At 37.4% G+C, this 72,089-nt stretch overlaps 2 protein-coding genes across 4 annotated transcripts in view; both read left to right on the top strand.

Moving 5' to 3' along the window:
* The window catches only part of sox18 (SRY-box transcription factor 18), an 8,790-nt gene extending 5,078 nt beyond the window's left edge, over positions 1 to 3,712 (top strand). The window contains exon 2 of the mRNA XM_023297422.3: positions 1 to 3,712. This exon is cut by the window's left edge and continues 541 nt beyond it. Coding sequence (XP_023153190.1) covers positions 1 to 583 — 583 coding nt within the window. The 3' untranslated portion in view covers positions 584 to 3,712.
* A 41,908-nt stretch (positions 3,713 to 45,620) lies between these two features.
* On the top strand, positions 45,621 to 60,290 carry LOC129349442 (uncharacterized). Of its 3 annotated transcripts, XM_055012642.1 has the most exons (7): positions 45,683 to 45,814; positions 49,928 to 50,275; positions 50,563 to 50,655; positions 52,539 to 52,640; positions 53,476 to 53,513; positions 55,171 to 55,316; positions 56,218 to 56,358. In XM_055012642.1, exons 1-6 carry the CDS (start codon positions 45,775 to 45,777, stop codon positions 55,294 to 55,296), a joined length of 747 nt encoding a protein of 248 aa, XP_054868617.1. In that variant the 5' UTR covers positions 45,683 to 45,774; the 3' UTR covers positions 55,297 to 55,316; positions 56,218 to 56,358. The 3 variants fall into 3 exon arrangements, with proteins under 3 accessions (XP_054868616.1, XP_054868615.1, XP_054868617.1); XM_055012641.1 differs by lacking the exon at positions 56,218 to 56,358 and having other exon boundaries at positions 45,621 to 45,814; positions 53,895 to 55,309; XM_055012640.1 differs by lacking the exon at positions 55,171 to 55,316 and having other exon boundaries at positions 45,625 to 45,814; positions 56,218 to 60,290.
* Positions 60,291 to 72,089: the final 11,799 nt, after the last annotated feature.

Raw genomic sequence — 72,089 nt, 5'->3', positions numbered from 1 at the left:
AGATATGACTTCCAGCCCAAGTCCTGGTAGGAGCTCCAGACTTGAGTCTCGAATCGTCGCCTTAAGGAGTCCTGTAAAGTCCTTCCATGACTCGTACCCTCAGCCCCCCTTCAGCCACCCTGAGCCAATAAAACCCCACCAGAACTCTTCTCCCGTCGCCTACTTCAACCAAACGTACGCCGGCGGCTGCTCGAACTCCAACCACTTCACTCCGTCTCATGTGGGGCAGCTTTCGCCTCCTCCTGAAGCTTCTCCGTCATCCTCTGTTCCGCCTCCATCCACCTTCCTTCCTTCTGGGCACTTGGACCAATCGACTCCCCAAACCTCTGGACATTTGGGGTCTTCTGCTGCTGAATTCTGGTCTGAAGTGGACCGACATGAACTTGACCAGTACGTGAACGTCGGCAGGAATCGAGAGGACGTCTACGGACCGGACAGAGGATCCAAAGTCCTCAGTAGCAGCGCCATTAGCAGGGACGTTGCTGATATTATGGGTGGGTGTGATGATGGCAGCAGCCCTCTTATATCAGCGCTTTCAGACGCCAGCAGTGCCGTTTATTACAGTGCCTGTATCTCTGGATAAACTCTCTGTGATTTATGGTGTTTGTGTTGGTTTTGGCTCATATTTTTGGTCATTTCTTGCCTATGTCTTTATGATTACAAGCCCAAATTGAAAAGATTTTCTAAATGCTGAAGAGAAAGAAAATGCAGATGGGGAATCTCATGAGAGAAAAAATGTGCAAACTGGAAAAAAATAGACTTTTGTCTAATAAATAGAAATTGTCATTTCTTGTTTTTTTTCCATTAACAAACACAGAGTTGACTCAAACTGGTTTCCTTTGCAGCTACAGGCCGTTGTGGCTTCTTTAAACTTGGGAACTTAGTTATACTAACCCACAACCATAGGTAACATCTCATTCACATGGTTATTTTTTAGGATTAATGGGTTGTCTCTGTTAGATTATTACTATTTTTTAGGCAGAAATGTGTACAACAGGGTTTCCATTTTGCTGCAAAATTACCCACCCTGAAGAGAAAACTTCATTTCAGCTGCAGCATTGTTGATCCAATTCAATCCTAAAACCAATATGATATTTGATTTTTTTTCTTTCATTCTCAAACAAACATGACCGTTCAAAAGTTTGGGGTCACTTAGAAATGTCCTTATTTTTGAAAGAAAGCTGTTTTTTTTCCAATGAAGATAACATGAAATGAATGATAAATCCAGTGTAGACATAGTTAATGTGGTAAATGACTATTGTAGCTGGAAACAGCTGATTTTTAATGGAATATCTCCATAGGGGTACAGAGGAACATTTCCAGCAACCATCACTCCTGTGTTCTAATGCTACATTGTGTTAGCTAATGGTGTTGAAAGGCTCATTGATGATTAGAAAACCCTTGTGCAGTTATGTTAGTACATGGATAAAAGTGGGAGTTTTCATGGAAAACATGGAATTGTCTGGTTGACCCCAAACTTTTGAACAGTGGTGTAATGTATGGAAACTGGAAGGAAACTTTAGAGAATGTTGCTACAAAAATATTTTCTCGGCCTTTGATTAGGTTGGAGTTAATTCTGCAGGATACTAGACTGAGGTGTTAGCATGACTAGCACTAAAAAACGGCAGTATTTATCAAAAGTTGGATGCATTAATGGCACAGAAACATCATGATTCAGGATGCAGGACATCAGCAAGTGTTTGCCTGCATTAAAGTACTTTTTAGCAGGATGCTAACCTCCTATCTGTTCATCTTGTGTATTTCAGCACTCTGGTGACAGATTTAATCTTGTTTCATCTCAGAACCAGACAAATAATCATCTAGTGAACTTCATGAAGTTTAAATGTCTCCACATATATTCCAGCCTTCACCACAAACCCGGAACAAACCACTGATATCTCCCACAAACTATCAGGATGGTTTACAAGCCGACTCCAGTTTATTCTGACCGTGATAGATGCCATGACAGGACCCTCGTGTTGAACTCCACACCACAGTCTGCAGGTTTTAAGCTGCTTTCCTTCCTCCTAAACACCAATATGCAGATAATTCAAAGATTATTCTTTTAAAACCAGCATCACTTCTTATTTTTTTTGCTCACTTTAATTGTTTAAAGTGGAACAAAATAGCTTTACAAACAACATTTCTAAAGGTTAAGTGCTTTCGATACAATTCTTGCAAGTACAATTGTGAAAATATGTTAATTTATATGTAAAAGGTCGTCATTTTTATGGTCAAATTCATGGAAAGCAGCCTCAAACTACCAGATAGTGGTTAGCAGTTATTAATTAATAACTGTTTACATGCTTGGTGTTGTGGTTTTTGGAAAAAGTTGTTTTGATATTTACTGAAGGAGAAAGTGAGACATGAAATGTTCTCTTTGCACTGGGGAGGAACACTACTTATTCAAAAAGAAATGGCCAAATTTAATATGTTTTATACACAATTGATTGTGTACATGTTATTTTATAGAATCTTTTTTTTTTTTTTTAAAGGAAAATTATTTAGGAAGAGACAATTAGCTTAGCTTAGCATAAGGACAGGAATCATGTTAGACAGTTAACCCACCTCTAGTACATATAATTGACATTTAATTTCATGCTTCAGCAAACAGAAATGTAGAAATTGTTATTTTAAATGGAGTGTGTGGTGCAATCACTGCTCCACAAACCACAAATTGTCTGTTTTTGCTTTTCTGCTTCTCTAGATTGAACTATTTGGAGTTTTTCACCTCCTGACCCATCATCATATTTAAATTAAAGGTCTAAAAGAGTTAAACTATTCCTTTAGATAATATAAACGTTTTGCTGCAGTGCGTTTTTTTTTTGCAGTTAATCCAAAACGTCTTATGAATTTGCCTTTAAAAATGAATCTATGATTGTAAAAATCTCTGTTTTCTGTCAGACTCACAGCTAAACGGACAACTTTCCCCTCCAACGCCAAAGCTGGAAATTTAAATGAAAAATTTGTGGTTTTGTTTGTGCTGAGAAGTCAACAAGCTGCAGCCACCGTCGAACCTCCTTGTGTGTTTATGTAGCTTCCATCCCGTAATAGTTTAGTTTACAGTGAAGGCAAAAACCCAGAAGTGTCCCTTCGAAGATTTACTCTGCATCTGGTCTTCATTAGCGCTAAAGACAAAGCTTTTCCTCCCTGTTTTCTTTTTCTCTCTACATGAAACAATAGAACAAAATAGCGCATCTTGTCCAGTGGAAGTGCTTCTATTTACCACACAACGGTAGATTTTTCCAATAATTCCTCTGGAGGACGGAGCAGTATTTAAAAAATGCTCCTACATCTGCATTTGACATTCTTCTGTGTTGACACCAGACTCTTGTTTCCATTTTAAATTACTGTGACGCACTCAAACATCAGAGAGACAGCAGGCATTTAGTTTTTTTGTTGTTGTTTTTTTCTTTCTTTGGAGTCGTGCAATAACTCTGGGGCTTTTGGTAATAATTATCTGAAGAAGAAAAAAAGAAACACCCAAAACTCTGGGATTAAAACAAAGCATGGTTTCTTGGCGCTCGTATAAATTAAAAGCAGGATTTTCCCAGAAGTGTTGCTGTGATGCTTTTAAATGTGCCTGACAGGGATTATTTTTACTTTTTAAATGTAGAAAATGCTTGTATATTTGGAAAAAATGTGTCTGTAAATGGATCTGTTCAATTTTATATGATAATTTTACAAAATAAACACATTTCTTCTCACAGTCTTCTCACCTTCTGCCATCACTGCTTTAAATAAACTATTGTGTAAATTGACTAAAAAATGACCCAATTCTTAAAAATATTTCCACATTCAGTCATGCATACTCTCATCTGAGAGGTGACTAATAATACCAACTAAAAAAATAATCAAATTAACACGTTTTTGGTTTAGTTTTGTGTTGATTTGTGCATCATAAAAGTGGATTTTTCATGAATACTGTCCAAACAGAGTCAGTCTGGTTTGGTTTCATTTGAAATATTCCCATCAGATACAAAAGACGTGAGGTTTCATTGATGGAATATGAGAAATCTGAGCTTAAAATCCGAACGTTATTGGGTTGGAGTGAGTCAGATCTTGAATCAGGTCATCAGACGTCTCCACCCAGTAACCGCTTGACTTTCCACTGCATCAGTTAAAGGTCATGCTGCTTCTTCTTTGGAACCTTTTACTGATGGCTGAAGTGAGACAACAATGTTTAGCATTTAAGATCCTGAAGTTTTTAAAAATGTAACCCTTTGATGCACAACATGGGTCAAGAGTGATCCAAATCCAATGGGAAATGGGTATCTCCTGACCCACACTGCGCATCAAAGGGTTAAAGGGCTTTTGACATAAACTGGTGCAGAAGGTATCCAGATATACTGTATATTTCTGGTCAATGTGATGCTAAAGGTTTCAAATCTTGATATTTAACTTTGTACAGTACACTACCTCAATCTAAACTTTTCTAATCTGCTAAAACCAACCCCAAGCTGGTCTGATTTGGTCCAACCAGGCTCCAGTCTGCAGCCAGCCTTCAAGTCTAGAAGCTGCTGTATATACAGCCTCCATGCTGCACTAATATTGGTACCAGAACACAGCTGATTTAGATTACCACACACTGCATCCTGACCCTGAGTTCAACAGTTTGACAAGCACTTCTTTGGAACTTTAAGAAAATCCCTCCCTGAACTCAGACATTCACTGTACAGTTAATGAAATTTCACCCAATAGTTCTGATATTTCAGGCAATGTTGGGACAGTTAGTCGTCCCACCACACATGGAAACGATATCTTACAAGGGTTTATACCATTTGAATAATAAGAGTTAGTGCTTTTACAGAATATTTATACAGTATGTACAACACATAATTTGGCTTAGAATGGACCCATGTCATTAAAAATACAGCAGCAGTTTTCATGCAGCCTAAATTCTACGTTAAAAAGGACCCTATGAAGGTAAAGTCCTGCTTTTCACATCCGCAAGGGTTTACATGAAGCAAATTTTGTCTTCTTACTAAGTCTTCCTGTGGATGTCCACATGCAGTGCAAAATTTATTGCAGTGTGGACAATAAAAAGTTGTCTGACAAGAAAAAAATGATGAAATGATGGCGCATTTGGGTTTGGTTAGTTCAGTTAAGTTAGTTTAATGAATATTGTCTGAGCTCATATTCTCATACACATTTTAAAACACTGTGTGAAGCCCATCGTTTTGCATATTGCAAAAATTTGTTGAGGTAAATTTTGGCATCTTCCTGAATCTGCTAAGGTACATATAGACATTTTAGGTTCAGGCCCAAAATTTCTATTTGCAGGGAGTGTAAATGTGCCACGAAACCAACACAAATGCTTGTTTTGAGGAGAGATTTAACACCCACACCCTAATAATTTATCATTTAAAGATCTTTAACCCAAGTTGTTGATACTGGACTTCGGAGGTGCTTTGTTTCGTACTTCCTGTCCATCAATAGTTCTAAATTCTCCAGATGTCTTGTGCTACGTCCGCTCAAAGTGCTTAGAATTGGAAGGACATTGGTGCACTTCAGGAATAATCACTGACATGGTGAACTTTGTAGCTGGATGCTATACTTTGCAGCAATAACTAGTGAAAAATGCGAAGTTTCATGAGTCTTATGGGTTTTTCTCTGTTTAAAGAGACAGGAATGACTGACCTGTACGGATGTGGAAACCAGGAATCTTCTCACTGTTTTACCTTGTTTATTATTGCGCGGTGGTTCTCGGGTCTCTTGGACAGTCTTTATCCATTGTTGGACAAATTCTTACAGATTTTGTACAGGTTCAAAGTCATCGTGGACAAATTTGGAGTAATTTTAGACAGTTTTAAATCAAAATATCCCAAAATTGGAACCTTGTTTTGCTCAGCTTGCCACACATCAAATTCTGCTGAAGTTATAGCCTCTAAAGTTGGTGAAATGCTGACCAAAGACTGTATTTTGGTAGAAATATGGATCCATCCATACATATATGCTTACAAGAACTTTCTGGGGCCTCAGTACCACCCATGTTTGAAAATGTTGCACTTTTTTCCACTTTCAAGGGGGAATAATTATCCACTATTGTCATTTTGCACAGGTTTAAAGTCATCTTGGACAAATATGAAGTCATTTTCATCAGGTTTGAAATCAAAATATCCAAAAACTGGAACCTTGCTTTGCCAAACTTGCCAAATTCTGCTAAAGTCAGAGTCTCAAAAGTTGATGAAAGGTTGACCAACAAACAACTGAAGTATTTTTAGGAAGAAATTTGGATAAATCCAGATATGTATACACACTTACAGGACTTTTCTGAAGGCCCCAGTGCCACCCTTTTATTGACCATTTGCCTTGTTTTTAATAGGGACAGAAAACGCAACGTATCTACGTAGCAGACCGACCTGTACGGATGTGGAAACCAGGAATCTTCTTGCTGTTTAACCTTGTTTATTATTGTGTACAGATGCTAAGGATGCTATTTTAACCAAGCAGCTAAGTATGTGGTAAGATCCCCATCTTTCATTTACAAAGCCGATTGTTTGTCTGACAGTTAAAACAACCAAAGCAATCAGACTTATTGAAACTGCTGCACAAATCTGAGCTGGGATTCAGAGATCAGGAACCGGGTTGGGGAGACAGATGGACACGTTAACTTTGGTTGCTGTAGAAAATAGTTTTAAAAAAGCAGAACAAAGCCAGCATTTGCAGTTGTGTTTCCTAATATCCACTATGAAAGCTGTGGTTTTCTGGCCTCACATCTCCGGGAATTTGGACTGAAATGAGGGAAAGAAGGAAAAAGGAGGGGTGGGAAAGAAAAGACGAGAGAAGACAGAAAGACAACGGCCTCGGTGTTTGTGCTGTAATCCTCTGTGATCTGTTCTGTCCTCTCCGGGTCCAGATCCGAAAGACTCTAGAAGACTTTGGCTCGGTTTCCTCCCGAATCAAACCACTAACGGACTGAAAAGAAAACATTTGGAACAAGGAAAAACTGTTCTCTCTCCTCTGATGGCCTGTTTTCTTCTCTGTTTTTTTGTTGCCTTATTCACTCTCTGTCACTGTAATTTTCTTTTGTTTTTCTACTGCTTTTCTTCACTTTCCCACGAGTTTCATTCCTACGTCTTTTTATTCCACCTCCAGCTCCCGTGTTCTTTTTCCTTTTCCTTATCTCTGTCACTTTTTCCCCCTTTATCTCTCTATTTCCATCCAGATGTTTTCTTGTTTTTCCAAATGGATCTTACTTTTCCTTCCATTATCATTCTTTCACTCCATGTTGTCTGTCTTTTATCATCTCTTCCTCAAATTTAGGTCATTTTTAACCCATCTGAATCTGAATGACTAATCATTTTTCATGTTTTTGACCTCATTCCTTTCATTGTTTTCTTTCTTTCTTTGTCTTTCTACATGATTTCCCTGTTTCAACCCATTTCTTACCTTTTAGACCAATTCTCCCAAACTTCATCTGATTTTTCACTTTCATTCTTATCTTTTTCCACCGTTTTCCCTTTTTAACAACCTTTCAACCTTGATCTGCTGTTTTTACCCCATTTTTGCTCTTTCACCTTAGCGAACCTTTAGTCCATTTAGCGTGAATTCTTTTTTTAACCCCAAGCTTGTTTTTTTAAATGTTTGCCCTAAATCTCCTTTCATATCCAGACTTCTTTTCAGTCTACCATCTGTTATGATTCATTTTCATGGCCTTCTTTTTATTAAATTCTCTTCCAATCATGCTTTACCATCTCACCCTTTCTTCTTTGTCTCCATTTATCCATCATTTTATCACTCACTTAGACTTTTTGTTGACTTTTTCCAAGCGACAACCGCCAAGGCTGAAAACTGCAGTTCCTCAAATGTCCACTTGAGGCTGGTTTCAAAACTGAGTTCATCCCCATAGACCTTCATGTTAAAATGTCCAACTTTACAGCAGAAATAAAAAAAGTTTACAACTTGGTATGAGAATAATTTTGGTCTCCAGAGCTAATTTCCCATTCATGACAACTGTACAGGGAGTGTATTTTTATATAACTCACCCATTTACATTTTATTAAGGCTTAAAGCTATGCATAATTAGCCATTTCTGCTTAGATTAACAGACGTCACAGGAGAGTCCCCTTTGTTCAGTTTACTTATTTCTGTTTAAGTTCTGATTGCTTTCTGTTGTTGCTTTTAGGACAGCATTGAGCTGTTGCTTTGTTTGTTTTGTTCTAATAAACATGACTGTGATGTGTGTTGAATTATCACCAGTTTCTCTGTTCCGTGTTCATTTCAAGCTTAGATATGGAATCAAACAGTAAGACAAAATAAAACTTGGATGTTGCTAAATTATAACATGAAGACAACATGGAAGCAGCTTGTAACTCCACACATCAGATTCTACTGATGTTAGAGCCTTAAAAGTTGGTGAAATGTCGACAAAAGACTGTATTTTAGTAGAAATATGGATCCATCCATATATATACACTTACAGAAACTTTCTGGGGCCTCAATACCACCTACTCTTGAAAATGTTGCACTTTTTTCCATTTTCAAGGGGGATAATTATCCACTTTTATCCTTTTGGCTGGTTTTCAGTCATTCTGGTCAGTCTTTATCCATTGTTTGACCAATTCGTAATCATTTTGCACAGATTTAGCGTCATCTTGGACAAATTCTGACTAATTTTAGACAGGTTTCAAATCAAAATATATATAAAAATTTAAATATATTGCTTTCTTTCATTTTTAAGTGCAAGTAATTCAAAATATTGCCTCTGGTGAAGCCATTTAATCATTTGGATCTTCTGGAAACTATTCTGTCTGTGTTTTCACCAAATTTCGTGGCTGTGGGATTTAAATTTGCAGAGATATATTAACTAGAAAATGATGAAAATACAAAAATTTCCATGTCTGAAAGCATATGAAATTCTCAAAATTGAGCGAAAAATAGTTTACAAAATGTAATTTTGGGTCCCAAAACACTAACAAGTGGAGTAACACCACCATCTGAAATGACTCCTATGATTTTTCCTGATTTTGCTGATCGTTTCTTTACATTTTTCTCTTTTCTATTCCACAATCCACTTCCCTTTTTCATCCATTATATCTTTTTCACACATCCTTTTAATTTTCCTCAGCTGTTTGTCTCTTTTTCTACCAAACTTTGCTCTTGCTTTCCAAAACATTTTTGTCTTTGTTCCATCTCTCTCCCAATCTTCCTCTTATTTTTACCTTCTTTTTGCTCTCTTTACTTCAGTCTACACCTCTAAATCTCACCTTGATTCTCCCTTTTTTTTACTACTGTTTTAACACTTCCATAAGATTCAGTTATCTTTAGGCTGGAGGACGTTTAATGCATCCTTACTGGGTTGTAAAAAACCCAAAGTTGCGGTACAGAGTGTGTTCTTTCCTACACTGGCTCATGTACTCTTGTTTGTCAGTTTGAAGGTTTTTCAGAGTGCGTTCCTGTTGCTGAGGTAACCGTCAGGAATGTTAGCAACGAGAGGGAAACCCCTGTGGAAGTTCGGGATGTTCGGGAAGGGTGTGTGCTCACAGAGAGGGAGGAAGAGGTGTATATTTATGTGAGACCACCTCACCCGGCTGCTTGTTACCCTGACTGGAAAAGATAACACGAGGCTGGATTCCCCTTTTCCCAGCTGGAAATGAACCATGTGAGCTTGTAGGGAGTGAACATGGATCTGTGGCTTCTGAACCATCTCAGTGTAATCTGTGTTGGTTTCATGCTCTGTGACGATCTAGAAAAACCCCTTTGGTTGGGAAATATAGCTGAAAATGAATGAAAAAGTGTTCAGTTATAGTAGATATCAGTAATAGTCAAAAGTGTCGTGGTCTGATGTCAAAGATCCAGGCCAATCAAAGCTTTTTTTTTCAAACCTGAGCCGATCCTTTATGTCTGCTGTCATACAGGTGTCGTTTACAGAGTGTACAATTTGTTGCAGGATGTTATAGATGTTTTATATAAGTTTCTAAATCAATAATCAACAGTGTTATCAATCAACCAATTAATTGATAACATGGATTAAGCACAGTGGACTTTTGTCCTGCACTGATATCACTGTTTAAGCCAACAGACACATGATTTGGGATGTAACTGCAGCTCTGTATGCAGTGAGATGTGTGATTTGGGTTCATCAGAAACACGTTATCTCTAGTCGGAAGTCATTAACCACCACAGAAATCTTTGTTGTGGTGCCCGTTGCTAGCTAAACCCCCATAATTCTCTTAGCTTTAACATGAACTGCAGTCTGAGTGATGCCTCCTCTGGTCTCTACAGTATTAAACAGAAAAAGGATCCACCTGGTGGTACAACGAGGTACTACAGCTGATATACATTTGCTGACATCATGGAGAGAAAACAAATTTTCTGTGTCTTCTGGAACTTGTGGAGCCTCAATACATCCTACCCTCTAACTCTGCATTTACCCTCTAACACTACATTTACCTTCTATAATTCTGCATTTACCCTCTATAACACTACATTTACCCTCCAACGCTACATTTACCCTCTAACTCTACATTTACCTTCTATAACTCTGCATTTACCCTCTAACACTACATTTACCCTCTAACACTACATTTACTCTCTACTACTACATTTACCTTCTAGCACTACAGTTTCCTAATGCATTGCAGAGCTATTCAGCTGTGCAGTGTATACGTTAGATTAATTTTATTAGCTTTAATGCACTTTAAATCTCTATTATCTTGGAAAATGGTATCAAATTAGGCCTCGGTATCGGCAGGTACTAAATATTAAATAACTCCAATTGGATAGGCCAAGAAAAACTTGATCATTATGACTTATTTTTGGTAAAAAAAACAGCAGGAAAACAAGTTCAATTTGAATTTAGTCACTTGAGCCTATTTATAAAGGTACATAATAATTTAAATGAAAAACACATACAAGTAAAAAAAAAAAAAAAAACAGATATTCTTAATCACCCAGGTCTACTTCAGAGCTCCTACGAGATGTCTTCTCATCCATCTTTTTAGAGGTTAATGTCCTTACAACAATCATATAAAATCAAGTTTACAGATAAATCTAGTAGAAAAAGAGTTAAAACGAGATGCAAAAGTGGAGAAAAAAGAGTTTGAAGCTGGGAAAGGAGCAAAGATACAAGGATCCAATGTGTGGGAGATGAATAAAGAAAAGGGAAGAAGAAACAGGTTCTTTATTAAGGCCATAACTGACTTAGACAGGGAGACATATATCAGTTTATTTTAATAGGGGCCCAGAATCTAACCTTCTTCCTCTGGGTTTTCCAGGAAAGTCCGACTGTTCATGTTGGTACGTCCTCAGAGGATGAAGGCATGATTTGTGATTTCTGCTTTATTCTTTGCACAGCGTGAACAAATCCTGAGCCAGATACTGAAGATGCACATGGAGATAGACAATGAAACCAAAAAACTCCTTAAAGAAGCAGAGAAATGGCATTTGAACATGTGTGTACTTAAAAAAGAGAGTGATTAAGAGAGACTTTGCAGACGGAGAGAGATTGAGGGATTTTCCCGTCTCTTTCTGTCTCTCTGGTGTTTTATTGGCCACATGTGGTTAAGATGTCAGATCAGTCACCACAACTACACACTGACTCACAAACTGTGTGTGTGTGTGTGTGTGTGGCTGCGGTCAACGATGTGTGTGTGTGTGATTTTACAGAGTCTGTGTGATGACAGTTGGTTTATGCTGTAAATGCAACTTCTTTGTGTTTACTGTTCTGTAGTGTTCTTGCATAAAGGTTTGTGTATGTATGTGTTGTGGTTGTGTGCGCAGTATTTGCATGCATGTGTGTCTATGTGTTTGTCATTACACTGTCAGTGTGTCAGGGTGACCATGTGCTTTTGGATTTCCACTGTAACCAGCTCCGAACGTGAAATAATGGTGTCTTTGTCACAGATTAAACAGGAATGAATGACGGATACAGCAGAGAACACAGGTCTCATCTGTGTTTTATGTTGTCTGCGAATATACTTTAATTTTTTGTGTATTTAAACGAAGGTTCTTGTTCAGTTTACTGTCATAGAGAAAGAAACCAGTAAATATTCACATTTGAGAAGCTGAGGTCAGCCACCACTATGTACGCAAGGTTCACCACAGAGAGACACAAAACAACCACAAAAAGACACAAAACAATGACAAAAAGACACAAATCAACTGCAAAAAGATGAAAAACACATGTAAAACTACCACAAGAAGACACAAAAACAACTAATAAGAGAGAAAAATTACCACAAAGAGACACAAACCAACTACAAAACTACATTAAACAACCACAAAGACAAACCACACTTGTCCTATCCAGGTTGTTTTCTCCTGACTAGAACCTTGCTTGTGTTGTATCTACACTCAGATGCACGTTGCTCTGGATAAAAGCATTTGTTAAATAAAACTGAAATGTAGGATTGTACAAAGAGACACAAAAGTATCACATTGAGATGCAAAACTACTAGAGACAGAAAAAAATTACCACAAGGAGACACAATAAAACCCCAAACAGACAAAAAAAACATCCACAAACAGATGCAGAAAACTACATAGACCAAAAAACAACCACAGTAAGACACAGAAGTATCACAAAGAGAGGCAAAACTACCACAAAAAGACAAAAATGACCAAAAGCAGACGCAAAACTACCACAAGGCAACGACCAAACAATCGAATACAAAAAAATATAAAACAACCGCGAAGACACATATGTATCACAAAATGATTAAAAAAATTACTACACAAATGGCCACGAAAAGACAACAACCACAAACAGATGCAAAACGACCACAAAGAGACAAAACAACCACAAAGAGACAAAAAATGACCACAAACAGATGAAAAACTACCACAGAGACAAAAACAACCCTAGAGGCACAAAAGTACCACAAAGAAATGCAAAACTACTACAAAGACACAAAAACTGACTAAAAAACAACATTAAACAACCACAAAGAGACAAAACAACCACAAACAGATGCAAAACTACCACAAACAGATGCAAAACTACCACAAAGACAGAAAACAACTACAATGAGACACAAACAAAAACAAAGTGACACAAGTCAACTACAAAAAGACATAAAACAACCACAAAGAGAGGGTGTTTTCCTGCCACTGTCTCCTTAGGGCTGCTCTGGGGGTTCAGGCTTATGGTTTCTGTAAAGCGTCTTGAGACAATTTGACTGTAATTGGTGCTATATAAATAAAATTGAATTGAAAATAACCACACGAAGACATAAAATAACCACAAAGGGTGAAAAACTACCACAAGGAGACACAAAATAACCACAAAGACACACAAAAGAACCACAAAGAGACAGCAAATAACCTCAGAGAAACAAAACTACCACAGAGACAAAACACAGCAGCAAAAAGACGTCTAACAAGAAAAAACAGGAACGACATGTAGTGAAAGTGCTGTTTCAAGATCTCTGAAGTTTGCTCACCAAGTACCAATGATAAACGGTAAAAGTATCTTCATCATGGCTTCATAATTGTAATGCAAACAGTCCTGATGAACAGCCGCATAACCCAAACAACTGTCCTTTGACAGCCGAGCAACCTTTGCTAGATTTCTCCAGCTTTGGATTTTCCCATGGCTGCGTTCCAGTATCCATACTGTCATACTACATAGTATGCCAGAAAAAGATTTAGTTTGTCCCGTATACGTAATATTTCAGCTGCAGCATGACAAAAACACCCTGATGTCCTACTACATCTGCTTGGACTTGGCCATTCTGACCCAGTAAATGGATTATTCTAGTGGGAACTCTGCAGTTACATCACGTAGATAGATGGCAGCCATTTTACATTACATGCTGACGGTCTAAGATTAAGACGCATTATAATGATGAAGTAGTTTGTCCCAGCTGTATGCATGAATCAATATGTACTGTATGAGGGAGTTGTAGTACGTATTTAAAGTAAAAAGAAAAAAGGTCAAGAAAAAGGTTCGAAAAAGGGAATTGGTTAAACAGTGTTTTATTCTGCTGCTCACTCTGAATGTTTCACTGAGAAGCAACAGGAAGTGAGGCGGCAGTGAGGGTTAGGTAAAGTTTGGGTTGAATAATTATTGGTTAGTAAGTTGTGAGGCACAAGTCGGTCCAACTTCTGTAAAACTGGGAAGCTAACTAGTTGTGGACGGAGTTGAGGAAGGCAAAAGTACTCATCTAAATTTATACCAACCACAGAACACAGTAAAAATGAACTTTCACCACAACAAGGCCTCACTGTAAGCTTCCTGATAGACCAGATGATGTCATGTTGGGGGTTTCTCTCTCTCCGCTGCAGGAAGTCCAGCTCTATCTTCCTTCACCCCCACAACTTCCTGTTTCCTGTCTCAGCAGGAAGTAGCTCTGCGTTCACTTCCTGAGAGGACCAACAGCAACACTGCAGTGTTTGAGGACCAGTAAGGAACAAAAACAGTTTCTAGGGTTTTAAAAAAAAGACAGAAAACTTAAAAGCACTCCAGTAGAAGTTCACGATGTGAAAGGAAAACATCTAAAGTGATGTCCAGGATAATAACCGAGCCCCTGAGTGTGATTAAAACCATCTGTTCGGAAGCTGAGTGGTGTTTGTGTTGACTGATGATAGTTGATCCACAACTCACAGGAAACAAACGATGACCTCTGACCCCGAGTGAAGCAGTCTTTACTTTTAATAGACACCAGAGTCTTATATCTGGTTTTCCTCTGTCTGTTATTCACCTTCTGTCCTTTATTCTTCCTGTTTTTATCTCGTTCCAATCCTTTATTCCGTCACTTTGTCCTGACTCTGTTTTTTCCTGTCCGTCTACTTCCTCCATCTCCTCACTCTTTTTCTGCATATCTTCTAACCTGTTCTCCCTTCTTTCTTTCATTCTTTACCTTCCCATCCTGTGTGTGTTGTATGATGCATTTAAGGATGACTCCTTAAGGCAAACTTGAAGGCAGAGTGAATTGTATTGCAGGATACTAGAGAATTGCATTACGAAGCCAGATTGATAGGTGAGCAGGTATGTTGAGCCTAAATTCAGAGTTTTCAGTGTCTAACCTGGTCTGGAGGATCTTCCTGCTTCTCTAATGTATGTTTTCTCGCTTGATTTGCACAGAATTTCATATATGATGTTGCATTTATTGTCCGGTTTTAATCTGTCTTCGGGGTGCATTAGTGGCTGTCAGAGTTTTGTATGTGGCTTAGCTGCTGGGTTAATGTTGTGTTTTTCATTATTTGTTGTATAGTTTCCGTTATCCCTTGGATGTATGGAATGGTGATTATGTCTACTGAGACATAATCATGTGAGAAAACATACATTGGAGAAACAGGAAGATCATACAACACAAGAAAAAAGGAACATCAGACAGAATGTGAAAAAGGAAACAGTTGGAGGACTCACAAGAACAATAAAAGACAAAGCCGATCAAGAAAACCTGACATCAACCATCACGGACCACTGCAAGCGACAGAAGCACATTATAGACCGGGACAAGGGAAGAATCGTAACCATCAAGAGATGGTTGAGCAGAAGGCCTCTGATGATCTCAGATGGAATAGTCCTCATATGGATTATAGCATGTGAACAGCTAGTTACTTCTAATAAAATACGTCAAATAAGTTTGATGAGGTTTTTCTGGATTAGTTCCTTGGTCAGAAGCTCATCTGTGTTCGCTATGGGAGCCTCCAGAAGCAGCAAAATAGCAGCAAACTATTCAAACTGTTGTAACTTCCTGCTGATGTGTCTGAGCATTGATCGCTGTTCTGGAATGAAACAGACCCAGAATAACAGGTAAGCCAGGATATGAGGTGTGACTACATCCTTCCATGCTTTGTCCTTTTTGTCCAGTTGTGGTCCGAGCTGGAGGAACGTCAACAAGGCTTCTGCTGCCACAGCTCTACTAGGCTGACTTCTCTGTTTGAATCCCACAGACTTGTTTTGATGCGTTTTGTCACCACAGATCGTCTGTTTGGGTTTAACGTCAGTGTCGCGTTGGTCAGTACGTCATTTCATCCTGCATTTCTATGGGTTAGTTAGTTGTCGTTAGTCGCAGCAGCATCACACTGGGAGATGATCACCCCAAATTTCTGACAGTCAGAATTTTATTGCAGCTTGTCTTTGGCCACTAGACCATGACAACAGCCGTCCTTGAACCTGTCTCACAGTGTGACGTAGGATTTAGAGCCACAACCAAAGATTCTCTCACGATTGTTATCTTTTGTCTGGGACACCCGAAAATCGCACAGTGTGTAGTGGCCTTTAGAGCTGAAAAAACTGATGAAACTGATAATAAAGATTGTTGTTGTGGAGCTTCTGTACTGTGTATATGAAGGGTTTTAAAAAAACACATTCTTCTTCTTCTTCTCCTCTTCTTCGTCTTCTGAGGCCTCGATAACATCTGGTAAACATAGAAAAACGATATTTCAACCCAAACAAAGAACCTTTTCTGAATGTAGCTACAAAGTTTTGGTGCCTAAACTTAACAAAATATCAAATGATCCCAAACATGAACTGTGTTCTTTATATATCCGGTGCTTCACTAATTTACTAAACCACAATGCAACACAAATATTTTAGAAATATGTCAAAAAACGTTTGGTGTTTCTTACCTCCCAGAGATCATCATATCCCCCTACCTATATAAGATGGTTTCTGACTTTGCATCAAACCAATTTCCTGATGAAAGTCTAGCATTGAAACGTAGCATTAATGAATTAATCATTCCACTTTTGTTCTGTACCTGTTGGGGAAGCGGCCTAACGAGGCGTAAAGACGGTGTGATTGTCAAACTGTTGGTTCTGGAAAGTTACCGTCACCCTTTCTTAGCTCCCACTTATTTCCCACATTAACTTTCTCCTACTTTTCTAGCCTCCTCATCCCCTCATTCCTCCCTCTGCTGCTATCTGTCCTCCTCTCACCTCCCCTCTAATCTTCTCTCCCCGGCCGAAGCCAAGGTGTGGGTGTTAAACCTCTGAGGTCTGCTGGTTTGGTGGCCTTGGCTTTGAAGGACTTGTGGGTTGTGGGTTCAGATCCCGGGCAGGCCTAACCGCTACCCTTCACTGGTGGAGCCCATCTATCACCGTGGAAACAGTCAAACCGGCCAATCGCAGAGCCAGAGTCTGAGTCAGCAGGAATCCGGAGAGAAGGTTCAGTCTTATTCTATTCTGGTGGCACGTCTGAAACAGCATCTGTGTTTCGCTGTTTCTTCTGCGGCTCGTCCTAAATGTGGATTCTGGAATTGAGTGAGAGAATGCAGCAAAGAAGAAAATGACAATATAAAAATACCAGGCAGATGAAAGGGTGAACATGAGCGCTTTGTCCCGTTAGACGCTTGGTTGAAGTCCAGAAGGTAGCAACAAAACACAAAGTCAACCAAAATCCCAGAAAGGCAACAGAATCTTGGGAAACAAACTGAAGACAGAAGCCAAGAACACAAGAAGCTTTAAAACTAATTGGACAAAGCAGAAGTTTACATGGAACATGGAGAGACTGAACGGACAAACTGGCATCTTTCCCTGTTAGATATCTAGATATCAGCTAAACAGCAGCTAGATTTTAGTTTTTATTGATTCTAAAAACATTGTGAGAAAGTTCTGCAAAGTCCTAGTGATGTTTCTCTTGGGAAGTTTTCATTTAGTTCCCAGAATTTCCTCCTAATGAAAGAATAAAGTTCTCTAAAGATTGAGGATTGAGAACATCCTTCCTTTGTTATTGTGTAACATTTTGCGAACATTTTATAGATGAAAACATCTTCAGAACATTCCAGGCAAAATGCACCACCTTTGTTCATATTTTAAATTACAAGAAAACACGTTCTGTCTTCTGAGGTCTTGAAGACAGAACCTTGAATGTTGGTTTGAGAACATTCTTAGTTATCACCTTGAACATAATCTGACATCATCCTCCAAACATCATCTGAATATTAAAACATGCCATCTTAGTTCACTTTTAACCTCACAGGAACATGATAAACATCCTCACAACGTTCTTGGAACATTAGATTAAAATGTTTACTTTCAAACATTATTAGAACCTGTAGGTAATGTTAGTCAATGTTGTGGGAACGTTCCCTTCTGTTGGAACGATTGCTGTATCTTTCATGGATCTGTAAGTGGTGGTCACTCATGACCAATATGTGAAACTTCACTGGTATTAAGTAGCTGTTTTGTTGGTCATCATTAAAACACTAAAAGTTCTGGTTCCATGGAGAACATTAATAGAAAAAGACACTTAAAATGGAAGAAAACAAGTAAAAGTTTGGTCACATTTCTTCTTTTTGTGCACAAAAGTCACCAGATTCAGGTGTTACCAACCAGTTAGCCAACTAGTAGGTTTATTCCACTTCGTGGGGGTTTGGTTCCTCCAGTTTATTCCCAGATCAGATGAGATGTAAAATCCAACCAGTGAGTTCTGGGTCTACCCCAATGTCCTCCCACTTTACCAGAAAACCTCCGAAGCAGCGTTCCATGCAGGCATCCGAATCAGATGTTGAATCATGTCAGATGGTTTAAAGAAGCAGCGACTCGACTCCGAGCTCCGTCTGGATGTCTGAGCGCCTCGATCTAACTCTAAGGCTGGAAGAAACTCATTTGGTTGCTTGTATCTGCAATCTCCAGAGATCCTGGGTCAGGGTTTAAGTATAGATCAATTAGTAAATCGAGAGTTTCATCTATTGATTCAACTCATTAATTGGTCTGATACAACACCCACATTACTGCTGATGCTTCTCAAATCCTTCTGTCTGTCCAATCATCCATATTAAAGTCAACACTACTTCATATAAACCCCAACCGGCCAGCTAGTAGACGTCTTATTGTTCATTCTGATCATTAATAAACAGAAAGTGACCCTGACAAAGTCGGAAACATCTCACAGCTGGACATAATGGAGCTCTGTAACATCTGGTAAATGTAGAAACATGGTATTTCAACCCGAACAAAATACCTTTTCAAAACATAACCACAAAGTTTTGGTGCCTAAACTTAACAAACACCAAGTGATCCCAAAAGTGAACCGTGTCCTTTATATATCCGGTGCTTAACAAATGTACTAGAACACAACGCAACACAAATATTTTAGAAATCTGTCAAAAACTTGTTTCATAATAGAAATTGCACAGTTATTTATTTGGCAAATAACAAACTGGAACATCTTCACAAACCTGAACCTCTTTGTTGTCAAACTTTTGTGTTGTGTGCACCCGACCATCCACCCCGACCTCCACATTAATCAGGAAAATCTATAAACTCCATTTGCTTGATTCTTTTATGTACAATACCGTCCAAAAGTTTGGGATCACTTAGAAATGTTCTTATTTTTGAAAGAAAAGCAGTTTTTTCAATGAAGATAACATTAAATAAATCATAAATCAAGTCTAGACATTGTTAATGTGGTAAATGACTATTGTAGCTGGAAACAGCTGATTTTTAATGGAATATCTCCATAGGAGTACAGAGGAACATTTCCAGCAACCATCACTCCTGTGTTCTAATGCTACATTGTGTTAGCTAATGGTGTTGAAAGGCTAATTGATGATTAGAAAACCCTTGTGAGGTGTGAAGTGAAGTTTGAGTTTTCATTGAAAACATGGAATTGTCTGGATGACCCCAAACTTTTGAATGGTGCTAACAGAGCACCATTAAATACTAGCTTTCTCTCTTTTTCCAGCCTTTCAGACATTTCCCTCCTTTGTCTCCTCTGTTCCTGACAGTTCGACAAGTTGAGAAACAGTTAAAATGTCAAAACGAGAAAAAATAACGGTGAGAAAAGCAGAACAAGCAGAAAAAAAGAAGCCCAAATGAAAGATGGCAGCCGGTGTGAGAGCAGATGAAGACATTTTTAGGCTCTCCGTCGTCTATTTATTCCCTCATGACAAAAGTACCCGAGCTATTTAAAGGGACGAGAACTTTTCAGTTATAATTCCGTCTATTTATCTTGCTGGCTCCCCTGCTTTTCCTAAACCTACATGCATGTCTAAACACTGGCTTTATGGGAGCAGTGCTGATGTGGAAATCTCCTAAAATTAAACGGAATTTCAGCCCCTTTTTATATATTTGTCTGCCGTTGGTTTTGTCGCTATAACAGGCCCTGACGCCGCGTGGGAGTGTGTGTGTCGGTGTGTGTTTGCGTGTGTGATTGTGTGTGCGTGTCGTCGTGGTGACCCAGCATGACGCCGTAGTAAGCATCGCACACGGCTGCCAGCAGACGTAGAAAAAAAAGGAGTGTGGGAAAGTACAAGAAAAAGACAAAAAGAAAGGAGGAGAGTAGAAATGATTGGTGACAGGAAAAAGGAAAATATGAAAATATGGAAGGAAGATGCAAAGAACAAGAGTTAGTGAAACCCAAGGGTAAGGAAAAGATGTAAAATCTGCAACTTGATGAACAAAAACCTCACATTTATTTGTATTTCCAGGTTAACTTTTCATTCTAGTCTCAGCATCGTAGAATTATCAGGACATTTAATGACCAACATACTCTTTTTACCACTTTTTTAAAATCAGTTTAATTTAAAAAATACTTTACTTGTCTCCTGTGAACAGTTTTATTATACAGTCATGTGGTGGTTAAAATAGTATTTATTGTGCTTTTTTGGGAAAGATTTCTATTTACGTCTTTTACTCCAATATTTCGTAACTTTTTATTCTTATTTTATTTCCTTTATTTATTTGTCTTGTATGTGTAACCCTGTAAAACGAACCCTAACCCTACACTGTGTATGATGACAGGACAATAAAGCTTTCTTATCTCATCCTATCTTAATTAAAATCAGAAAACAGAACGTGCTGAGATAAAGAATAAAGTACAGAATGGTGCAGAGGAGACTTTACATGAATTTTGGTTAAACAGGAACAGAATCACAGTATTCAGGTCGTTCCAGAACTGGAGGACATTTTACATTCCACTCATTAGTTTCAAATAATCCATGTACAAAATACTAAAACATGCAGTTGTTGTGTAAATTACTTGTCAAATCTAAAAAAAAGCTAGGAGAAAAGAATATTTGAAAATATTTTAAATACCAGATAAGTCTAGAGTTCCCCCTAAAATGTCGTTTTTCTCTTGTCCCACCCCCCTGATGACAGAACTGAAGCTCAAATATAACAGTTAAAATGAAATTCAAATCTCCTTTTTTTGGTATTATTTTTTTCATTAATTTGTCTTGTAATTGTGGGAAAATTTTTTAATCATTATAATATTTTAAATAATCATTATTATGCATGGAACGTGTGTCCCACAACAACACTGCTGATGACGTTTTTGTCTTTTGTGTCTCGTTTTTGTTCTTTTGTGTCTCGTTTTTGTTCTTTTGTGTCTTGTTTTTGTTGTTTTGTGTCTCATTTCTGTCTTGATTTTGTCATTTTGTCTCATTTTTGTTGTGTGTCTTATTTTGTCATTTTGTGTCTCATTTTTGTTGTTTTGTGTCTTGTTTTTGTTGTTTTGTGTCTCGTTTTTGTCGTTTTGTGTCTTGTTTTTGTTGTTTTGCGTCTTGTTTTGTCATTTTATGTCTCATTTTTGTTGTTTTGTGTCTGGTTTTTGACATTTTGTGTCTTGTTTTTGTTGTTCTGTGTCTTGTTTTTGTCATGTTGTGTCTGGTTTTTGTCATTTTGTGTCTGGTTTTTGTTGTTTTGTGTCTTGTTTTTGTTGTTTTCTGTCTTTTTTTGTTGTTTTGTGCCTTGTTTTTGACATTTTGTGTCTTGTTTTTGTCATTTTGTGTCTTGTTTTTGACATTTTGTGTCTTGTTTTTGTTGTTTTGTGCCTTGTTTTTGACATTTTGTGTCTTGTTTTTGACATTTTGTGTCTTGTTTTTGTTTTGTGTCTCATTTTCATTGTTTACATCATCAAACAGTTTTCCTAAGGAATAGGTAGAGCAAAGCTATGTCCTCTCTTCTATTTTCCATATTTTCATCCCATTGTCAGCCTTGATTGAATGTCTCACTCTACCTCATATTATCAGGATCAGACTAATTCTTTGGACTGTTTTCCATCAGTCAGTTTGTCCTCTTGGTCAGCAGTAACAGCAGCTAAATATCTAACTTCTACTCCTTTTTGGTTTGATTTCTTTAAAGACTACAATTAAGGAGAGTTAGAATGATAATGTGATTTAAGGTTTATTCTCATCGATGAAGAAATAAAATAAGACCAGAGAAGGAAAAACATGGAGAAATGATGAAAAGAGGCAAAATGTAAAATACAGAATTTCAATGTAAATGAATTCATACAACAAATACAAACTGAAAACATCTTGACCTCTGTTCTGAAAAGTGAGGCAGCAGCAGCAGCAGCTTTACACTCAGTGGCCACTTTATTAGGAACACTATGCTAGTAAAAGGCTGGACCCCCTCTCACCTTCAGACCTAACAGAAGCTGTTCTCTGCTTCTGGAATATTTCTAACTTGTCTTCCTGTAAATGAGTCACAGAAGCAGTATTGACAGAAGTCCATCTTTTTCCGTCACTCCTGTTATTGTTTTTCTCAGTTTTCTCCTTCTCAGGTTTCCCCCTCGCTCCGTTTCCCAACATATCATTGACCTCGGCAGTTAGTGAGTCTGGAGCCATGGGATGGAGTATGTGGTTACCCACTGGTGTGACCAGGGACACTGGGGCACCTCCATTTGCCTCCGTCTGCCTCTATCTGCCTCTATCTGCCTCCGTCTATCTGCCTCCTTCTGCCTCCGTCTGTCTCCATCTGCCTCCATCTGCGTCTATCTGCCTCCATCTGCCTCTATCTGCCTCTAACTGCCTCCATCTGCCTCCATCTGCGTCTATCTGCCTCCATCTGCCTCCATCTGCGTCTATCTGCCTCCATCTGCCTCTATCTGCCTCTAACTGCCTCCGTCTGCCTCCGTCTGCCTCCATCTGCCTCCGTCTGCCTCCATCTGCCTCTATCTGCCTCTATCTGCCTCTAACTGCCTCCATCTGCCTCCATCTGCCTCCATCTGCCTCTATCTGCCTCCATCTGCCTCTATCTGCCTCTAACTGCCTCCATCTGCCTCCGTCTGCCTCCATCTGCCTCTATCTGCCTCTATCTGCCTCTATCTGCCTCCGTCTGCCTCCATCTGCCTCTATCTGCCTCTATCTGCCTCCGTCTGCCTCCGTCTGCCTCTATCTGCCTCTATCTTCCTCCGTCTGCCTCCGTCTGCCTCTATCTGCCTCTATCTGCCTCTATCTGCCTCTATCTGCCTCCGTCTGCCTCCATCTGCCTCTATCTGCCTCTAACTGCCTCCATCTGCCTCTATCTGCCTCTAACTGCCTCCATCTGCCTCTATCTGCCTCCATCTGCCTCTATCTGCCTCCGTCTGCCTCCATCTGCCTCTATCTGCCTCCATCTGCCTCTAACTGCCTCTATCTGCCTCCGTCTGCCTCTATCTACCTCTAACTGCCTCTATCTGCCTCCGTCTGCCTCTGTCTGCCTCTAACTGCCTCTATCTGCCTCTAACTACCTCCATCTGCCTCTATCTGCCTCTAACTGCCTCCATCTGCCTCCATCTGCCTCCATCTGCCTCTATCTGCCTCCGTCTGCCTCCATCTGCCTCTATCTGCCTCCATCTGCCTCTAACTGCCTCTATCTTCCTCCGTCTGCCTCCGTCTGCCTCTATCTGCCTCTATCTGCCTCTATCTGCCTCTATCTGCCTCCGTCTGCCTCCATCTGCCTCTATCTGCCTCTAACTGCCTCCATCTGCCTCTATCTGCCTCTAACTGCCTCCATCTGCCTCTATCTGCCTCCATCTGCCTCTATCTGCCTCCGTCTGCCTCCATCTGCCTCTATCTGCCTCCATCTGCCTCTAACTGCCTCTATCTGCCTCCGTCTGCCTCTATCTGCCTCTATCTGCCTCTAACTGCCTCCGTCTGCCTCCATCTGCCTCTATCTGCCTCTATCTGCCTCCATCTGCCTCCATCTGCCTCTATCTGCCTCTAACTGCCTCCATCTGCCTCCATCTGCCTCTATCTGCCTCTATCTGCCTCTAACTGCCTCCATCTGCCTCCGTCTGCCTCCATCTGCCTCTATCTGCCTCTAACTGCCTCCATCTGCCTCCATCTGCCTCTATCTGCCTCTATCTGCCTCTAACTGCCTCCATCTGCCTCTATCTGCCTCTATCTGCCTCTAACTGCCTCCATCTGCCTCTATCTGCCTCCATCTGCCTCTATCTGCCTCCGTCTGCCTCTATCTGCCTCTAACTGCCTCTATCTGCCTCCGTCTGCCTCTATCTGCCTCTATCTGCCTCTATCTGCCTCTAACTGCCTCCGTCTGCCTCCATCTGCCTCTATCTGCCTCTATCTGCCTCCATCTGCCTCCATCTGCCTCTATCTGCCTCTAACTGCCTCCATCTGCCTCCATCTGCCTCTATCTGCCTCTATCTGCCTCTAACTGCCTCCATCTGCCTCCGTCTGCCTCCATCTGCCTCTATCTGCCTCTAACTGCCTCCATCTGCCTCCATCTGCCTCTATCTGCCTCTATCTGCCTCTAACTGCCTCCATCTGCCTCTATCTGCCTCTATCTGCCTCTAACTGCCTCCATCTGCCTCTATCTGCCTCCATCTGCCTCTATCTGCCTCCGTCTGCCTCTATCTGCCTCTAACTGCCTCTATCTGCCTCCGTCTGCCTCTATCTGCCTCTATCTGCCTCTATCTGCCTCTAACTGCCTCCATCTGCCTCCGTCTGCCTCTATCTGCCTCTAACTGCCTCCATCTGTCTGCCTCCAGCTCTGACTCTGTCATTTACTGCAGATCTGCTGTTTTGTCTTTACAGCACCAACAACCGTCTCGCTTCATCGTTCAGCTCCTTTCTGGCATTTAAGTGTTTTGTTTGTCAGATTTTGCAGTGACTCTTACTTAAATACGCAGAGAGTCTGAGACTAAAGTGAAAATGCTTCAGATTAGAGCAGCAAATAATCATTTACCCCATTCACATCATACTACGACTGTTTTGTTGCTTCTCATTTTTCATGACTAACCTAAAAATGAAATCTTATAGATTGGCATTTTCAGTCTCTTTTTGTTGTTTTTTGGTCAAATTTTTTGTTGTTTTTTGTCTCATTTTTTCCATTTTCAATCTTGTTTTGTTGTTTTTTGGTCTAATTTTCAATGTTTTTGGTGTTTTTTGTCAATTTTTTTTTGTCATTTTCAGTGTTTATGCTGTTTTTCAGTGCCATTTTTTGTCATTTCCAATCTTTATTTGTTTTTTGGTCAAATTTTTGGTCATTTTCAAATTTGTTGTTGTTTTTTGTCTCATTTTTGTTCATTTTTAATCTTGTTTTGTTGTTTTTTGGTCAATTGTTTTGTCATTTTCAATCTGTATTTGTTGCTTTTTTGTCATTTTCAGTCTTTTTGTTGCTTTTTGCCCCATTTTTGTAATTTTCAATCTTTTCTTTTTCACAAAAATAAAATGTTTGTTGACATGCAGGTTCCACATGTGCATAGAAGAATAATTGAAGAACTGGAGACAGAAAAGTAAGGTTTGCATGAAAGAAATTCTACGTTAATCATGTTTCATAGCTAAACGAACACGATTAACTGCAATATGAGGGTTTAAAAAGCTCTACTGATAGAAAACAGCCAAAGTAAATAAAATAACTTGAGTAAATCTGACACTGAAATGTCTTATTTCACTATTTTCAAACTAATTCCTGGTCTGAGCTCCATTAAGTGAGTGGAGTCTAGAAGCTTGTCTGTGCACAGCCAGCCTGCAACTGATCAAATTAACTCCAGGAAGTCGTACAGATTAATCAAATACTCCAATTTAAGGGTTCTTCGGTTCCACATGTGCATGGAAGAATAAATGAAGAATGAGAAAAAAAACACTAAAAAGGAAGATTTGCATGAAAGAAATGCTGCATTAATCATGTTTTCACAGCTAAATGCACACGATCAACTGTGATATGAAGGTTTAAAAAGCTCTACTGATAGAAAATAGCCAAAGTAAATAAAATAACTTGGGTAAACGTGACATTAAAATGTTTTATTTCACTATTTTCTAAGTAATTCTTGGTCTGAGCTGCTGTACTGCATTAACTGAGTGGAGACTAGATAAATGAATAAATAATAAATAATGAACTGGACAGAAACACTTAAAAGAAAGATTAGTTTGCAAAAGAGAAATGCTATGTTAGTCATATCGCTGTACAACTAAAGGAATATTAATCAGAATATAAAGCTACTGATAGACAACAGTCTGTGTAAATAAAACAACTTAAAATGTGATATTAGAACATTTAATTCAAACCATTTCTTGGTCCCACAGCAAGAATACCTCGGAGAGAGGAAAGGAGAGAAACAACGAAAAGGAAGATTTGCATATAAGAAATGTAATGTTAGTTGTAGGGCTGCATGAAAAGTCATTTTCCACTTTTATGTATTTTTTTATGTTTTCAACACTTTATCTGGACTTGAAAGCAGCTGTTTAGTAATGTTCTCTGTGCAACCTGACAGAGTTTTTAGGAGTCTTGCAAATTACAACGGGGTAAAATTTCAGCGTCCAGATGTGCAGCTCCACACAGGTTTAATGCTGTAACTGATTTATTTTGGTCATTTCTTTAAAATCTCCTCCACTCATATAGAATATTCTGCTCTGAGCAATTATTTTTAGTCAGATTTTTCCATAAAAATGTTAAATTATGTGGTTCAAAATTCTCAAAATGGCATCTATGCTTCCTCCTTGATTGGAAAATGCCCTGATTTCATTTCAAAAGTTCAAAAAATAATAAATAAAAGTCTAAAATTGCAGCATCCAGATGTGTAAGACCAACACAATTTACAATCTGCTAAATACAGACTGGAAGGAGGTGAATACTGACGAAATCAAGACTCTTTGTTTGTAAATTCTTGTCAAAAAAAAAAGCCACATTAAATTGACCATAATTTAATAACTAAATTTTTTTTGTTTATCCATCCATCCATTATCTATACACCTCTTAATCCTCACTAGGGTCATGGGGGGCTGGAGTCTATCCCAGCTGACTCAGGTGAAGGCAGGGGACACCCTAGACAGGTCACCAGTCTGTCACAGGGCTACATACAGAGACAAACAATCACTCTCACATTCACACCTACGGGCAATTTAGAATGATCAATTAACCTCAGCATATTTTTGGACTGTGGGAGGAAGCCGGAGTTTTTTTTTGTTTGTTTAATTTAATTAAATTTTTTAAAATTAAATTAAAAATTATTATTAAAAAATAAAATAAACAATAACATAATTATTATATTTCTTATTTGAAATAAATTATACATTATTTTTGTTAAAAAAATAGTAAAACAAAATAAAATTTTAAAATAAAATAAGCTTTATTTTTTATTTGATTTGATATTTATTTAATTTTAATAATAATTTCTTTAATACTTAAAAATGATGAATTTATTTTTATTTAAAAATTTTTTATAAAATTAAATAAAAATTATATTTTAATTTAATTAATTTTTAAATTTTAATAGGTATTTTTTAAAATTTATAACAAAAAATATTCATGATTTTTATAATCAAAAATATAATAATTATATAATTTAAAATTTAATTTTAATTATAATTTTTAATGTAATTTAAATTTTATTTTTACTTAATAATCCTGCTGGTTTATGTCGTCCTTCCCTTTCCTAACAACATTGCACTGTGGGCAGATGATGCTGTTTCTTGTTTTTCTGTCTGAATCCCCACATTCAGGAAGCAGCGTGACGTCAGGTTGGAGAACCAGAGTTTAGGGTCAAGACATCGCTGTCAGAAGAATGAAGGAAGCTGGACGGGCAATGTTCACTTCAATAACATGATTTCTTTCTGAATAGAATAGAATGCTTTCATTGTCATTATACACACACAATGTGTAACGAGATTATTGATTATTATTAATATTATTGATTATTTTACACTCGTGGGAGGAAATTATCCAAAATAGACATTTACTGCACTTTTTCTGGATTTTTTTTTTCAATATTAGCCCACATTTAATCAGTTTGTAGTCTGAAATGCAAGCTAAACTCTCTGTTGTTATTTTATTTTATTTATTTTTGTCACGCAGCTCAACAAACAACACATTAAGATTTGATCTACGAGGTTGATCTCTGGATATTTGTTTTTATTTTGCATTATTTTATGCAACACAGTGCCTTTATAAATGCATGTTTTTATTCATTTGTGGATGTATTTGTTTGTTTGTTTATATTTTCATATATGACTTCTTCTGTTGTTTCATTATCATTCTGTCCCAGAACAATAAAGTAGATTTACTTATTTATTTTTTACATGATTTTCATATTTAAGCATGAAATTTCTGAAAACTTGTAACTGGAAAAATAATCTTCTTTATGTAAGTAATAAACTGTGGAAGTTTCACGGTGATATCTTTATCGATTTACTCATTTTGTTTGTTTACTACAACAACTAATTCCTTTTTGAAAGAAATCTGATATTATGATTTTGTTTTAACAGATTCATGTCCCCTCAGTAATCGTTATTATTCTGCTTTAAACAATGACCCTTTTTTGTCAGATTTTTCCATAAAAATGTGAAATTACATCGTTAAAAATAATAAAAACAGCATCTGTGCTTCCTCCTTTATTGGAAAATGCTCTAGTTTCAGTTCAACACTTTAAAAAATGCTTCATAATTCACTGAAAATCTTTTTTAATTGTTTGCACAATACACGTTTCCACACAGGACAGGCTCAGTTACATTCTTCTGAATAAAGTCTTGTATATTTGATTATTTTACAGAATGTGTGTTTATTTAACCACGTATCTCTGGTTTTAAACTAAAAACAGGTCAGAAATGACATAAAAGCACAACAGAGGAATTTGGCAAATTGAATTTTTAGATTTTCCTGATGAATGTGGAGGTCGGGGTGGATGGTCAGGTGCACACAGCACAAAAGAGGTTCAGGTTAGAGAAAGATCTGATAAATTTGGCTAAATATTTAAAAACTCAGAGTCTCATGTTGACTTTCTCACTATTTACTGAGAGCCTCCGTCGTTTCCTGACCTGAGCCAAGAGCTTCAAGCTGCAGAAACACAAAACGTTAACGTTGTAATGGATGTTTCTCATCTGGCGAGTTGTTTTTCTGTTTATTATGACTCTGAAGCAGCGTTCGTTTTGAGAGAGATTCTTGAAACCCAGAAACCTGGAAGCCTCTGAAGGCTTTTGGAGTTTTGTTGTGTCTCCTGGGACGAGCGGCGGTTCTGGATGTGTGGTCGGCGCTTCGCTTGGCTTTCAAACGAACGGCAATAAAAACTTGGATCTTTCTAGAAGTCGTTAAAAACAATCACAGAGAGGAGCAGAGACCAAACCAGAAGCAAACAGCAGCTGCAAACAGATCTACAGGAAGATATGCTGAGTGGCTGTCTACTGGAGGAATCTGCTGCTGGACCAAAGTAACATAAAGATCTACTCTATGAGTCGACAATATCTGGTAAAACAGTAAATCTGCCCATTAGAGACATCACTATGAAGGTTTTTTAGCTAGTATCTGCATAGTGAGGCCCAAACTGATGCCATTTTCCCTCACACCTTAAGTATGTTAAAGTTGTTACAATTAATTCAATGTAAATGCTTGAGCTCTGCAATGCATTTAGATTTTTAAAAAAATCCTGCATCCAAGCTGTTCTTTAATGTTATTTTTGTTTTACTGCAGAACATTTTAACCAAACTTATCACAACTCTACTTAGCGCAGCAGAAGCAGTTAAAGTTTAAACAATCTTTCCCATCATTATTCTCAGAAAAGCCTCTCCCAGCTGATGTTATGACACATAAAATTACCTTTAAAGATTATAAAACCTGTTGGTGTGAAGCCTACAGGATTCCAGAGGAAGCCAAGAAGGAGGAGATCCACATAATGTTCTTCATGGGAGTGTGAAAGATCCTCTAGTGCAAGGAAAACACTGCATTTTGGGATTCCAGGACTTCCAGTATACCATGTTACCAACCTTACCCCACATTAAATAAATCACAAAGCAACGAATGTAGCCACAAAAATGCTAATATTTATCATTCAAAGTAAAAATACTTTTCATCCAACCAAAGGTTTTAGTCATATATTCCATTAATACCCTCATAAAACCAGGGGCCACACATAACTTACTGCTAAATCACAACACAAAGAGGTTTTATTACTGCTAACTTTTATTGTCATGATCAGTGTCTGTCTGTCTGTCTGTCTGTCTGTCTGTCTGTGTGTCTGTCTGTCTGTCTGACTGTTAGCAACATTACTCAACAATGGACTAACAGATTTGGATGAAATTTTCAGAGAAGGTCAGAAATGACACAAGGACCACCTCATTAGATTTTGGCAGTGATGCAGCTTATAGTCTGGATCCACAGATTTGTTAAAGATTTCTGTATCATTGCCAGATAGCGGCACGGCATCACTGTAACCATGACAACAAGTGAACACTATGTCAGCTGCCTGCTGATGATCACATGATTGTGATTCTACTACAAATCCACCACTGAGGACTTATCAGGACTTATCCATCAGAAATGATCCAAGGAACAACTGATTAAATTGTGGGGGTGTTTCTGAGTCCCATCAATTCCCGCCGCCCGCTACATATTTAGGTCATGTGATTCGGAATCCATACATAACGTAGACATACATAACACATGCCTGTGCTCAGTGAAGGTCATTTTGTTTGTGGGTACATCTATGTTAAATGGACATGTTCTATGGTGTCGTGATTTCTGATCATCAGTAACTAATAAACAAATGCTGCATTTCTGACAATGCGGGAATGAGCAGCCTTGGAGGAGTACTGTACTCTCTGAGTGCTTTTCTAGTTTAAATTAATATGACATGCAAGTTAGGGAATTAAAAGATTTGCAAAAATATTGAACCCCAGCGGTATTTTAAGTAAAACACATTTACTTTCATACGTTGCCTTTTCTAGAAAAGTAATAATATTATAGTAATATTTGATCACTTTGAAGGGAAATGTATTAATGTATGTGGGTTAACCTGAGTTTCTTCCTTACAGCGGCCATCTTGTCCTGGAGGTTAAACAGGAAACAGCTTCCAAAGCTGCTCTTTTTTTGGCTCACTGAGTAGGCGGGACTTTAGAGATAATTGGACAATAGATGTGTTTTGATTGGCCGGTTTAAACTGGAAGGCAGCCCCTGTTCTTATATGTATTATATGGGAGCAAAAGACAGCCCTTTAACTGTTGGATTCAAGTTGTGTAAGTTTTCTTGTAAGCTTCTTTTTCTTCCTTTTGGAGCTGTTTGTTTAAAACTTGCAAATAAACAGCTTCGGATTTTCAAGCACATTGTTTTTGACCAGCATAATGTTAAAATATGTCTCCATAAATCTTTCTAATCACAGTTTTATTTAGATTACTTTTAGAAAAGAACAGTCGACATGTTAGAAAGTGTGAATTTGGGTTTTTGAGCTTATTGATTTGTGGGAATTCTATGTTTTTTTAAATTAAGTTTAAGATCAAATAATTATTTCAAACATCATCAGACATGGAGAATATGTGAAGTACATTTACTGAAATAAAGTTTTATTATTATTATGAGAACTTTCTGTGGTATTTTTGGTTTGATTTTCATCCCATTTATACTGAACTACTGCACCGGTGTCTAGTGGATTCTTGTTTGACTTTGTTTTTCCCCAAATACATTCTCAGAGGTTTGAGAAAAAATCAACAGGAGCTGCAGAATGTGGCAACATCCCTCCCAACTAGAACAACTTCATCCATCACTGCAGCAAATTACCCAAACGGGATCCATGTTTATGTTCAAGTGGCAAACGCGCTAGCAGCCACAGTGATTATGGAGAAGGAGATGATGTTGTCGAGCAGCAAGGAGGGTTTGATCAACACAATGTGGAACTTTACCACCGCAGAAAACCATTAATCTGCTCTGTCCGACTAACAGAGCTGGTTTTAGAGGCGACCTGAGGGTTGAATGATGGAGCAAGATCAGTGTGTTAGCAGGTAAGTTGAGTTTAATGTCAGAGTTTTCAGTATCACAAAGGCTTTTATCCTGCCAGATCTCCATGGTAACTGATGCTGTGGAGTTAGATCTCCATGGTAACTGATGCTGTGGACCTAGATCTCCATGGTAACTGATGCTGTGGAGTTAGATCTCCATGGCAACTGTTGCTGTGGAGTTAGATCTCCATGGTAACTGATGCTGTGGAGTTAGATCTCCATGGTAACTGATGCTGTGGACCTAGATCTCCATGGTAACTGATGCTGTGGAGTTAGATCTCCATGGCAACTGTTGCTGTGGAGTTAGATCTCCATGGTAACTGTTGCTGTGGAGTTAGATCTCCATGGTAACTGATGCTGTGGAGTTAGATCTCCATGGCAACTGTTGCTGTGGAGTTAGATCTCCATGGTAACTGTTGCTGTGGAGTTAGATCTCCATGGTAACTGATGCTGTGGAGTTAGATCTCCATGGTAACTGTTGCTGTGGAGTTAGATCTCCATGGTAACTGTTGCTGTGGAGTTAGATCTCCATGGTAACTGATGCTGTGGAGTTAGATCTCCATGGTTACTGATGCTGTGGACCTATATCACCATGGTTACTGATGCTGTGGAGCTAACCTGGTCAGGAGCAGATTATGTTCAGGGTTTAGTACTTAAATCGGCTGTAAGAAATGTCTTCCTTTAACCAAATAATTTTCTGGTGTTTATTTATGAGCGATACGGATTCTCAGCTGATGGAAAATGTTTTATCTGCAAACCTGTTAAGCATCTAATAAGTATCTATCGTGTTGTCATGGTAACCTGCATGTATTCAGCTGATGATGCAGAAATCGTCTAAATATATTTCTATGTTTGGTCTGTTTACTCTGCTGGTTCTGCAGCTGATATCATCTGTTGAAAGAAGTCAAAGCAAACCTCGATTTTTCACAACTCTCTCTCTCTCTCTCTCTCTCTCTCTTTTTTTTTTTAAACTAACTATAAATACAAACATTGAATCTGAGTCTGAGCTCATCAGATTTATGACCTGAATTTGAATCGTGTCAGAGTCATGTGACTGGAACCCAGCAGACCTCTGGCGTTTCCTACAAACCTCACTGCTGACCTCTTTTCAGGCCCACAGCTCTTATAACAGGTTTCAAGTCTAGATTGAGATCATGAACTGTGGTTTCAAAGCCTTAAACAAGTCATCATGTCGACCTAAGTCGAAGTCGTGTGGTTTGAGTTCACACCTGGGAGAGTAACGGCAGCAACCAGAGAGAAGTAAATAAAACGGAGCTCACAGTTCATGTTTGCATCCAAAAAAGCAGAATAAAACGGAAATGCTTCAAACGTTTAGATCGAACCCAACACTTTTCACTCCGTTCCACCACAGGATTTAAACACCACAGCAGGCAATAAGAAATATAGAAGCATTTAAAGTTCATTCAAGCAGGATTTTCTTTCATCTGAAGCCATCAGAGCCTCGAGAAAGTTCCAGATTTTTATTGCTACTTTGCAAAAGCCAAAAGATCCACGAAACTGAAGAGTGTGACCTGGAGGCTCAGCAGCATCTTATTTAGAAACCGTACAGTGGTTATAATATACAGTGTTTTTCATCACTGACAAGATTCGGATACAAAACACAACATATGAGACAAAAGACAGTAAAGTATTTCAGTGTTTTCACAATCCACAAGCTGCTACTAAAATTTAAACCTCTATTTGATAGAATTCTTTATGCTTCCTACTAAATTTTGGCACCAAATGATTCCTTAAAATAAGTCTTTCAAACTGATGCTGCTGAGGACTGCAGGTATTCTGAAGCAAATCACACTAACAGTGAGAAACTGTGTTAATGTCGGCATCATTTACAGTCTGTGAGTATTTCTTTTATGCCACACGTTGATGCAAATGTGACTCCATAGATTTACACTACTGGTCAAAAGTTTCAGAACGCCCCAATTTCTCCAGTTTTTTACTGAAATACGAGTAGATAGATGGATAGATGGATGGATGGATGGATGGATGGATGGACGGACGGATGGACGGACGGACGGACGGACGGACGGACAGACAGACAGATAGATAGATAGATACTATATTAATCCCGAGGGAAATTTCAGAAGTAGTAAGTAAGTAGTTCAAGTCCAATGAATAGCTTGAAATGGTACAAAGGTAAGTGGTGAACTGCCAGAGGTTAAAAAAAAGGTAAAGTTACCTAAAACTGAAAAATAATGTACATTTCAGAATTACACAAACAGGTCTTTTCCAGGGAACAAGATTTGGGTTAATTACTTAAAGCTGTTCTGCAGCAATGGAGGCTGATCAAGCCTTGAAAGTTGGAGCTACCAAATCCTACAGGAGTCCCAACTTTACTAGATTACTTCCAACCTCCTCTGTCTGCATAAAGTAGTGGTAGAACACACCGTGGAACCCTCCAGAGCATCATTAGAACAGGATTGTACAGCAGAAAGTAGTGTGTTGCTGTAAAAAATGGTGAGGAAAAGGCAATTAACAATAGAAGAGAGACAGACCATCATAACTCTTAAACATGTAGGTCTCTCCTACAGAGAAACTGTGAAGAAAGTCAAGGTGTCAGTGAGTCCAGTTTTCTTCACTGACTCACTGACAGTGAAGAAAACTGGACCTTTCTGACAGAAAGACTCAGAAACTGGAGGAAACTGTAACAGGAAGAGAAATGGAAGAGCCACGACAGAATCAGAAGACAAGTTTCTGAGTCAACAGCTTCTAACACAGTTTAATGCTGCTCATAGTAAGAAGTCTCAGTTTCAACTTGAAAATCTGCCCAAAACAACTTGAATTGTGGCCAGAATAACACAAAATCTGTCTAAAACAGCCTAAAAAATGTGGCTAAAATGACTAAACTTGTCCAAAATCACTTAGAATTTTTCCCAAAAAATATTTAAAATCTGTCTAAAACAGCTTTACACCTTTTCAAAATGACTTAAAATGACTCAAAACTTGACCAAAATTACTTGAAATCCACCAAAAACAAAGTAAATTGTGGCCAGAATAACACAAAATGTGCAGAAAAAAACCTAAAGCATGGCTGAATTGACAAAACCTGTCCAAAATGACTGAAAAGCATCCAAAACAACTTAAAATGTGGCCAACATGACACAAAACCTGTCCATAGTGATTGAAAATCTGTATAAAACAAGTAAAATGTGGCTAAACTGAAAAAACCGAAGCCACAACAGAATCAGAAGACAAGTTTATGAGAATCAACAGCTTCAAGCACAGCTTAATAGTGGTCGTAGTAGGAAGTCTCAGTTTCAACTGTGAGGAGAGAGTTGCAGCAAGAAAGCCGTTGCTAAGACGTCAGAATAAGAATAAGAGGCTTTCAGGGGCCTTGAAACGCCACCAATAGACAACTGAAGACCGGAAGAAGATATTATGGACTGATGGATCAAAATCTGAAATCTCTGGTTCATCACGCAGGATTTTTGTCTAAACAGTTTCAGCTCTTATATCAGCAGGAATTTAATGTAGATTCTAGAAGATCTACAACACCAAAGAGTTTTTAAAGCTAATTCCAAGCAACTTAGCATTGAGCGTCAAGTTTAATTAATTCAGATTTATGGTTTAAAGCATCCATAAAGGCCAACTATGGAACCTTCCTTGATTATTTACGTTCTTTTCATCCGTAAGAGTTCCCCAATCAAAAGTATCGAGACATTTCTTTTATAAAATTATACCAAGTTGTGTCTGCAAACTTTGTTCTTGAAATTGTTTCGTTGGTTTTCTGCCGACAAAATAAGACTGTCGTCACCTTTTTCGTTAGTTTTTTCAGTTTTCACCCCAGGACGTCCAGCGTAGTACTGTAATTTATTCCATTTTAAAAGGCCAGTCTGCTTTGTCAAAATGAACTTTGGCTATCAACAAGTTACTAATTCACAATTATCGCCAAAAATTATTATTCCTCTTCAGTGTTTTTATGCATGGGTAGTTTGGTTGCATTTAAGCCAAGCTATGTTTATGCTAACATTGCTAACTATCTAATTTAGTGGCAGTGTGCTTTATCAAAGCGAGCTGTTATTGGATATCAACCAGTTAATCATTCACAATTTTTTCCAATAATAACAGTTCCTTTCCAATGGTAACATAGATGAAGAGTTTGGTTGCATTTTAGCCAAATTATGTCCCTAATTTTTTTTTGTTTGCATAGGCTACTTAATATACAAATTCAATTTAAAAGGCTACAAATTACATTAAAATGTCTTAAAACTGAAAGAAACACAACCAAAAACATTAAAATGATCCTAAAAAACAGAAAAAAATGATTTTGGGATAAAATATATAAAAAATAAAAATAGAGACCAATTTAAACCAACATTTCTTCGTTTACTGGAATTGACAGTTTGGTGCAGTGACACCACAAACTAAACACTCCGTAACTCCCAGAAGATCAGACTTCGAGGGCTGTAATTTCATACCAGTGGTGTTGACAAGATGCAGAAGGTTGGTGGTTTGGAGCAAATGTCTGGTTCAAACCATGTCTGTGTTATTCCTATTCAAATATGACCTATTATAGACGAAAAACATCTCTTTTGAGCCATATTTAAATTCATGTAGTTGAGGTTGTGTTCCATCCTCAAGCGGAATTTCAGAAACGAACTGATTCCTTCTTCCACTGTTGCTTTTTTGTACTAAGATGTCAAAATATGTGAAAATTCCACAACAATTGGAGGCTGTTAATGACCTTTTAGCGACTGTTTGAGCCCGTCTGAGAGTTTCTGTGAGGAATTTGTAGCCTCGCTCTGTTTCACACTCGACATCTTCCAGACTGATGATGACAGCGAGGAGCTCTTTAGTCCAAACCAAAGACAGCAGCAGTGTGATGATGACTGTGTTTGAGTCAACTGAAGCTGGACGGACAGAATGAGCAACTCTGAGGCTGGAGTTCGAGTCTTTATCGAAGCTTCTGTGACAGTTCCAGAAGCAGAAAGAAAACCATCAAGAAAATAAACGTGAATCGAAGCCGTGAGCTGTGAAACGTGAAAACAGCGCTGGGATTGTTGCATCCGGGTGTCAGAGGTCAGGCGTTGTCGTCATGCTAGAAGGGACGGAGGCGTTTGAAGAGATAAAGAGGTGGACGGACAGTTCAGACCTTCTGTTCTCCACTCTAAACATCCTGTCCAAGGGGAAAACCCCGGCAGCTCTCTAACAGGTGTCTGACTCTGTTTCACACGTTCAGAACAACAATCCAACATGTGAGGGTTTGACACCTTTTCCTCCTCTTTGAAGAAGGTCAGTTTAATGAAACAAAGCTGAGAACAAACTGTTGGAGCAGATATTTACACCAGAGGGTTCAGTCAGAACAAACTCAGCAGCAGCAGCTCAGTGAACAAAAGGCTATGATTAGATCTGCATCAGTAGAATAGAGGAGAAAGCTTAGAACATTCTAGTTTTAGGTAAATAATTTATCCTGTACAATCCTATCTATATACCGCTGGTTTATCCTGGTCGTAGATCTGTTTATAGCCCCTCAAACCTGCATTTATTTGATTTTCTAGATTTAACTGATTAAATGGTTCCAGCAGAGGCCAAACTCTTTATTATTAGACCTTGAAAATTCAGGAAAAAAAGAGTAATATTTGGGCCCTGGAACATCCTTGTAAGTGTATCTCTATGGATGGATCCATATTTCTACTAAAATACAGTCTTTGGTTGACATTTCACCAACTTCTGAGGCTCTAACATCAGTAGAATGTTTGGAAAGTTTGACAACATGAAGTTCCAGGCTTTTCTGTTTTTATGACACGACACTGGACCAAAAAGTCACAGTTTATCCAAAGCAACTTAAAAAAATTTCCAAATTCCTGTAATTCATATATATATATATATATATATATATATATATATATATATATATATATATATATATATATATATATATATATATATATATATATATATATATATATACATATATATATATGTATATATATATATATATATATATACGTATATATATATATATATGTATATATGTATATATATATATATATATATATGTATATATGTATATATATATATATATATATATATATATATATATATATATATATATATATACAACCCATAACATATGCAAAATGACTCAACCTTGTGCAAAATTATTACAATTTTGTCCATAATAACAATGAGGAATAATTATTGGTGCTCGAAAATGGAAAAAAATGCAGAATGTCCAAACATATTCAATACAATCCTATCTCTATACTACCAGTTTATCCTGTTCATAGATCTATTTATAGCTCCTTTCATATTTGTGAGCCGATGTCTCATATGGTCTTACATTGTGTGAACGAATTAGTGTTTACTCTGAAAATATGACGTAAATGAAGCTTTAGAATACTCAAAAAACTTTTAGCAGTGTTTTTTCTTACCGTTGAACAATGTTGTTGTAATTACAGGCTCTGGCCAGCAGGTGGCAGCAGGAGAACATGTGTTTCCTGAATCACATCCCTGAATATAAAATAGATGCAAGATTAATACTGTATCTGTAGCTGGTATTTGTCAATATCTGTCTTCTTTTACCCATAATCCTCTCTGTTTTGCAGCCTTAAATGACAGTGAATCTCTCTAGCTGCAAAATACTGCAAGAATACTGCAAGAAACTGGAAAAATTGTACATATTGGTGAAATAAAAACACTGATTTTGAAGCATGCTTGAGGTTTTTGTTTGTAGGAACACCTGGGCCTGCTGCTGTTAAACATTATTAAGCACCGTCTGCAGTCTTAAAACGCTCCCACACTCTATCTAAACCCTCATGCACTTCCTGCACCGCTGCTTTTATCTCACACTCCATTAGTTTTGCATTAAGCGTGCTCAGTTTGTTTAATAAATCGCTTTTCTAGACGGTGATAAATGCTGTTTGTGCTTCCCTGTGAGCCGAGCCGTTGCTGCATTAAGGCCTCGTCCCCACAGGATCGCAAATTCACAAGATTCAGCAAAATTAACAGCCAAGCAACTTCAGGAAAACTCAGCAAAGACACCTTGACTATCCCTCCACACCGTCCTCAGAGTTTACTATTTATTTATATGAGACCCATGTCAAAGTTATGGAAAATACTTGTGGCTGAATTTTGAGAATTTCGTGTTTTCAGACTTGAAATTTTTACATTTGCCTCCTCAGAATGAACATCTTAACAGGAAATCCAATTTAACGGTTAACAGCCATTAAACTTGGTGAAGACACAAACAGAAGAGTTTCCTGTAGATCCAGATGATTGAATGGTTCCAGCAGAGGCCAAATTCTTAATTAATAGACATTCTTGTACGTGCAAGTAAATGGGTGGATCCATTTTTTATCTTATTTTATAAAAATATTAACATTTTCTTTTACTCATTATATCAAAATTTTTGGACATATAAATGTTTTCCTCACATTTTTATGAATATTTAAACTAGAATTTTAAAAAAATGGATATTATGTTCTTCTTCTGACATTTTATTAGAATCTGTGGGCATTTATTTATTCATTTATTTATTTTTTATATTTATTTATTTTTTCGGACATAATTTTCTAACATTTTATTAATATGTATACCATAATTAGACATAATCAGATATTTTATTTTATAAAAATATTAACTTTTTTTCAAACATGTTTTATCAATGTTATTGGACATATAAATATTTTTCTTGTATTTGTGGGAATATTTTTGGTCTTTTCTGACTTTCTACTTGTTTATTCTTTAGATAATTAGTCTTTTTAGTGATCAGCATAAAGGCACGTCTGTAGTTTCAACTTATGCATGAAATCAAACTTTCCTGTGATATTGTGTGATACTGATGAGCTCGGTGGACTTTTCTGTCCTCAACGTCGTCATCCAAAAGTCATCAACCCTGAAAAACCAGGATTTCTCAGACTGCTGCTCATGCTCACAGCTGGAATGCTGCTTTTCAGCCACTTAGAGGAGAATTATGACTGTTTTGAGCCGTTCTGAGCTGCAGTAATCAGCAGCTCCCATCGATCAGACGTGACCTCATCGACCTGCTGTGATGTCATTCCATCTCCCAGCCTCCCCGACGCCATTTTAATCCTCCATCGGCTTTATGTTGTCTCTCCGTTCACCTTTGACCCTCCTTCCACTTCCTGTCACCATATTTCTTCTGTTTTATTGTCTCAGAGGCTGCTGTGTTTCCAAATCTGTGTTTGCAAGATTGTTAATAGTCACAGTGTAAATGTAGCATAATACTACATTTATCTGCTAATACTACATTTACCCTCTAACACTACATTTACCCTCCAATACTACATTTACCCTCTAACACTACATTTACCCTCTAATACTACATTTACCCTCTAACACTACATTTACCCTCTAACACTACATTTACCCTCCAATACTACATTTACCCTCTAACACTACATTTACCCTCTAACACTACATTTACCCTCTAATACTACATTTACCCACTAACACTACATTTACCCTCTAACACTACATTTACCCTCTAATACTACATTTACCCACTAACACTACATTTACCCTCTAACACTACATTTACCCTCTAATACTACATTTACCCTCTAATACTACATTTACCCTCCTATACTACATTTACCCTCTAACACTACATTAACCCTCTAATACTACATTTACCCTCTAATACTACATTTACCCTCTATAATGCTACATTTACCCTCTAATGCTACATTTACCCTCTAATGCTACATTTACCCTTTAATACTACATTTACCCTCTAACACTACATTTACCCTCTAACACTACATTTACCCTCTAGTACTACATTTACCCTCTAATACTACATTTACCCTCTAACGCTACATTTACCCCCTAACGCTACATTTACCCTCCAATGCTACATTTACCCTCTAACACTACTTTTAGCCTCTAATACTACATTTTCCCTCTATAATGCTACATTTACCCTCTAAGACTACATTTACCCTCTAACGCTACATTTACCCTCTATAACGCTACATTTACCCTCTAACGCTACATTTACCCTCTATAATGCTACATTTACCCTCTAATGCTACATTTACCCTCTAATGCTACATTTACCCTCTATAACGCTACATTCACCTTCTAATGCTACATTTACCCTCTAACGCTACATTTACCCTCTAACGCTACATTTACCCTCTAACGCTACATTTACCCTCTATAACATTTACCCTCTAATGCTACATTTACCCTCTAACACTACATTTACCCTCTAATACTACATTTACCAGCTAACACTACATTTACCCTCTAACGTTACATTTACCCTCTAACACTAAATTTACCCTCTAATACTATTTACCCTCTAACACTACATTTACCCTCTAATACTACATTTACCAGCTAACACTACATTTACCCTCTAACGTTACATTTACCCTCTAATGCTACATTTAACCTCCAATACTACATTTACCCTCTAATACTACATTTACCCTCTAATGCTACATTTACCCTCTAATACTACATTTATCCTCTAATACTACATTTACCCTCTAATACCTTTTTCTCAGATTCAAAAACAGAAGTTGTTGCTGTTGCAGCTGAACCTCATAATGAGGAGGTCGGGGTTGATGGTTGGGCCCAGGAAGTGTTCTGTCTGTTTTGTTTGCTTTCTTCAAGCCAACATTGATTTTCTTTTCAGTAAAATGGTTCCAACTTTAGCCACTTCGCCAAACCTCGATAAAACAGTCACATGAGTAATTCTGTGCAACACAAAAATGACCTTTTTCCCACAATAAACTGCATTTTCCATTATTATTTTTTAGAAATAAATGACGTAGTAACATTTCCACTTTAAAGTCCATCTTAGACAGTTGGTGTCTGGCAATAACTGCGATATTGTTTTTATGTTTTGTTTCCACTCATTGTTTGGTTCGTTTTAGGCACTAATCCTTCCTGGTTAGGTTGACCAGTCCTCTGACTACATTTAATATGTGGTTTTCTGGCTGAAACATGGACTATATGGGCTGAAAAGGAGCAACAGTTGGAAAAAATACAATAAATAACAAAGTTTTATTGATTGTAAATATGGTTAAAGACACATTTCCCTGAATATGTTCTTGTAAATGCAGCTTAGTTGCATAGAAACATTTCTAAGCCGGTTTCAGGCAGTTTTCCGTTCTAACATAGACGTCAAACCTGAAAATAAGAGGAAACACCAGCTACCGTTTGCTTGAATCAGCTCAGAAAACCTTAACATCTGTGTTTCCTTGCTGGTCTAAACTGTCTGTGAGTGTCTGAGAAGCTTGTGAGACTAAAACCTCTGAGCAGAGAGGGTTACAGTTCAACTGCTTCTTTATTCCTGCGGCGTCCGTTGGTCATTATTTCTAAACGCTCGCTGCTGCTGCTGCTGCTGCTGCTGCTGCTGCTGCTGCTGCTGGTAAATGTTTTATTCTGCTTCTGTTTAAAGCAGAAATCTGCCATCAGGATGCTCTCTGGTCTTTCTGCATCGCTGCACTTCCTTTGTCTGATATTGTAAAAGTGGCTTTTTGAGCGGCTGGATGTCTTTTCTGGCTGTTTGGTTCATCTTCTATTGTGGCGTTCCTGCACTTTTATCTGAAAATAATGTAATGAAATGTACTTATTCACCTGAAAATAAGTCATTTGGATTTGTTGGAACAAGTGTTCAGTGTCATGATGCCAAAAATACTCAATTATTTCCCATTCCTAGTCTTCATTTGGTGAAAGAAAATAAACATCAACAGTTTTTATACTTGTGTCGTTTAATTATCAACAGTGTTTAGGAGCACATGTGCAATGCAATATATTTTTACATATTTAATATTTTAATTTTCAAATATAATAGTATTTTCTAACTCAATATTTCTTTGACATTTTTTACAAATATTTTCAGATATTTCTCAATAATTTTGACATTTTACTAAATATTTTTTGACTTTTTACTAATTATTTTGACATTTTACATGTTTTATTTGCATTTTATTTAATATTAAACATATTGTCTACAGTATTATGCTTTTTTCATTTTTATCTTTTTGACATTATTTATTGCACATATTTTTAGTCTTTTCTGACATATTAATAATTATTTTTGAGATTTTAGATTTTTTATTTTGTCCATATTTTTATTTCATATTTAAAATTTTGTTCACATTTTATTAATATATTAATTTGACATATTTTTCAGCATTATTTTTGACATTTTATTTTATTTCTATTCATATTTTATTTTATATTAAATATTTCATGGACATTTTGTATCAATTTGTTGGACTTTTCAAAATATATATAATCAATTAATAAAACTTATTTACATTTTCCTTACGTGTATATGATTCATGACTTTCTCCCACTATTCTGAATTTATAATTCTTTCTAATAAACAGATTATTAACACACTGTGAGTAACGTGAACACAAACAAGGACAGTAAAACTTCATCCACCAACACTGAGCATTTTTAAAAACATAACACACATTTAACTCATTTCTCTCTAGAATGCTGTGATTTTTCAATGGTGGGTTCCAGAATCTGCTCTAAATAAATGCATCAGTGAGAAGTTTTCACCCGGAGAGTAAAGATGAGTGAAATGAGCTCAGTGTTTAACGAACTCCGCCTGCAGCAGCAGCTTTGTGACGCCGTGATCCGAGTGAACGAAGCTGAATTTCATGTGCATAAAGTCATCCTGTGCAGCTGCAGCCATTACTTCAGGTGAGCTGCTGCTGCTTGTTGGTGTTTATAGGTGGTTTACACTGAATTTAGACTCTTCAGATTGAAGAAAAGAACAAAACATAGAAACAAAAGCAACGTTAGCTTTGTTAGCTTCAGCAGCAAAACCATTTTCTGTTAGTTTAAATTTCTGAAAGTTTTCAATCTCTTTTCCAAAAACTACTTTATATGTCTCATTTATTGTTATTTTTAATCTCTTCTTGTTATTTTGTTCTCGATATTTTGTCATTTTCAATCTCTTTTTGTTGTTTTTGTTATTTTCAATTTTTTGGTTTTGTTTTTGTCAATTTTTTTGCCATTTTCAATCTTTTTGTTCTTTTGTTGTCTCGTTTTTTTGTCATTTTCAATCTCTTTTTGTTGTTTTTGTTATTTTCAATTTTTTGGTTTTGTTTTTGTCAATTTTTTCTTGCCATTTTCAATCTTTTTGTTCTTTTGTTGTCTCATTTTTTGTCATTTTCAATCTCTTTTTGTTGTTTTTTGTTATTTTCAATTTTTCATCTTTTTCTTTTTTCATTTTCAATCTCTTTTATTGTTTTTTGTCATTTTTAATCTCTTTTGGTTGTTTTTTTGTTATTTTCAATTTTTCAATTTTTTTTTTGGCCTTTTTGTCAGCTTTTTATTAGATAGGCGCAGTGAGAGAGAGACAGGAAACAAGGGAGAAGAGTCAGGGGAAGACATGCAGCAAAGGGCCGCGAGCGGGAATGGAACCCGGGCCAGCTGCATCGGGGACCAGCCCTTGTACATGGGTCACCTGCTCAATGCGTTGAGCTATACGGGCGCCCTGCTTTTTGTCATTTTTAATCTTTTTGTTGTTTTTTGCCTCAATTTTTGTGATTTTCAATTTCTTTTTGTTACTTTTTTGTCATTTTCAATCTTTTTGTTACTTTTTTGTCATTTTTAATCTCTTTTTGTTGTCTGGTTTTTGTCATTTTCAATCTCCGTTGTTTTTTTGTCAAATTTTTTTTTTAGTAATTGTCAGTCTTTTTGTTGTTTTTTGGTCTATTTTTGTAATTTTCAATATTTTTGTTGTTTTTTTGTATAACTTTTCTAATTTTATAGATCCATGCTTTTATGTTGTCTACACCAAATTCTGACCATCTAAATGTTGCAGCTGAAATTGAGACTCATCAGACCAGGCACTGTTTTTCTAATCTTCTATTGTCCAGTTTTGGTGAGCCTGTGTGAACTGTAGCCTCAGTTTCCTGTTCTTAGCTGACAGTAGCGACACCCAGTGTGGTCTTCTGCTGCTGTAGAACATTTTCTTCAAGGTTGTTGTGCATTCAGAGATCATATTCTGCATTCCTTGGCTGTAACCAGTGGTTATTTGAGTTCCTGTTGCCTTTCTATCATCTCCAACCAGTCTGTCCATTCTCCTCTGACCTCTCACATCAACAAGATATTTTGGTCCAAACAACTGCTGCTCAGTGGATATTTTCTCTTTTTTCTCTTTTTCTTGGACCGTTCTCTGTAAACTCTGAAGATGGCTGCATCAACGCCGTGGAGGCGCTGAACACTGTGGACAGGTTCGACCTGCAAACTCACACCTGGCAGCAGGTGGCACCGATGCACTCAAGGTGCAGCTTTGTTGGCGTGACAGCACTGGATGGGTTCATCTACGCCTTGGGAGGTGCTAACGGACACGAGCGGCTCCAGACTGCAGAGCGCTACCAGCACACAACCAACCAGTGGACCATGATAGCAGCCATGCAGCAGCAGAGGAGCGACGTCGGCTGCACCACCCTCCGAGGCAAGGTGGGCGGAGCCACCATTACAGAGATACAGATACTGATACAACTTGAACTTTCTGAAGATTCTCTCTGATCTTCAGGTAGATGTTGTAGTTGGGAGAAGGTCAGAGTTACATTACAGACCAATATGGAGACAACTGGTCTGTTTAGTCACACCAGAATAGACAATATTTAACCTTGACCAGAGCAGAGGGTGATGCAAACTTGTCCTAATCTGTTCCTTTGTGTTGCTTGTTGTCTTTCTGTGTCTCATGTAGGAATCCAGCCTCTAAACTATAAACAGTCTGACCTGATCAAACTGCAGTGCTGCCAGTAAATGAACATTAAGTGTAATTTAATGAGCTCTATAGAAAGTGGTGTGTTTAGACGGACAGCTGAACTTTGACTCTGCACTAGAATAAAGAGGTTAAAGAAGAAGGGAGGAGTGTAGAGCTGAGTTTCTAGGAGGAGCATCATTAAGAGAAGTGATCAGTTCCTGGTTTGTCAGAGAAGAAAGAAGAGAAGCAGCATTAAAGCATCAGAGCCTCAACATGAAAGTCTTCCACACTTTTTTCTGTTTCCTCTTCATCGGTGAGTTCAGTCACTTCTGATTTCTGTTCATTGTTGATCTTCTCACACTTATTTTTCTTCATTTCATTAGAGTTGATCAGGAAGTTTTGCACCTCATTGAACAGTTTTAACCTAGTGAGCGACCCACGTACGTTCATTCCAGTTAACAGCCCTTTACTGCATATCTTCCCCCAGTCTTCTCTGTGCTTTCCTGTCTGCCTCTCAACTGTACCTATCAAATAAAACCAACAAAAGCCAATAAAATAACTTTAGAAAGTATATATATATATATATATATATATAAAAAAAAAAATAAATAAAACCAGTGAGAACATTAAAGGGTTTATAGAAACTTAAAAAAAAGAGCAAAATTAGCATGTCTCTCTGTAAATGACACTTTTTAAAATTAGTTTCTCAGAATGAACTGTTTCTTGCATTTTGTTAAATCTACCATTCAGCATTCACCTTTCGTACGGTTGAAAGAAGTAAGTACTTTTGTTGTATGTTGACTGTCTATTTCTGTTGCTTTGGCACAAACACAGGAAACACAGGAAACTGTCATGTATACATATAAGTTATTTAGAGTCACAGCAGTTAAACACGTTTAAAGCTACACAGAGTCAGGGCCTCTTTTTGCAGTTTGATAAAACATTTAGTGCTGCTGGTTAACAGAATGCAGAAGTGGTGAAGCAACAATGTTTTTTGCAGAGGAACATAATTACACAGCAGCTGCGGTTGTGAAACAACACATTCAAAACTTCATTTACAGTTTTTCCTCAATTGATAAGACACTGTTCCTGAAAAATAGCCCACATTTCCCAACACACTGCACACTATTTTCTTTATTTGAACACAATTCAAAGCACTGCACACTTGTGTCAAAAGCACACTTTATTGTCAAAATCTGACCTTTGTTTCAAAATTAAGACACATGAAGTAAAACTAGGACACTGCACTGCTAAATACAAAACACTCTTCTCTCACTGTGTTTTCACATGAAGTATAAAAAATGATACAGTCCTCAAAAATGACAACTTCAACACAAATGCATCCTATAAATGAATCAGAGGTCATTGCAGTGTCTGACTGTACATTATAAAATAAAAATAATGCTAGACAACAAATACAGCACTGTATTGTACACAGTACAGTCTGCAGATATTTACACCACGTCTGCATCAATTCTTTCAGCCTGGTCAGACCTCAGGACCTCATCAACATCACTAGCTGTGTTTTCTCTGGAAAGAAAGATCTAGTGTGTCTGATCCAACCCTGACATGCATCAACAGAAACATCACCACATGCCAAGACCACTGATTGATAGAGATTTTCCTGAATGTATGGCTGCTGCTCATATACCTTCCACCTCCATGTAGAGAAGAATTCTTCTATAGGATTCAGAAAGGGACAATATGGTGGCAGAAAAACCACAATAACTTGAGGTTCATATTGAAACATTCCTGAATCAATAGTCCTCTATGAAAACTAACATTGTTCCAGAAAACAACAAAAACTGTGTCTTCTTGCCAAACGTCCTGCTGCATCCATGTCAGTAGATCCTCTAAGTCCATCTAGGAAAGTCAACAAATGCTGGGTGTTCTATGGGTCCAGAACTGCATGACGGTCAGTTACTCCCAGATTGCTTATTGCAGCACAGAGGGTTACGTTGCCCCACACTGACCTGGACGTTGACTACAGCCTGTTGTCCAATGATGTTCCTCCTTCTTCTCCTCCTCTTGTCCAGGTTGAAACCAGCCTCATCCACATAGATGTATTCATGTTCATCATCAGAATCCAACTGAAAAACTCTCTGGAACAAACACACACCAAACATAGAAAAAGTCAGTCATGTCCACTTTCTGTAATTTTACCAGCACTTGGAACCAGAATTATGCATTAGATTTTTTACAGTATTCTCAGAACATTTCTGACTGCTTGTATTGTTCCAGTATAGACATGTCACTGAAGTGGCAAACAACATTTACATACATGTAAAGTGGTCCAGGACCAGGACCAGGTCCAGGTCCAGGTCCAGGTTCTGGTCCAGGTTCTGGTTCTGGCCGTGGTCTGGGTCGTCCACATCCTCTTCTTCCAACATGACCTCTTGCTCCTCTGACATCCATTCTGAACAGCTAATTCTGCTTCCCAGCAGGTTTTATAGTGTGCAGTTCATTGGTAAAAGTGTTTCCAGTTTTGACCTGTTGTGTGTTAATTGTGACAGCAGTGATGGAACAGTGTCCCAGTTCTGCTTCCTAGTGTTCACTGTTTGAAAAATGTGTGCTATGAGTGAAAAAGTGTGTTCAAATGAGCAAAAAACATGTTCAGTCTTTTGCAAAAAGAGTGCAAGAGTTTTGGAAACTCTGTGAAATCCATGAATAGTGTCCAAAATTTAGACAGCAGAGTCCTGTTTTTGAGAAATGTGTGCAGTCAGTTGGTGGCTGAATGCAGTGAATGGAATGTAGTGTCTTACCAATTGAGAAAAACTGTACCATCAAAAGATGCAATCAGCAGATGAAGAAATCAACAGTTCAGCACCTCTCGACCTTTATATGACACGAGTGATTGTACCTATAATTGAAAGACACACACAGTGTTTAGAATTAAGCTCATGTAAAACAAATATGTAGTGAATAAAAGAGAAAAACTTTAAAAAAACTTCTTCAATTTAATTTACAAAAATACGCCGATTAGCTATAACATTATGACCTAATATCTAATATTGTGTTGGTCCACTTTTTGCAGACCTGTCAAGGCCTGGACTCCATTAGACCCTGAAGGTGTGCTGTGGTATCTGGACTCCACTAGACCCTGAAGGTGTTCTGTGGTATCTAGACTCCACTAGACCCTGAAGGTGTGCTGTGGTATCTGGACTCCACTAGACCCTGAAGGTGTTCTGTGGTATCTAGACTCCACTAGACCCTGAAGGTGTGCTGTGGTATCTGGACTCCACTAGACCCTGAAGGTGTTCTGTGGTATCTAGACTCCACTAGACCCCTGAAGGTGTGCTGTGGTATCTGGACTCCATTAGACCCTGAAGGTGTGCTGTGGTATCTGGACTCCACTAGACCCCTGAAGGTGTGCTGTGGTATCTGGACTCCACTAGACCCTGAAGGTGTGCTGTGGTATCTGGACTCCACTAGACCCTGAAGGTGTTCTGTGGTATCTAGACTCCACTAGACCCCTGAAGGTGTGCTGTGGTATCTGGACTCCATTAGACCCTGAAGGTGTTCTGTGGTATCTAGACTCCACTAGACCCTGAAGGTGTGCTGTGGTTTCTGGCACCAAGATGTAAGCAGCAGATCCTTTAAGTCCTGGAAGTTGTGAGGTGGGGCCTCCACAGATCCAACTTGTTTATCTAGCACACCCCACAGATGCTCGATTGGATTGAGATCTGGGGAGCTTGGAGGCCAAATCAACACCTCAAACTGGGTGTAGTGCTCCTCAAACCATTCCTGAACCATTTTTGCTTTATGGCACGGCACATTATCCTGCTAAAAGAGGCCACAGCCATCAGGGAATATCGTTTCCATGAAAAGGTGTACATGGTCTGCAATAATGCTTAGGCAGGTGGTACATGTCAAAGTAGGATAAAATAGATAAAATACGTGTCCACTGCTGGAAACCCCTACATGACATCTCAAGTACTCCTGGCTTTGGAGCTTTTTGGACATTGCCTATCTAGAACTATCATCAGCAAGAGTCAATGATGCAAGAATAAACACAATCCAAATGTGGAAAGCATTGATGTCAGACTTGAAAGACCTAATTCCAAAGTAGATGATCTCTGTACGGCCATTGCTATCCCAACAATCAGTTGGTGGTGGGGTGTGGTGGGTGACAATGGGGGGTTGTTACTGGGGTTAGAAGTTCAAATGTAACTAAAAGTTTGTCATACATTGAGAGTACATGTGCATTTGGCAATAAAAAATGAATGATAAACAAAAACTTTGATTACAAAATGTTCACTTGCTGCCTAATATATCCAACCCACCAACAAGAGCCATGATAGAGAGATAATCAGTCTTATTCACCTGTTAGTGTCATATTGTTCTGCCTGATCGTGTATATCATCTTCAGACTGCAGTGTGTTACAGGACGATATTAGTAACTACTGATTGTTCATCTTTTTAACAGCACTGCAGGCTAGAAATACTGGACTTGTCAATGCAGAAAGACTCTACACAAGACTGGAAGGAAAAGACATCACAGTTGAATGCCAGTTACCCGTCTCTGGCTCCAAAAAGTTCTTTTGTAGGGAAACATGTGAAGGAGGAAACATTTTAATTGAAACGACAAAGAACAACGATCAGAGCGGCAGATACAGCATTTGGTACGAAGAAGGTCATTTTCCTTCGAGGAAGACGATCATGTTTGTGAGCATCAAACGGCTGAAGATGTCTGACTCTGGACGCTACAGGTGTGCTCTGGAAAAATCTTGGTTTCTAGAACCGCAGTGGGATTTTAGGATCATTGTCAAAGAAGGTGAGATTCTGAGTTTCTTTCTGAGATCCATGAGTGTGGGATGAATGTGCAGATGCGGGAAACACTAGTTCTGGGGAGAACGCTAGGAATAGTAGCAGATGAGTAAACTAATAAAGACCCAGACTCGCTATTAAATTCACAAATAAAGGACAGGGCTTGAGGACAATAGGCTAGAGGATTCAACTAATTACAGGAAGCTATGCACAGACACAAAAAAGACAAGGGAAGACAGGAAGATGTGCTAACAGTGGAGCTAACACAGAGTACAATGCTTTCACTGTTTACAGACTTGACTCTTGGAACTTTTCCACCAACAACGTTCCTCCCATCAGCCTCCACTGAATCCTCCGAGCAGCTCGACTCATCTCCACCACGTTCAGGTACGTCTCATAAATAATCCCCAGACAGTAATCCAGATAAAGTAGCTTGATGGGACTTTTTGACAGCACAAATGATTTATACAGTTGTGGTCAAAAGTTTACATACACTTGTAAAGAACATAATGTCATGGCTTTCTTGAGTTTCCAGTTATTTCTACAACTCTGATTTTGCTCTGATAGAGTGATTGGAACAGATACTTCTTTATCACAAAAAACATTCATGAAGTTTGGTTCTTTTATGACTTATTATGGGTTAACAGAAAAAGTGACCAAATCTACTGGGTCAAAATATACATACAGCAACATGAATTAGCAATTTTGTTGGCTTAGAAAGTTGTGTCAATGAAATGAGCTTCATAGCATGGCCTCTTAACTTCTTGTGTGTGATTATGAGTGATTACAGCTGGTGACTTCTCTGAGGCCATTTAAATAGGGCTCATTGGAAACAAACGCCCACAAACGCTACAATGGGAAAGTCAGAGGAGCTCAGCACAGATCTAAAAAAGCAAATCATTGACTTGAACAAGTCAGGAAAGTCACTTGGAGCCATTTCAAAGCAGCTGCAGATCCCAAGAGCAACAGTGCAAACAATTGTTTGTAAGTATAAAGTGCATGGCACTGTTTTGTCACTGCTACGACCAGGAAGAAAATGCAAGCTATCACCTGCTGCTGAGAGAAAACTGGTCAGGAGGGTGAAGAGTCAACCGAGAACCACCAAAAAGCAGATCTGCCAAGAATTAGAAGCTGCTGGAACACAGGTGTCAGTGTCCACAGTCAAGTGTGTTTTGCATCGCCATGGACTGAGAGGCTGCCGTGCAAGAAGGAAGCCCTTGCTCCAAAAGCGGCACCTTAAGTCTCGACTGAAGTTTGCGGCTGATCACATGGACAAAGATAAGACCTTCTGAAGGAAAGTTCTGTGGTCAGACGAAACAAAAATCGAGCTGTTTGGCCACAATGCCCAGCAATATGTTTGGAGGAGAAAAGGTGAGGCCTTTAACCCCAAGAACACCACACCTACCATCAAGCACCGTGGTGGTAGTATTATGCTGTGGGGCTGTTTTGCTGCCAATGGAACTGGTGCTTTACAGAGAGTAAATGGGATAATGAAGAAGGAGGATTACCTTCAAATTCTTCAAGATAACCTAAAATCATCAGCCTGAAGGTTGGGTCTTGGGTGCAGTTGGGTGTTCCAACAGGACAATGACCCCAAACACACATCAAAAGTGGTAATGGAATGGCTAAATCAGGCTAGAATTAAGGTTTTAGAATGGCCTTCCCAAAGTCCTGACTTAAACCCCATTCAGATCATGTGGACAATGCTGAAGAAACAAGTCCATGTCAGAAAGCCAACAAATTTAACTGAACTGCACCAATTCTGTCAAGAGGAGTGGCCAAAGATTCAACCAGAAGCTTGCCAGAAGCTTGTGGATGGCTACCAAAAGCAACTAATTGAAGTGAAAATGGCCACGGGACATGTAACCAAATATTAGCATTGCTGTATGTATATTTTGACCCAGCAGATTTGGTCACTTTTTCTGTTAACCCATAATAAAGTCATAAAAGAACCAAACTTCATGAATGTTTTTTGTGACAAAGAAGTATCTGTTCCAATCACTCTATCAGAGAAAAATCAGAGTTGTAGAAATAACTGGAAACTCAAGAAAGCCATGACATTATGTTCTTTACAAGTGTATGTAAACTTTTGACCACAACTGTAGGTTTATGTAAGAACATACATACAGAAGCTATTATGCGCTGGTAGCATGACTCATATGGGACTTATCTATTTTACTGAATATACTTCTATGTATAAAACTTGTGGCTCCACATTTACTAAAGTGTCAGAATAAAACTAACCTGTTCTCCTGTTAACACTCCTGCAGATCTGCACCTGTACGTGGGTCTGATTCTGGTGGTCAAGATCTTCATATTATCGATGCCTTTAATGATTTTCTGCAAGAAGAGAAGATCCACCAAACCTAAAGGTGAAGCTGCAGAAACACACACAGCTTCCATCACTTCATTACTGATCACTGACTCACATTCATCTCCTGGAAACTGACATCAACCTGAACCTGAATCTAAACCTGATCTAAACCTAAACCTGAATCTGAACCTAAATTTAAACATAAACATAATTCTAAATCTGTAACTGAATCTAAACCTAAACCTGAACCTGAACTTAAACTTGAACTTAAACTTGAATTTAAACCTAAATCTGAGCCTTAAACATGAACCTGAATCTAAACTAACCTCACAGATCCAGCAGGTTATGTAGTTGGTTATCTAACAAATTATCTAGCTGGTTTTCTTGCTGGTTTTCTAGGCGAATAAAAGTTGGCAATGAAACTACTGCAGGTAGTCACTGATCAAAAATAAACATCAAACTGGGTGCAGGGGTGGCGCAATGTTTAAGTTCTGGACTATTGATCCGAATTTCCCTCTGGGGGTTAATAAAGGTAGGTAGGGAAAAAAACCTAATGGTGTAATTTCCTCTTGTTTTTCACAACTGTTCAGATCTTTTGTTTTTATCAGTCCATCACATTAAAGTCAAACCTCACAGTCAGGCAGCAGTAGATAAAAAAGCAGAAGGACTGTATGGTTATTTTGTGGGGTTTTTATATCTGGTCTAATCTTTACAGTCACAGCTCCTCGTCTTGCTTTTGTGTTTAGTTCCTCTAGTTCTAGTTACTGGAAAGCGTCTTCCTCATGGTCTGTTTATTTGTTTGTTTATTGGTTTGTTTTGAGCAACATCTGACACAAGATGAATAAAGTTCTGTCTTATCTTATATTATCTTAGATGTATTTTCTGTTTTTCAGTTCCTCCTGTGGAGACGATCTATGTCAACATCTCAGAGGTCAGTAAATATGAGACACTTTAACTTTATTAGTAAATAAAATTTATTTATATAGCACCTTTCACAGCAGAAAGTCTTAAAGTGCTTAACAAAGAAAAACCAACATAAGCCCTTACAAAACAACAAAAAGAAAAAATAACAAAACAAAGCAACAGCAGAGCCAGGATAAATAGGTAAATAGCCATATTAAAAGAAATAAGAACATACAGATTAAAAACCTAATCCATGGTAGCTGGGACAAAGGCCAGTGTAAATACATAATTTGCTTTATAAAGGCATCAACTGAGACTGCAATATGAAGGTCTTTAGGACTTCTTTTGCATTTTAAATGCTAAATCCCTCTCTGTTAGCTCACATTGCCAATGAACTATGTTGTTACAGCCCACATGGACTAAAACCTGGTTTATGGAGATGGGACAGACTGCAGTAGCAGGTAGTTTGTCCAGGATGTCCGAGGCTGTGGCTCCAAGAAAACAGCGTGTGATGGCATTAAAAAAACAAATATATATTAAATGCTGTCACTTAGTATCAAAGTGGTGAAGAGAGGACGAGGAGAAGAGAAGAAGGATGAAGGAAGTCACCTCTAGATGGTCCATAATCCAGACTGTGGAACCGATATCTGCACTGGAAGGAGGAATCCCATTCAGGTCTGAGCCAGGAAGTCCATCAGAGCGACGAAGTTCAGCCTCCTTCAGAATCCTACGCGGGGCAAAGAGATCAAGATCCTGGATCAAGGCCACTGAGTTGGCTTCCCAGTGGGATTTTTAGCCCGCTGGGCACCATTAGTGCTGCCTTCTGCTGGCAGACCAGCAGGTGATGTATCCAGGACCAGGACAGGTAAAGGTGCCATCAGTTGAACTGACCAGGTTGTCAACAGCTAATACAACAAACCAGTTGGTGAAGCTCAGATGAGGACCACGTACCACCGCCTCAGCCCAGTAAGACCCATGGGTTGGGGTTGAGCAGGAGGGCAGGTAGATGAGTCTTGATTGTTGCGCTGAGCAAGGCTAACTTCTGGGACTGTTCAGCCACCATGAAGCTGGAAAGACATTGGAGACGGTCATGAGGTTAGACAATAGTGAGTCCTCTGATGTCTTCTTTAAGGTTAATGATCTTTTTACTTGCTTTTTGGAGCAACTCACTGTCTTTACATGGCACAGCAAACATTGTCGACATGGTACCAAGCTATCATTGTCACACACAAGTCAGAGGAGCAAATTAAAACCATGAGGCTAAAACAGTGAAATAAGCAAGTCTTTAAAAATCACTGTACAATCTGAAAATCTTGAGAAAAGTCACTAAAAAACGAGAAAATCATCAGGTTGAAAGGTGCCACGTGGAGCTCTGACAGAATGACAATATGGAAAAAACAGGAAATTGAGAGCAATGAGAACAGTTCTTAAAAACAACTTAAAATTTAGTCTGAAAATAAAAACCTTTGACTGGAATGAGGTTGAAGTCAGAAATAAGCCAGATTCAACATTGGTTTTAAGTGTGTGGTCAAGAACTAGATAGAAATGGACTAAAAACTTTGGATACTGAGCCTTAGCCTTCTACAACTGCTAGCCACAAGCAGGAAGTCAGGCTTTGTGAAAGCAGCTGATTGACACAAACTAAACTCCTCCTCTTCATCTTCATCTTCATCTTCCTCCTGCAGTCCAGCAGAGTGATTGAGGAGATCAGAGAAGACAGACAGAGCAGTTCTTCTCCTGTGGAAACTTCTTCAGTTCACTGCAACACCAAATACACCAAACCAAACAGAGCTGAAGACACCTCAGCTTAACCAGCTGTAATCTGAGCAAAGTAAGAAAACTGTGGTGGGATTTTAGCTTCCAGATCAGAACTCAGATTACTAACAAATTAGACTGAATCAGACAAAAACAAGTCACTTCGTAATTCTTAGGTGGAAAGATTTTATGTATTCCAGTCAGATAATGTTGTATTTTGTATAATTGTTGTGGAATTTTTCCTAATATGTAAACCATTCAGGTAAAAATCAGACCATAAATAACACTGTTGGGTCTTAATCCAGGTACACAGGACTAGTTGTGAATGAACTGTTTATTGTTCAGTTGACCGGTGAAAGAAATAATAATTCTGTTTCACTGTACAGAAAAAATGGAGCAGGCTGTGTTTAAAGAGAGAAATACTTTAAATATCTGCTCTTTTACAAACTTGGTATCAGCTGAAATGTTTTTTTTGAGTAACTATTATGAAAATCTGCACTGAGTGGGATTATTTTAGGCTAAAAACAAATTGTGATTGTGTTCTGGTGGGGAAAAAGCAACAGTTTCTTCTTGCTTATTGTCAAACACAGATGCAGATGCAAATATATATCAGTATGTATCAAAACCTTCCTGCAGGAACACCAGAGAATGTCACACACTTGATTTTATCTGTTTTGAAATGACAGCAAAGCAGTCCTGAAGGTATTTGACAGCAGAATGTAGAATATCTTCATTCAAGTACAACATGGTGTCATCAGCATAGAGATGTATATTACAACCAGAGAATGGATGGAACAGGATTCAGCCGAAATGGTTTAGTGGAGGTTTGATCCATAAAGTGTGGGTTTTTGCATTTTAATTTATGTGTGCAACCAAAAAAACTTTTCTGAGGGTCTCTGTAGCTATTGTATGACCAAAAAAAGTGAATTTCCTTCCACAATTAAAGTCTTAAATTTGATGTTTTTGATCTTTTTCAGGTTACAGACGACTCCAGTGAACTCGATTACACTGAGGTGGATTTTTGCAACGTTGCTGCCTCCTCTCTCAACAGCGCCCCCTGTGGTGATGTAGATAATGTCCTCTACTGCCCCCTTCAGATAGATGTGACGTCTACCAACAATATCAGAGGCTTCACCTCCACCGGACTCTACTGTTTATTTGCATCAGTGGTTTAATAGTTGCAGCTGTTTCATGAGAATTTGTGACACATTCCTTTATGTTATAACTGTGCTGTCAAAATGTTTAAGTTTAGCTTCTCTTCAAGCACAATTCTGGTGTATTTCCATTTGGTTTCATTTCCATTATTGTGGCTCTCTGGGTCACGATAACGTTGCAGATTCAGAGAACTGAGGTGGAATGCAAAGTTAACACCACCCACAATGGTCATATTAATGGGAAATACACCAGGTTGAAATAAACTAGAGTTATCCTTTATTTTTTTTCTTTATATACTATCATAGTAATTTTGGTAAAACTTATTGGTTTTTGTTGAAAAGTAAAGTGCTTCCTCCCTTTACTCAGAAGGGTTTTCTTTTTTTTCCACAATATTTTTATTTTGTTTTTCACAGCAATGGAAACATCTTTACATTGTATATAAAATAGAATACAAACTGTTTTGCTGCTTTTTTAAAAAAACAACAAAAAAACACAAAAACAAACAAACAAACAAACAAACAAAAACTAACAGCAAACAAATAAACAAACAAACTGCTTCTCTCCTCTATAAACTTTAGTGCAAGTCCAGTCACAGTCTGTTATTTCAACGATAACACAACAAATCAGCACTTACGTGCCCTTATATTAGTACATAAGTGCTCATGCATTCCTATGAGAATATACACAAAGATAAAAATGCAGGTGCAGAAGCTGCATGGTCCATCAATCACTCATCAATCTGAGGGTCTGCTAAATCTTGATCTTTGACGTACTTCACAAAGGGTCCCCATATGTTTTCAAAGACCTGGTGCTTGTCTTTCAAAATGTAAGTTATTTTTTTCTACAGGGAGATTTGACAGCATCTGTCTCACCCACTGGCTGATACTTGGTCTACTCATTGATTTCCAAAGTAACGCAATACACTTCTTAGCAGTAAGCAAGCTGAGGTCTATAAAAGCTCTTTCATGTTTTTATATTTGGAATTTTTTGGATACAGTCCCAGGAGGAAAAATTTTGGGTTTGTTGTAATTTGTTTTGAAATAATTTTTTCTGTTGTTTTCCTCACCTCCTCCCAAAATGGGCTTATTTTCCTACATTGCCAGATACAGTGAAAAAAAAGTTCCCTTTGAATCTATGCATTTTGTGCAGATGTCTGGAATGTTTTTGTCATATTTATTTAATTCAACTGGAGTGATGTAAGTCCTCATTAACCATTTGTAATGAATTAACTTATTGCGTGTGTTTATAGATTTGGTGTGTGCTTCAGCACAGGCCAAACTCCAGTCTTCCTCTGAAATCTCCAATTGTAAGTTTTCTGACCAGGCCTTGCGTTTGTAATGCGAGTTTTCAGATGATGAAGATGTCAGTAGATTGTAAATTTCTGAGATGAGACCTTTTCTCTGGCTGTTTTTTAGCATCATTTTTTCTAATGAAGATTGTCAGAAGGGTTTTCTAACAAAAACCACTGCATGCATTGCTGAAGGTGCCGTGATATGATGCAAAATTCACCTTTTTTATCTAGAAGATGTATTTTAACTTCATACAAGTGAAATCTTTTTGTCAAAAAGACAAGTAATATAAATATTTATATATATTGTTTTCTGACATACTTTAAACATATTGTTTATACATTTTTTATTAATATTTTCTGACCTTGCAAACCTATTTTTGGATATTTCATTAATATTTTGGGGCATTTTAGAGATATGTGCACATAAATTTTCAGTATTTCAGATATTTTCAGACTTTTTTTTCCAGATATTTTTTGACATAATCACAAGTTTTGGGTATTTTATTAATATTTACAGACATAATAATATTTTTTGGGCATGTTACAATTTCTTTGGGGGGGGGGGCATTTTTATATTATTTGTATATTTTATTCAATTTTTTTCTTTAAATCTTATTTTTCCAGTATATCTTATTTTTCAGAAATATGCATGAAATGTATATTTTAATGATTTCATTCATATTGTTCATCAACCATTATTGTAGTACCAGGAAATTATTATTTTTTGTGTATTACCTGTTTTAAAAATTACAAATACAAACAAAAATGTAAGCATCATGATGTCACAATGTTTGCTAACTAAGCTAAACAATATGATGCTATCCTGCAGCAACGTGATGTGATCTGTTGACTTCCAGTGATGTGGCTCGTAGTCTGGATCCACGGATTTGTTGAAGGTCACCATGCTGAATGTATCTCCAACAACTAACTCCTCTGTTCACTGTTTCTGAGCCATGCCACATTTGTTTTATTGATCCAGTAGCTTTGATTTTCCTTTCAGGATTGCACAAAATAATTTCAAACGGACCAAAATAAAAATAAACTAGTCCAGAATTGCTCAAAAATAGTCTAAAATGACCCGAAAACTGTCCAAACTTACTTGAAACTTGTTTGAAAATGTGTTCAAACTGATAGTTTTTGAGTCACTATGGACGAGATTTAGTCCAGTTTTGAGATGTTTCACCATGCTGAATGTATCTCCAACAACTTGCTCTGCTGTTCACTGTTTTTGAGCCATGCTGCATTTATTGTATTGAACCAGTAGCTTTGATTTTCCTCTCAGTCTCTCTTGTTGTCTCTCTTGTTGTCTCTTCTTGTTGTTTTGTGTCACATTTGTCTTGTTTCATCTTGTTCTGTGTCTAATTTGTGTCATTTGGTATTTCGTTTGTGTTGTTTTTGTGTTTTTTCTTTCACTTTGTCTTGTTTTTTTGCCATTTTGTGTAATTTTTTTGGTCCCATTTTTGTCATCTTATTTGTGTTCTGTGTCGTTTTGTGTCTATTTTTTGCTTTCTGTCTTGTTTTGTGTCACGTTTCTGTATCGTTGTGAGATAGCAACACGGTATCACTGTAACCATGACAACAAGTGAACACTATGTCAGCTGCTTGCTGATGATCACATGATTGTGATCCTACTACAAATCCACCACTGAGGACTTATCAGGACTTATCCATCAGAAATGATACAAGGAACAACTGATTAAATTGTGGGGGTGTTTCTGAGTCCCATCATTTCCTGCCACCTGCTACATATTTAGGTCACATGATTCGGTATCTGTACATAACGTACACATGCAGAACACATGCCTGGGCTCAGTGAAGGCCATTGTGTTTGTGGGTACATCTATATTAATGGACACATTCTATGTTGCCGTGATTTCTGATCATCAGTAACTAATAAACAAATGCTGCATTTCTAAAAAAAAACAAAAAAACAAAAAAAAAAACAATGTTGAATTTCTGACAATGCTATATGGGGGAATGAGCAGCCTTGGAGGAGTACTCTGGTCTCTGAGGGCTTTTCTAGTTTCCTTCTGTGCACATCATGTGAGTGATTTCTCCCCTTGTCCAGAGGGTGGCAACGTTCGTCTGCTGAGAGTTTATGTTCAGTCTGCAGCCACAAGACAAGAAATAACACCAAACCTCACAAATCTAAAGACAACAACAACAAGCAAAAGGAGACACTCAAATATCTTCAAATGTGTTTGTATCTAAATTTAAATTTACTGGAGCTGTTTATTCTGTGGTAGCACTGGACACAATAGATAGATAGATAGATAGATAGATATACAGATAGATGATAGATAGATAGATAGATAGATAGATAGATAGATAGACAGATAGATAGATAGATAGATAGATAGATAGATAGATAGATAGATAGATGATAGATGGATAGATAGATAGATAGATAGATAGATAGATAGATAGATAGATAGATAGATAGATAGATAGATGATAGATAGATAGATAGATAGATAGATAGATAGATAGATAGATAGATAGATAGATGATAGATGGATAGATAGATAGATAGATAGATAGATAGATAGATAGATAGATAGATAGATAGATAGATGATAGATGGATAGATAGATAGATGATAGATAGATAGATAGATAGATAGATAGATAGATAGATGATAGATAGATAGATAGATAGATAGATAGATAGATAGATAGATAGATAGATAGATAGATAGATGATAGATGGATAGATAGATAGATGATAGATAGATAGATAGATAGATAGATAGATAGATAGATAGATAGATAGATAGATAGATGATAGATGGATAGATAGATAGATGATAGATAGATAGATAGATAGATAGATAGATAGATAGATAGATGATAGATAGATAGATAGATAGATAGATAGATAGATAGATAGATAGATAGATAGATAGATAGATAGATAGATGATAGATGGATAGATAGACAGATAGATAGATAGATATATAGATAGATGATAGATAGATAGATAGATAGGTGGACAGATGGAGGGATGGAGGGATGGACGGATGAAAGAATTGGATAGATAGATAGATGGACGGATGGACAGACAGACACTTTATTAATCCCGAGACATGTCTTTATAAAGTTACACACATTTTTTCTTTTGATAGTATCACAATGATGTGTATTCTAGTATAGAAAATGTAATAAAAATCATAATTTGTTTTGAAAAATTAACCTTTAGGCCCTTATGTCTCCTTTGTAAAACAGATCTCTATTCTCGGTGGGACTTCCCGGTTAAATAAAAGTAAATAAATAAATGTGAAGGGCATCTCTGTAATATAAACTCCAATTAAACTCAAATTGTTGGCGTTCTGAGTCTTTGTAGTGGTTCGTTCTTTCTCATTAACATAGACTCATGTTTCTCAGTTTGCTTCTTTCTAAGTTTACTGCGAATCCTTCGGCTGCAATCTTGCAAAAATCCTGCAAAATATACAGTTCACTGATCATCCTCTGACATTTATTCTAACATGCTGTATTCATTTCTGAGATATTCTCACTGTAACTGTGATTATTGATAGTTTATGTCAACACGAATCACTGAACATCATCTTATCCTTTCTTTAAGAACAGAAATCAGTGTAATTGTGCAGGAAAACTTCATGTTTGAGTTCTGTTTGGTTTACCTTGAAGCTACATCACAATCACATGAACACCATTTCATGTATTAAACAGCTCAAAAAACCTATGATGGGAATTTGGTAAAAAAAAAAAAGGTCTATTTTTGTGTCTTTTTCAGCACGTTTCTGACATTCAGTAGTAAAATTTGAATTCAGAATGATCCAGTTTTCCTGTAGTGTCGCGCATGTATGATGATGTACATATGTCAACACAATGTGTCTGCAAGATATGAACAAAATCTGGGATGTCTAACACCATTTTTCTGTATTTTAATGATGATATGACATGTAGAAATAAGGATTTATTGATGTACACCTTCCATGTCATGCTAACATCTAATTTAAACCTTAAACAGCGACTGTGCTCTTTCCAACATGCTTTTATTAAACGAAATGAACATGAAAACTCAACCAGTTAGACTGAATTTTCATTTAAACCAGATGGTATATTAATAAAAAGTTAAAGTTTTATTTCCTCTGCTGCTCATTTTGAAATATTTTCTAGTGATTTTTTTAGTGATCATGCTAGCTAACCTCACAGTCACCGCCAAATTACCACCAATGAAAGGCTTCCTCTGATTGATCAAATGGTTCAAATTCATAGTCAAACCAGCCATCTGATTGGTCAAATGTTCTTGTGGATCACATTATTTCCCTTATTCATTGCATTTGAGTGTGTTTCATCTGCAGTGAGGATGCAAATACAGTTTATTGATCAGCACTACAGTTTACACAAAGTGTGCTGCTGATATCATCTGAAATAAGATAAAAATAAAACAGTGAAATTAAAATTCTGTTCAGTGTGATCTTTTTAAGCAGTAAAAGTAAAGTGAATAAAATAGCATCCATTTTATGTTATTTTTTTATCTTTTAATTTTGGATTTATGCACAGAAAATACAATTTTAACTTGTAATTTACAGGTGTCAAATGATTTTAATATTCTAAATGAATCCTAAATCATTATTGCACAATTTTCTTCCTTTAATTGCATTTTAAAGTGTCTTTCTTTACCACGATGAATGCTGTAAAATCAGCTGTAATGGAGATTTGACCGTCCAACATTTGACTTTAAATGCATAACAATGAATCATCTGATTGAGATAAACAGTTTGCATCAGACTAACTTCACTGTTCTCATGGTATTTATCATTTATCAGAAAAATAAAACCTCCAGAATCCTGAATCTTCCTCCTGATGAGTATTTAAAGTCACCAGATATAGGAGTTTGACTAAAATTTGGATTAGAATTCGCATGTCTTCGTCTTCCCCTTCCACTATGTCACTGTTTTCAAAATGCTAGCTGCCCTGCATGCATATCTTCCACTAAAACCAGTCTTCTGGGGCACCGTTGCTGCATCCTGGGCTTAGCCATGCCCAAGTGGATTTTGATTGGTTAGAAAAACACAAAGAAATTCTAACTGACAAACTTTCCTATTATTCATAAAGAACAGTCAAAAAAACTAAAAACACGCAAGACATAATTTTAATGTTCTAAATTAATCCTAAATCATTACTGCACAGTTTTTGGTTATCTGTTTTCCTTAAATTGAATTATAAAATGTCTTTTTTCACCACGATGAAGCCTGTAAAATCAGCTGTAAGATGGAGATTTGAGCGTCCAACATTTGACTTTAAATCCATAACGGTGAATCCTGTGATGGAGATAAACAGTTTGCATCAGAAAGAAACACGATCAGACACGAGGAAGCGGCATTTCATTTAGCATGGAGCTAATCTACCAGCTGTAGAGTCTGAAACCCACCAGTGTTTTGAAATCGCTGTGTGGATTATGATTCTAATGATCATCATCCTCTCACCATGTGATTACGCTGCGCTTTAAACGCCTTTTAATACCTCTTCATTTTCCTCTGCTTTCGGTGTTTTTCTTTTTTCTTCCTCCCAGCCTAATTGTGTTTTTGCCCTTGTGTCCCTCGTGTCTCCTTGTCTTGTTTCCTTCTCGGTTTTTCTCACCTTCGCTCGGCCTCTCTCCTCCGACTGCAGCCCCTCCATCAGTGATTACACATAACCCCCAAGTAATTAAGCTAAGAACACAGATGGGGATGCGGGTCATAAATAAACAACTGTAAGTGATATTAAACTATCGGAGAGCGCTGGCAGGAGGAAACACGTTGTCAGGAGTTTTTAAATCAGTGCTGGCTGAGCAGCACAAGTCTGACTTCCCACATTATTATCTCTGTGGCAGATGATGGAGTTAGGAAGCCGTTTTTTCATAGTGTACTGAGGATTATCCAGCCCTGTAGAAGAAACAAAGTGGAGCTAAAAATTGCTCATGGGTATTTTTACTAGTTTTATATTTAATACTTGCACAACAGAACAAAAAAACAGCAGGCATGACGTAGAAAAATGATGTTTTGTGAAATGCAAAACGTGAACCTCAGACTGTTATCATAAGGAAATGACAGCATTTATCAGAAAAGTAAAAACTCCATACTACCGCCAAGTGTTCAAAGTCAAGTTTAACTGTCTAATTTAACTGTCCTCACAAGGAAATAACTGTGTTTATAATAATCAGAAAAGGAAAACCTCCAGAAACCAGAATCTTCCTCCTGAGTATTTAAACTCACCAGGTGAAGGAATTCGGCTAAAATTCTGATTAGAATTCATGGAGCTTTCTCTTCCCCTTCCACTATGTGACTGTTTGCAAAATCCTAGCTGCCCTACATGCATATATTCCACTAAAACCAGTCTTTTGAGGCACCATTGCTGCATCTTGGGCTTAGCCACACCCAAGTGGATTTTGATTGGTTTAAAAAAATACAACCAAAGACTAACTGAAAAATAAATAAAACATGCAGGACTTAGTAAAATGATGTTTTGTACAAATTTAAGTGTCTAATTTAACTGTTATCTCGGGGAAATAACGGCATTTTTCATTTACCAGAAAAGTAAAACCTCCAGAAACCAGAATCTTCCTCCTGACAAGTATTTAAACTCAACAGATGTAGGGGTTCAGCTAAAATTCAGTTTATAATTCATGCATCGTTGTCCTGCACTTCCACTATGTGACTGTTTGCAAAATACTAGCTTCCCTACATGCATATATTCCGATAAAAAAAGTCTTCTGAGGCACCATTGCTGCATCCTGGGCTTAGCCCTGCCCAAGATTATTATGGTTGGATAAAAAAAAAAATATACGGACTAACTGACAAACTTCCTCTTTATTCATGAAAACCAATCAGAAAGGAAGAAGTACTTATAGAAAAGCACAAAATAAAACATGCAGGACTTAGTAAAATTATGTTTTGTAAAGACTACTTCCTGAAACTCTCTTTCTTTCAGAAAATTAACCTCCACAAACCAGAATTTTCTTCCTGATAAGTATTTAAACTCAAGAGATAAAGGAGTTCGGCTAAAATTCAGATTACAATTCATGCAGATTCCTCCTCGACTTCCGTTATTTGACTGAAGAATCCTACATGCCACTAAAACCAGTCTTCTGGGGCACCGTTGCTGCATCCTGGGCTTAGCTCTGTCCACATGGATTATAACTGGTTTAAACTGGTTTACTGACTAACTGACAAACCTCCTCTTTAGTCATGAGGACTGGTTGGACAGGCAGAAGTAATTAGACAAAAAAAAAAAAACAAAGCAAAAACAAATAAAGCATGGAGGACCTGTTTTGTAAAGTCTAGATCCAATCCAGAAACATTTTTTTTTGAAAACTAAAACCTCCATGAACAAGAATCTTCCTCCTGACAAGTATTTAAACTCACCAGATGTAGGAGCCTGACTAAAATTCAGTTTAGAATTCATGCAGCTTTCTCCTCCACTTCGTCATTTGACTGAAGACTCCTACATGCCACTAAAACCAGTCTTCTGGGGCACCGTTGCTGCATCCTGGGCTTAGCCACGCACAAAACAATTATGATTTTGAAAGAAGTAGAAACAAGCCAGAGAGTTTTTTTTAACCATACACCAACATAAACATACCAAGTCTAGTTTTTCTTGCTTGTAAAAGTCCAAAGGCAATTCTTATAGAGATTTCTGGTTTGTTTTTATGTCTTCTGTTATATTTTCATTAATGTTTGAATTCATGTGGTCATTAAAATTGATTAAAAGTGCAGCAAACAAAATTAGACTAAAATGTAGCACTGGCACTGACACTTATGTTTTTGTAGTTTTCACGGTGTCTGCTGAGAAGACGCGGGAAATAAATGTTCAAAAGTCATCTCTATGCTGATGATGCTCTTTTGTCTCTATTCCAGTTTATCTGATCAACAGTCGACCTACTAGAACTCCAACAAGTACAGTCGAATTTATCACCATAGAAACAGAAATCAGGAGAGTTAAGATGCTTGATATCGTTTCATTTCTGCATTAGATATTTTCCAAAATGTCCTTTATTCTTGTGTTTGCTGCTCTTCATTTTAATCAGAGCGGCTTCTAAGGTGTGGATTTGAAACCGAAACCACCGTTGAGGACTGAAGAAGTGCAAATATCTCCAGCCAAATATAGCAAAGCACATGTGGCCGTAAAAAATTACCTTCCAGTCCTCGATCATCTGCGTCATCCTTCCTGCGGTCGTCCCATTAAAACCATAATGAGACTGTTTCCGTTTTTGGAAGCTGAGGTCGGACGACTAATTCATCCTCATCGCTGAAGCTGAATAATTGAAAGGAGGAGAGGATTTTCATTCCACACTTTTGAATCACAATCATGTTTTTGGAAAGTGTGCAAATAATCTCACTTGAAAAAATCAACTTTTAAAGGTTTTAAATGGAATTATGTCACATGAGGAAGGATGTAGTCTTCATTTTCAGGTGTCGACTGGAACAAATCCTTAAAACGACAGATTTCACAACAGAAACAATGAGATGTTTGAATGAATACAAACAGAAAAGCACTTTTAGAGACACAACAGAATCACCACGCTGCTGAGAAAACGCTCGTTGTTTACCTGGAGCTTCCAGTGAATTTGGTGGATAAATGTGGTTTAAATTCACCACAGTGGGACGTAGTTAGATTCTCCTGCAGACAGACTGATGCTGAATACCGATGTGGATCTTCTGTACTCGAGTCATGAACAAAAGACGAGTTAAAGACGGATCAGTCTGAGGCCGAGGGTTCATTATCCAGTCGGAGAAATCAGTGTTAAACAGACCGATCGGCTGAAATCTGGGATAAAACGGAACCTTTTAGACATTTACAGCATGTTAAATGAGCTTTTATTGGGATAAATCAGTGAAGAGTTTGTGTTTATCTTGTTTTCTGGACAGAAACAACATGTTAAATTAGCTTTTATTGGCATAAATCAGTAAATAGTCTGTGTTTATCTCTCTTTTTTTAAAAAAACAAATAGCATGTTTAATTACCTGTCGTTGGGATAAATTAGTAAAAAGTCAGTGTATATCCTGTCTTTTTATATAAAGAACATGTTTAATCACATTTTATTGGGATAAATCAGTAAAGAATCTATATTTATCTTGTTGTTTTTCACATAAATAACACGTTAAACTGCTTTTTTTGGGATAAATCAGTAAAGAATCCGTGTTTATCTTTTTTTTAAACATAAAAACATGTTTAATTACTTTTTTGGCATGAATCAATCGAGTCTGTGTTTATGTCTTTTTTACATAAAAAGCATATTTAATCATTATTTATTGGGATAAATCATTAAAGAGTCCATTTTTATCTCTTTTTCCCTCAAGAAACAACATGTTTTATTAGCTTTTATTGGAATAAATCTGCAAAGAATCTGTATTTATCTTGTTTTTTTCCCCATAAATAATTTTATGGGGAAAAATGAGTAAATAGTCCATATCTATCAGTTTTTTTTTTTTACATAAATAACATATTTAATCACATTTTATTGGGATAAATCAATAGAGTCTGTGTTTATCACTTCTTTTTAAACATAAAAACATGTTTAATCACTTTTTATTTGGATAAATGAATAAAAAGTCTGTGTATATCTCTTTTTTTACATTAATGACATGTTTAATTAGTTTTTATTAGGATAAATCAGGAAAGAAACCGTATTTATCTATTTTTTAAAACATAAACAACATGATTTAATTACCTTTTATTGGGATGAATCCACAAATAATCCGTCTTTATCTTTTTTCCTCATAAACAAGATGTTCAATCACATTTTATTGGTATAAATCACTGTTTCAATCTCTATGTCTTTTTTTAAAAACATAAATAACACATTTCATTACTTTTTATTGGGAAAAATCAGTAAAAGGTCCATGTTTTTCTCTTTTTTAACATAAAAAACTGTTAATTACCTTTTATTGAGATAAATCAACAAATAGTGTGTGTTTATAAACACAGACTATTTAAAAAAATACAAACATGTTTAATTACTTTTTATTGGGCTTAATTAATAAAGAGTATGTTTTTATCTAATTTTTTTTTACACAAACACCATGTTTATTCACCTTCTACTAGGATAAATCAATAAAGAGTCTGTGTTTATCTTGTTTTTTACATAAATAATATGTTTAATTAGTTTTTATTAGGCTAAATCAGTAAAGAATCTGTGTTTATCTTGTTTTTTCACATAAATAACATGTTAAATCACCTTCTGAATCACTGATTTAATCAACTTTTTAGCCAAAAAACACCATAAAGTCAGCTGGTCACCACCATAGATGGCTCCTATAACTTTAAATTCCCTTTTGCTTGTGTTCCAAGTTATAAATGTGTGTCTTCTTCATGCTACTTTCCCAGCATTTAATCTTTGCATCAGAGCTAACGCTGTTTTGGGTGTTTAGCTTAAATGCTAAATAAAGCAGTTCTGGATATTTTGTGCAGAAACCTCCGTTCCTGATTTACTGGACTCACTGTTTCTATCTGACAGCGTTGTCTTCTGCCCGTTTCATGATCAGTCTCCATCTTTTCTTCCATCTCTCTCCGTCTGAAGGAGTCCAGAAGTGGCGCTGATAAAGGAGTGCGGCCTCCATTATTTATGGCGGCGTACAAAGCGGCGTGCACAGTTTAATATGAGGTCAGTGCTGCGAGTCGTCCCCCGCTGGAGGCATCAATCAGCCTCCGACAGTGACTGATGGATTTACTCAGAGCTCAGACTGTTTAGACAGACCATTTATTGAGCGCTGCGACCACAGTTTGAGAAGGAATATAAAGAAATAAACCCAAATCCCTCCTTTATTTCACTGCAGCAGAATGAAGACATCAGCAGCAGAGGAGGACAGAATGACATTTACAGTGAAGTGGGATGTTTTCATCTCACTTTCAGCTTGTTTTAGAATATTTTAGGTGAAATAGGAGTTTCTACTTCCTCTTGTTTACGTGCACTCACCTGTCCAGGTGTAGGAGGCGACAGATGGAGCTGTGCTTGTAATGAGATTATTCTGTCTGGAATTTGCACATAAAGTGATGATATTCACCAGTGATTTGAGTTTTTTTTCTTTTACAGATTTCTATTTATTTTTATTATTTTTTTGAAAATACACAAAATATTATTAAAATTACAAAAAATTACTTTAAATTATCCTAAAATTTTATTTTGAAGGAAAAACAATCCAATAATTTATTATTGTTTATTTGAAATATTTTTTTCAAAAGGCAACTGTTTAAATACACAAAATATTATTAAAATTACAAAAAAACTTTAAATTATCCCCAAATTTCTACTTTGTAAGAAAAAATCCAATATTTATTATTGTCTATTTTAAATATTTTTTTGTTTTCATAAACACAAAATATTATTAAAATTACAAAAAATAATTTAATTGTCCTAAAATTTTTCATTTGTAAGAAAAAAACAATAATTATTATTGCTCATTTTAAATATATTTTTTTTTTACAAAGCAACAGTTTAAATACACAACATATTATTAAAATGACAAAAAATCTTCTAATTTGCAGGAAAAAATCCAGTAATTTATTGTTTTTAACTTTAAATATCATTTCTTTAAATTAAATAAACTAAAAATATATATTTTAATGACTGTATTTTCTATCTTTTTCTTGGGTTGTTTGTTTTATCCCTCAGCTGTCAGAATATTACTAATTTGTACATTTTGTTTTTTGCTTTATTTTATTTTGATCTTTTACAGTCTGTGTTGAAGATCTTTGCTTAAACTGCTTCTTTTTATCAGCACAAGACGCCATCCTGCTTTGACCGACTTTTCTCTGGTTTGACAGACTTTTAAAAACCGCTGCTGTTCACTGCTGGAAGAAACGTTATCAATGCAGCTTTTTTAGTAAATCTAATTAAAAACAAACATACATTAACCTTAAATGGTACAAATACCCCCAAAAATATGCACATACAATGCCGTGAAAAGTATTCGCCTCCTTCTCAAATTCTTATTTTTTTGCATATTTTCCCCACTTTAATGTTTAAGATAATCAAATAAATGTAAATATCAGACAAAGATAGCACAAGTAAGCACAAAATGCAGCTTTTAAATGCAGATTTTATTTCTTAAATAAAGAAAAAACTTTTCAAAGCTACCTGGCTCTGTGTGAAAAAGTAATTGCCCCCTAAACCTAATAACTGGTTGGGCCACCTTCAGCAGCAACAACTGAAACCAAGTGTTTTCTAGAACTAGCAATGAGTCTTTCACATCTCTGTGGAGATATTTTGGTCTGCTCTTCTTTACAGAATTGTTTTAATTCAGCAACACTGGAAGGTTTTGGAACATGAACCACCTTTTTAAAGTCATTCCACAGCATTTCAATTGGATTCAATCCTGACTTTGACTCCAAAACTTTCATTCTGTTTTTTTTTTTTTTTTTTTTTTTTTTTAAAGCCATCCAGAAGTCGACTTGCTGGTGTGTTTTGGATCGTTGTCCTGCTGCAGAACCCAACTGAACTTCAACTAGAGGTCACCAACTGATGGCTGAACGTTCTCCTTCAGGATTTTCTGATAGAGAGCAGAATTCATGGTTCCATCAATCACAGCAAGTCGTCCAGGTCTTCAGACCATCACACTACAACCACCATGTTGGACTGTTGATGATGTACAGATGTAACGAGACACGCACCTTCCAAAAAGTTCAACTGTCGTCTCTTCAGTCCACAGAATGTTCTCCAAAAGTCTTGGGGATCATTCAGATGAGCCTTTATGTTCTTCTTGGTCAGCAGTGGTTTTCTCTTTGAACTCTGCCATGGATCCATTTCTGTCCAGTCTCGTCCTTATAGTTGAGTCATGAACACTGATTTTAACTGAGGCCAGGGAGGTCTGCAGGTCTTTAGATGTTCTCCTGGGTTCCTCTGTGACCTCCTGGATGAGTCGTCGCTGTGGTCTTGTGGTATTTTTGGTAGTAAACGTTCAGCACTGTTCCATGTTTTCTCCATTTGTGGACAATGGCTCTCATCATGGCTCTCTGGAGTCCTAAAGCTTTAGAAATGGCTTTTGAACCCTTTCCACACTGATAGATGTCAATTGTTCTTGAATTTCTTTGGATGGCAGCATTTTGTTTGAGATCTTTTGGTCTACTTCATTTAGTCAGACAGGTTCTATTTAACCTTCATGTTGTCCTGACCCGGTTTAAAGTTTGAAAATGTGGGGGAAAAAAAAAAAATTCACGGTGAAACTTCTGATGTCCACATTTTCAACATTTCTGGGAAATCTTTTAACATTTTTTGGTGAAAAAAAAGAAAATGTAGTATTGGAGGATAAATGTAGTGTTATAAAAGGTAAATGTAGTGTTATAAAAGGTAAATGTAGTGTTATAGAAGGAAATGTAGTGTTATAGAAGGAAAATGTAGTGTTAGAAGGTAAATGTAGTTTAATAGAAGGTAAATGTAGCGTTAGAAGGTAAATGTGCTCTTATAGAAGGTAAATGTAGCGTTAGAAGGTAAATGTGCTCTTATAGAAGGTAATTGTAGCGCTAGAAGGTAAATGTGCTCTTATAGAAAGTAAATGTAGCATTGGAGGATAAATGTAGTGTTATAGAAGGTAAATATGGTGTTAGAAGGTAAATGTAGTTTTACTGAAGGTAAATGTAGTGATAGAAGGTAAATGTGCTCTTATAGAATGTAAATGTAGTATTGGAGGATAAATGTAGTGTTATAAAAGGTAAATGTAGTGTTATAAAAGGTAAATGTGGTGTTATAGAAGGTAAACGTAGTGTTATAGAAGGTAAATGTAGTGTTAGAGAGTAGCGTCTGCTGGCTTTATTGTCTCCTCCTCCCTGCTGGGGAATCATTTGTTTCCATTCCAGGTTTATTATTTTGCACTGATGTCACCACCATCGAGCTAGAAAAAGAGAAAAATAATTCCCGGAGTGTTTGCAGATAGTCGCATCTCTTTCTGCTCTTTGGGCCTCTCAGCCCTGCAGCCACTTTCACAAAGAGAACTAATTGTAACGAAGGGTTGAGTAATTACTCCTCCTAGTGGGATTAAAACGATCCTCCCCCTCCGGACTGCCTCCAGCTTCCTTCCTTCCTCTGCAGCTTCGTCTCTTCCTGGTTGATATCTTCGTGTCTGATTCTTGTTTCAGGCTGTCAGAGTGAATCAGACGTTCAGTCGGCCGGACTGCGAGCCAGACAGTCTATGTAGAGTTTGTACAGTAGGTGATTGTGTTTGAATGTTCACTTTCTGTTGTTTGGTCACATGCTGCTCCGGCTACGTGCACGCGCGTACGGGCGTGCACGTAGCCGGAGTAGCATGTGACCAAACAACAGAAAGTGAACATGGCAGCTGCCATGCTGCACAAACTCCCACTCCTAGACGAACACAAACACACACACAAATACACACACAAACACACACACACTGCTGCTTCTGTTCTTACAAGGACCGTCTTTGGGCTGCTTTACCCTGAAAAT

This window comes from Amphiprion ocellaris, chromosome 8 (genome assembly GCF_022539595.1).
Source record: "Amphiprion ocellaris isolate individual 3 ecotype Okinawa chromosome 8, ASM2253959v1, whole genome shotgun sequence".
Classification (NCBI taxonomy): Eukaryota; Metazoa; Chordata; class Actinopteri; family Pomacentridae; genus Amphiprion; species Amphiprion ocellaris.
Note: the sequence above shows the minus strand (reverse complement) of the source record. Positions and strands in the feature narration are given on the sequence as shown.

What these genes read in the sequence shown, in the direction of transcription:
- LOC129349442 (XM_055012640.1), top strand. Translation starts at nt 45,775, where the DNA reads ATGAAAGTCTTCCACACTTTTTTCTGTTTCCTCTTCATCG. An exon ending in TAGGATCATTGTCAAAGAAG is followed by an intron (nt 50,276 to 50,562) that starts GTGAGATTCTGA and finishes CACTGTTTACAG; the next exon opens with ACTTGACTCTTGGAACTTTT. An exon ending in CTCATCTCCACCACGTTCAG is followed by an intron (nt 50,656 to 52,538) that starts GTACGTCTCATA and finishes ACACTCCTGCAG; the next exon opens with ATCTGCACCTGTACGTGGGT.